This window comes from Amia ocellicauda, chromosome 14, assembly GCF_036373705.1.
Source record: "Amia ocellicauda isolate fAmiCal2 chromosome 14, fAmiCal2.hap1, whole genome shotgun sequence".
In the NCBI taxonomy this organism is placed as follows: domain Eukaryota; kingdom Metazoa; phylum Chordata; class Actinopteri; order Amiiformes; family Amiidae; genus Amia; species Amia ocellicauda.
Window position 1 is genome coordinate 10,188,761 of NC_089863.1, and position 72,089 is coordinate 10,260,849.

Here is a 72,089-nt window from a genome sequence, read left to right on the forward strand (position 1 = left end):
CACCTTGACGTTACCTCCGCGCTACACATGTCAAGCACCGAACATAGCCTAATAAGGAAACAACATATTATCAATTAACGTCTTTGATCTTTTCCTCCTTTTCTTTCTTTAGTTCTTCCCTTTTTCTTCGAAGCAGATTGCAGTCTCCAGAAACGGTCCTGTATTGTTTAAAGTATGGAAAACTGTGTGTGAGACTGGAAAGAGAGAGAGAGAGGGGGGGGGAGGCAGGGGAGGGAGAATAGGGGGTTCGTGTAATTAAGCCAGGACGCATCAGCCAAAAAATGCTGTGCTCTGGATGTAAGTAAATAATGAAGCGAGGCAGAGGGGCTATGTGCGTCAGGAGTGCCTGCACTGTAATCACTTTGGCTAGCTAGAATCTCACAGACAGCTAAACAGCTCTCTCTCTCTCTCCCTCTCCCTCTCTCTCTCTCTCTCTCTCTCTCTCTCTCTCTCTCATTCTCCCTTGTGCCTGATGTCCAGTCCCATGAACACACACATCGGCCCAGAGGCAGGTTGTTGGAGAATACGGGAATGCACACATGGTTATTACAAACTGTTGTCTTCCTCTTCGTCACTTCTTATCTATCTATCTATGCATCTCTCTCTCGGTCTGTCTTTTCATTGCGTGATGCGGTTATTCTGATGATTAGTAAGACTTTAGCATAATCGCTGTGCTATAGCAGACACCGACCGGTAGGTGGCGCGAAACCTCCACAGACAGCCCGCTGCTGTTTCCGAAATCAACGAAACGATGACCGACTGGCGTGTGGAAGTAGCACTGTACAGGGTTTCTCTACACAACATACAAGTCTGCTCCTTTTCTACTGTTTTGTATGTTTGTTGTTGCTGTTGTTGTTGTTGTTGTTGTTATTATCAGTAGCAATAGTAGTAACGGTAGTGGCAGTAGTAGCTGCAGGAGCAACAATTAGTTCGAAGTAGTATTGATAACAGAATTGGAAGAATTAGCTGGAGAATAATGGAGAAGTTAAATGGAATAAAAGAAAAGAGCTGAACAATTAGAGACGTTGGAAGGGAAAAAGGGGGGTTGAAGAGGGAGAGAGGAAGAGGGGGAAGAGGGAGAAAAATAGTGGGAGAGGGGGAAGAGGGAGAGAAAGAGAGGGAGCGAGGAGCGAGGAGGGGAAGAAGGAGAGAAGCAGAGGGAGAGAGAGAAAGGAGTGGGGGGAGGGCTATGTTTGTGCTTCAGATTTTTCCCGTCATCGACACAGTAAAGACTGCAGGAGCCTAATGAGAACCAGACTATTATACTGAGAGAGGGAGACAGGGAGGGAATGAGAGAGAGAGGGAGAGAGAGAGGGGAGTGGTGGAGGGGAGAAACTGAGAAGGAGAGGGGAGGGAAAAAAGTTGGGTGGGGTTAGCTGCATTACAATAGGGGGCTATAATGTAGTAAGCATACAGTGGAACAGTGCTGTTACAGTAGAGGGCTGCGCTGTAGTAACAGTGTGGTAGAACAGCGCTGTTACAGTAGAGGGCTGCGCTGTAGTAACAGTGTGGTAGAACAGCGCTGTTACAGTAGAGGGCTGCGCTGTAGTAACAGTGTGGTAGAACAGCGCTGTTACAGTAGAGGGCTGCGCTGTAGTAACAGTGTGGTAGAACAGCGCTGTTACAGTAGAGGGCTGCGCTGTAGTAACAGTGTGGTAGAACAGCGCTGTTACAGTAGAGGGCTGCGCTGTAGTAACAGTGTGGTAGAACAGCGCTGTTACAGTAGAGGGCTGCGCTGTAGTAACAGTGTGGTAGAACAGCGCTGTTACAGTAGAGGGCTGCGCTGTAGTAACAGTGTGGTAGAACAGCGCTGTTACAGTAGAGGGCTGCGCTGTAGTAACAGTGTGGTAGAACAGCGCTGTTACAGTAGAGGGCTGCGCTGTAGTAACAGTGTGGTAGAACAGCGCTGTTACAGTAGAGGGCTGCGCTGTAGTAACAGTGTAGTAGAACAGCGCTGTTACAGTAGAGGGCTGCGCTGTAGTAACAGTGTGGTAGAACAGCGCTGTTACAGTAGAGGGCTGCGCTGTAGTAACAGTGTAGTAGAACAGCGCTGTTACAGTAGAGGGCTGCGCTGTAGTAACAGTGTAGTAGAACAGCGCTGTTACAGTAGAGGGCTGCGCTGTAGTAACAGTGTAGTAGAACAGCGCTGTTACAGTAGAGGGCTGCGCTGTAGTAACAGTGTAGTAGAACAGCGCTGTTACAGTAGAGGGCTGCGCTGTAGTAACAGTGTAGTAGAACAGTGCTGTTACAGCAGGATCTGGCTCTGGCCTGTGGATGTTTGCAGTGTGGTTTGTCAGATGATCCTAAACAGCCTCCAGTTCATATGAACACTGACTGAATAGTCCTTTATGTCCCTGTGTTGCTATAACACCAAGAGTTACATCAACAACAAGGACATATTTATATTTTAAATCATTAAAAAGACGCATGACTGATTCAGATTGTATCAGGGTAGTACTTTTACCGTTTTCCTCTACTCTTCTAGTTCTTACTGCAGCACAGCCCTGTATTGTACCAAGGCTGTGGTACTGCAGTGCTAAAACTGAGCCCTATTGTAACAGGCCCATTTCAATGCTCTGTGCTTGTTGGGGAGACAGTCGCTCACAAAAGCCAGCAACGAAGCGAACATTAGACAGCAGAGTCGGGCAGCTGCAGTTCAGTACAGTTACAGTACAGACGCCGCCGTCCGCCAATCAGCATCAGCATCAGCATCCAATCCGATGTACAGAAAAAGGCCGGGACCTACCCCCGTGATTGGCAGCCTCGGAGCCAGGGCGTTGACCAATCAGAGCTGAGCAGCGGGAATGTCGGCTCCGGCCACTGAACAATTAGAGAAGAAGGAAAGAAAAAAAACTTGGGGAAAAAGTTTTTGAACAGAGAGAGAGAGAGAGAGAGAGAGAGAGAGAGATAGGCAGACGGAGTCAGGTACAGAGGGAGAAAGACAAAAAGAGAGAAAGAGAGAGGGAGAAGAAAGGAAGACAGGAGAGAAATAAGTTTGGAGAGGGGGGGGAGGAGATAGAGGGAACAGAACAGAAAAAAGAATAGCGCATTTATTTTGGGGCAGATGCTTTGACAGCGGATAGGGAGGTGCGTTTTAAGAAAGAAGACAGACTGGGCTAATTATTTAATTGGTCTGCAATTAAGTACGGTAATTGGATTTTATTACGGATACATAGGTATGTGTCTAGCTATCTATCTTTGGGGTATTTAAAGTCTCGGTGATATTAACAGTGGTTATTATAGGAGCAGTAGTAGCTGCCCGGGACGTATAATTTTAGCAGTAGCCGTAGAAGTAGCAGTAGCGATATCAGCGGTTGTAGTAGACGTAGAAGCACACGTTACAACGGAATAGCCACAGTCGCAGCAGTAGCACCGGTAGATTCCGTAGTGTCGCTATCACGCTAGGGAAATGTTAATAAACATTAATAAATAACTATATCGACAACAACGACCGGGGAAATAATAATAATAATAATAATAATAATAATAATAATAATAATAATAATAATAATAATACAATATAAGAGAGGACATGGGCGCCGCGCCGGGCTGGGAGGAGGGAGAGCTGGAGTTTAAACTGGTTTTCGAAGAGGAGCCGATGCTGCCCCGGGCCGTCTCCCCACCGCCCAGTCCCGGGGAGGGGGCGCAGAGAGCTGGGGAGGACAGGGGGAACGCCCGGCCGCACGACAGCCACAGCCCCGGTCAGTCCGCCCGCAAGGATGCACACTGCCGCTGCGCTATACATAGCTGGATCGATGAGGAGTGGATAGCTACATTGAAACATAATGCGCTGGCGACTGTATCTTTAGTTCGTGGTGTCTGCAGTGTACAGCGTCCTCAGTGTAGTGTACTGTGTACGCAGTGGTTGGGGTATGATGTGTGTGTGCAGTTTAGTGTGTCTGTAATGCATCATGTAGTCTACAGTGTACAGTGCATGGTGTGCATTACATTATAGAGTACAGCTTGTGTGTAATATGTGTCTGTTTGTGCGAGCAGTGTGAAGTGTACAGTATGTGTAGTGCATAGCATATACTGTACATTGTGTAGTGTGTAGTGTGCAGCATGTAGTGTATGCAGTGTGTAGAGTGTAGTACACAGTGCACAGTGTGTAGTCTAACAGAATGTAGTGTGTAGTGCACAGTGTGCAGTGTTTAGCAGAAATATAGTGTGTAGTAGACAGTATTCAGTGCGTAGTAGATAGTGTGCAGTGTGTAGTAGACTGTTTAATATACAGTGTTAAGTGTCTAGTAGACAGTGTTGAGTGTGGAGTATACAGTGTGTAAAATAGTGTGTAGTATGCAGTGTGTAGAATGTAGAACACAGTGCGCAGTGTGTAGTATTACAGAGTGCAGTCTAGTGTACAGTATGTAGTGTACAGTGTGTAGTATACAGTGTGCAGTGTGTAGTAGACTGTTTAATATACAGTGTTAAGTGTCTAGTAGACAGTGTTGAGTGTGGAGTATACAGTGTGTAAAATAGTGTGTAGTATGCAGTGTGTAGAATGTAGAACACAGTGCGCAGTGTGTAGTATTACAGAGTGCAGTCTAGTGTACAGTATGTAGTGTACAGTGTGTAGTATACAGTGTGCAGTGTGTAGTAGACTGTTTAATATACAGTGTTAAGTGTCTAGTAGACAGTGTTGAGTGTGGAGTATACAGTGTGTAAAATAGTGTGTAGTATGCAGTGTGTAGAATGTAGAACACAATGCGCAGTGTGTAGTATTACAGAGTGCAGTCTAGTGTACAGTATGTAGTGTACAGTGTGTAGTATACAGTGTGCAGTGTGTAGTAGGCAGTGTGTAGTGTGTAGCAGACAGCATGTAATATACTGTGTGCAGTGTGTAGGACACAGTGTGTAGGACACACTGTACAGTGTGTAGCTCCATGTGTGTTTAATCAGCAGTGCGTGTGAGGAGAGTGTTCAGTTGCCATCTGGCCCAAACACAGCACACTGTTTACTGTTCGACAGACACCTCCCTCCTCCCTCCATCCCTCCATCCCTTCCTCAGTCCCTCCCTCTTTCCCTTCCTCCCCCCTCTCTCTGTGTGTTTCTCTAGTTTTGTCTGCAGCCTGGGGAAGAAGATACATATCCCCCTCTCCCTCACACATTTTCTCATTCTTTCTTTTAATTATTGTTTGTTTTGTTTCCTTATCCTCCTCTCAGCCTCCCTACCCTCTCTCTCAGCACTTACAGTTAGGTCCATAAATATTTGGACAGTGACACAATTGTCATCATTTTGGCTCTGTACTCCGTTTTGCCTTCAGTTTTGCCTTCAGCAAGTGAAATGCTGCTCAATTGAATTCAGGTCAGCTGATTGACTTGGCAATTGGAGAACATTCCACTTCTTCGCCTTAAAAGAGTCTTATATTGCTTTCACAGTATGCTTCATGTCATTGTCCATCTGCACTGTGAAGCGTCGTCCAATGAGTTTTGAAGCATTTGGCTGAATCTGAGCAGATAATATAGTCCTTAACACTTTAGAATTAATCCTGCTGCGTTTGTCAGCAGTCACATCATCAATAAATACAAGGGAACCAGTTCCCTTGGCAGCCATACATGCCCATGCCATAACATGCTTCACAGATGAGCTGGTATGCTTCGTATCATGAGCAGTTCCTTCTCTTCTCCATAGTCTTCTCTTCCCATCATTCTGGTACAAGTTGATCTTTGTCTCATCTGTCCATAGGATGTTGTTCCAGAACTGTACAGGGTTCTTCAGCTGTTTTTTGGCACTCTAATCTGGTCTTCATGTTTCCTGTTTACATCTTGTGGTAAACCCTCTGCATTTACTCTGGTGAAGTCTTCTCTTGATTGTTGACTTTGACACAGATACACCTACCTCCTGGAGGGTGTTCTTGATCTGGCCAACTATTGTGAAGGGGTTTTTCTTCACCAGGGAAATAATTATTCTGTCATCCACCACAGTTGTTTTCTGTGGTCTTCTGGGCCTTTTGGTGTTCCTGAGCTCACCAGTGCATTATTTCTTTTTAGGAATGTACCAAATAGTTGATTTGGCCACACCTAATGTTTTTGCTATCTCTCTGATTGGTTTGTTTTGATTTCTAAGGCAAGAATGAAGGCAAAACGCCCCAAGAACAAGCAGGAACTAAAGTCAGCTGCAGTGCAGGCCTGGCAGAGCATCACCAGGGAAGAAACCCAGCATCTGGTGATGTCTGTGGGTTCCAGACTTCAGGCAGTCATTGACTGCAAAGGATTTGCAGCCAAGTATTGAAACTCAAAATTTAATGATTATTTTAATTTGTCCAAATACTTTTGAGCCCCTAAAATTGGGGGGGACCACATATAAAAATGGGTGTAATTCCTACACCGTTCACCCAATTTGGATGTAACTACCATCAATTCCATTGTGGTGGCGTACAGAGCCAAAATGATGACAATTGTGTCACTTTCCAAATATTTATGGACCTAACTGTATTTTGTCCAGTCCAATATAATTTAGTCCAGTACAGACCAGTCAAGTTTAGTCAAGTCCAGTACAGTCCAGTATAGTCCAGTACATACCAATTCAGTACAATACAATACTATCGAGTCCAGTTCAGTACTGAGAAGTCCATATCAGCCTCAGAGAGTCCAGTACAAAATAGTCCAGTCCAGTCAATATCTGTGTTGCTGTCCCTACACAATTAAACACAAACTCCTCTTTCTCTCAACCAACCATAGAAATCAGCCTGGATGCCACTCACCCCACCCGCCCCACCACTCATGCCAACCAACCAATTGGCATCCCGATGATCCAGCAGCCGTCCAATCACAGAGCAGGGATGCACTCCCCTCCCCCGAGGCGGGTCCTTGGGAAAGAATTCAGTGGCACCTTTGAAAGTCTGCCAGCTCGATCCGTACAGGTCAGCAGCCGATTGCTAATTGATGTTTAGATAATTCATTAAATAATAATATTTTCAGTTTGGTGTTGAGTTCGCTAAAATTGTTTTATTTTCTTACAATATTTATCTCTCCCTCATTTCTCACAGATGATCTGTAGTAGATACAGCTGTAGGCCTAACTCTGAGTCTGTCTGTCTGTCTGTCAGTCTATCTATCGATCTATTGATATATCTATCTGTCTGTCTTTCTTAACCCTCTCCCCTCTTCACCCCATTCCACTTTTTTCCCACCACCTGCACTTCTCTCTGTCTCTCTCTCTCTCTCTCTCAGGTGCCTGGCTCCCGAGTACTGGAGTGTCCGAGCATCCAGATCACAACCATCTCCCCCCAAGATGACTGTGAAGGGGTGGGCGGAGGACTGGGGGGGATTGGTGGAGGAGGCGGACTGGGCGGGGGCAGCTTCTGTTCTGAGTGGGGGGGAGGAGGAGGAGGAGGAGGCTGGGACAGGGAGCGTCTGTACCTCCCCCTGGACCCTTTCTCCTACCGGGATGGGGGAGGGTCGTCCCTGAGCCCTAGTCCCGCCAGCAGCCTGTCGTCCCGCAGCTGGGTGTCCGAGGAGGCGTCCAGCTGTGAGTCCCTGGCCGGGGAGGAGGAGGAACTGAACGAAGCAACCTCTCGCTTCTGCCTGTCCCCCCTGTCCCCCCTGTCCCCCCTCTCCCCCGTGTCCCCTCTGTCCCCGCTGTCTCCGCTGTCCCCTCTCTCCCCCAGCTCCCGCCCCACCTCCCCAGGGGGCAAACGCCGACGCTCGGCCTACCTGGACGGTAACTACTGCTCCCCGCTGCCCTCCCCCTGCCCCTCCAGAAGGGGGAGCTGTTCGGAGGACGCACCGCCCCGTGCCCCGACCCCCTCCCCGTCCCCTCTCCTCGACCCCCTTCCCCATGCTGTCTCCCCCCTGCCGCCGCCAGCCCTCGACGACCCCCCGCACCAGAGATTCTCCTCCTCTTCGTCCTCCTCGTCCTCCTCCTCTTCTGCCTCCCCCGGCCCCTTCTCCCTCTCCCTCACATCTCTCGGAGTCGGACCTGGCGAACGCCTCCCCCAGAAAGCCAGGAAGACATCCCTGGAGCAGACAGCTTCCCGCGGAGAAGGGGACCCCGAGCCCGACCCCCCCGTCGCCGAGCACCCCTTGTCCAGGCGAGAGGGCACCCCGCTGGGCATGGACTACCTGTGCGTGCCCCAGGCGGTGTGCTGGGGACGGGCCCGGCTCAGCGCACACAGTCCCATCTTCAGGTGGGTCCTCAGCCACATCCTCTTTATTATAATGCAAAATTGAACATATCCAATCTGCTTTTTAGGCCCGAACAGCAGCCTGAACCCCAACCCCAGCCAACACCACAAAGTCCAACCAGGCCCCTACAGGTCCACACCCCATTCAGTTAACCCTAACAAAACCTCAACACACTGTAATTCTAATTTCACCACTAGAGTGAAATGTTAAATTTCTGAAAATAATGCTCTTTATACAACCTAAATGTAACACTAAGACCATTCCTACTTTCATCTGCATCTCTACTCTAAACCTAAATTGGTCAGATTATCCTTTTTTCCGATTATTATTTTTATTGTAAAAGTTTTCTTTAACTTCCTCATATGCTGGTCATACACAAAGCTGGCAATGGTTGGTAAACACCCTACAGTACAGTGTGTTGTGTGTTAAATATAGTGTATAGCTATATGTATAGCATGTGTGTATAGTGTCTATAGTGTGTATGTTACAGTGGGTATATACAGTGGCGATTTGTGTGTGCTATATCGGTTTGTGTGCGTACTATATCGGTTTGTGTGTGTACTATCGGTTGTGTGTACTATCGGTTGTTCACGTGACTCTGCATACTGCCCATAATTAAATTAAAAATGTTGGATGTAACTAAGTTCAAAACCATCATAAAAAGCCCCTCAGTTTAAAATATACGATTACATTTATATTTTTCTTCTTCCAAAAGATAACTATCCCCATCTGCTAGCATGCCTGTGGACCACTCTGCATTATTGTTTATTTATCCGCCATCTTTACAGCAAAGTGTTGTGCAATATAATGGAAATGTAAAACTTTTTTTTTTCTAAAAACATCTGCTCTTTTGATTTTTTTGCTAAATGCACAGAAGACCCCCAGAAAGCTTAATGTAAGCTGTGCAACTGAAAATTGGTATATCACGGAGGAACAATCAATCTCTGGGATAGTTTAACCAAATAAGTTTAAATTATTATGCATTATTTATTAGGCTTAAAGGGTCGATTGAATAGGACTGAAAGCAGCGTACGGAGATGATCAACGAGCATGCAGTTTATGAAGAGTAAGGTATTCAGGAAGGAGTGCTTGTGAAAGTTAATAAAAAAATGACTACTGTTCGAGATAACTTATTTTGTACTACAATTGGATGTTTTATTTTGTTTATATGGATTCCCTGTATACATAAAACTAGGATTTTCATTCAAATCTGTACAGTAGGTAATGTGACGTAATCGATACAATATGCAAATTAGCACCAAGGAAGCTTAATATTCGTTCGGTAATGTGTTCTGAACCTTCAAAGGTAAAAATTGACCCTTTGGGTCAGCACTATTGCCTGCATAAAATTATGTATGACACAAAAACGGCGACCCATAAGTGTCATCTGTGGACACGGTCAATACTTAAAACCTAATCTGCAATGTCTTGCTCAGATGACATGGTTATATTATTAAGCAATGTGTTGCTTGAGGACAAAGCTCACACTGCTGCGTCCGCCTTGATTTCCCTTCGTCCCTAGTCCTGCCCCTCCCAGTTGAGTCAGGTGAACAACTGATATGGTACACACACAAACCTATAGTATTCAAGCAAACCGATATATTATTATTATTTATTATTTCTTGGCAGACTTAACATAAGCACAATACAAAGTTCAAAAATACAATTCAGTACAAGGCATCAAACATTACAGATTCAGATTTACACAATACAAAGCAATTCAAAGCATAACACATTTTTCAAATTCCAATTTACATGAGTGAATACAATAAATGAGGTCTTACATCCTGGATAGTAAAAGCTAAGTGCGGACAAGATGTTAGGTCACAGTCAAGGGCTACAGGAAAGGGAGCAAGGGGGAAATCAAAATAAAATGAGTACAAGTAACACAAGAAGGATGTCAAAACATAAAGTGCTATCCTACAGGAGAGAAAAGGACAAAAATTAGAAGTAGTCTGAAAAGATGTGTTTTGAGTAAGCGCCGGAAGGAGGTCAAGGACTCTGCTGTGCTGACTTCAGTGGGAAGGTGGCATATAGTGTGCATGCGAAGTTGTAAACCGAAATAATATGCAAGCAAACCAATGTATTATGGCCTGTTTGGCCCCCCATTCCCCCATAATAGTGTGCATATTGTGTACAGAGAAGTTTTTATACAGTGTAAAGTGTGTAGAGTTTAACTTATAGTGAACAGTACTATATTGTATTGCATGTTTAGAGCCCTGATTACTATATAATTCGATGCTTATATCAATACACCGTAAAGTTCGCAAGTTTCTATGTGTAGTGTGTATAGAGTTTATATACTATGTACGGAATATGGTGTGTATACAGTGTGTAAAGTGTGTGTAGTTTAGCTTATAGTGTATAGTGCATAGTGTGTACGTTACAGTGTGTAGTGTGGATAACGTGTGTACACAGTATGGTGTGTATACCGTGTGTAAAGTGTGTGGAGTTTAGCATATAGTGCAGTGTATAGTATGTATGTTCCAGTGTGTAGTGTGTATACAGTGTGCAAACTGTGTATAGAGTATGGTGTGTATACAGTGTGTAAAGTGTGTGGAGTTTAGCATATAGTGCAGTGTATAGTGTGTATGTTCCAGTGTGTAGTGTGTATACAGTGTGCAAACTGTGTATAGAGTATGGTGTGTATACAGTGTGTAAAGTGTGTGGAGTTTAGCATATAGTGCAGTGTATAGTGTGTATGTTCCAGTGTGTAGTGTGTATACAGTGTGCAAACTGTGTATAGAGTATGGTGTGTATACAGTGTGTAAAGTGTGTGGAGTTTAGCATATAGTGCAGTGTATAGTGTGTATGTTCCAGTGTGTAGTGTGTATACAGTGTGCAAACTGTGTATAGAGTATGGTGTGTATACAGTGTGTAAAGTGTGTGGAGTTTAGCATATAGTGCAGTGTATAGTGTGTATGTTCCAGTGTGTAGTGTGTATACAGTGTGCAAACTGTGTATAGAGTATGGTGTGTATACAGTGTGTAAAGTGTGTGGAGTTTAGCATATAGTGCAGTGTATAGTGTGTATGTTCCAGTGTGTAGTGTGTATACAGTGTGCAAACTGTGTATAGAGTATGGTGTGTATACAGTGTGTAAAGTGTGTGGAGTTTAGCATATAGTGCAGTGTATAGTGTGTATGTTCCAGTGTGTAGTGTGTATACAGTGTGCAAACTGTGTATAGAGTATGGTGTGTATACAGTGTGTAAAGTGTGTGGAGTTTAGCATATAGTGCAGTGTATAGTGTGTATGTTCCAGTGTGTAGTGTGTATACAGTGTGCAAACTGTGTATAGAGTATGGTGTGTATACAGTGTGTAAAGTGTGTGGAGTTTAGCATATAGTGCAGTGTATAGTGTGTATGTTCCAGTGTGTAGTGTGTATACAGTGTGCAAACTGTGTATAGAGTATGGTGTGTATACAGTGTGTAAAGTGTGTGGAGTTTAGCATATAGTGCAGTGTATAGTGTGTATGTTCCAGTGTGTAGTGTGTATACAGTGTGCAAACTGTGTATAGAGTATGGTGTGTATACAGTGTGTAAAGTGTGTGGAGTTTAGCATATAGTGCAGTGTATAGTGTGTATGTTCCAGTGTGTAGTGTGTATACAGTGTGCAAACTGTGTATAGAGTATGGTGTGTATACAGTGTGTAAAGTGTGTGGAGTTTAGCATTTAGTACAGTGTATAGTGTCTTTTTGTGTAGGGGTTGAGAGGATAGGAGAGGAATGGAGAATCTCAATTTGTTTGTTTTATATTATTATTATTATTATTATTATTATTATTATTATGAGGACAGAATGAGAAACTTTACCAGATATACGATATTTATAGGTGAAATTAATTCCATGGTTTTATCAGTACATATTAGCTATCATTATCAGTGCCCCCCGCGCACACACACAGAAAAAAGCAGCCAATCCGATCCTTTCGATTAGCATATCTCGAATGTCATCGCTGCTTCGAAATCATTCATGTTGTATTGCATGTTTAGAGCCCCGATTACTATATAACTCGATGCTTAACTCAATACACCGTAAAGTGCGCAAGTCTGAGCAATAGCGTCTCTTTCGATTGCTAACCGTGACCGGGACCGTTGCGCCCTTCGCCGGCGTATATAAAAGCAAACGGGCAGGCAGTGGTTTCCAGTGGGAAGAAGCTCACTGTAGAGGTCACATGCTGAGTGCCAGTCGGTCTGAGACAAGAGCCAATCGCTGCTCTAGCAGGGCATCACCTGACGCGGGTGAGCGAGCGCACAGCAAAGCGGGCCACTGGCGAGGCCCCGGAGCAGGAGAAGCCGCGGAGCAGCGTGTCGCTCCCCCGGTGGATGCAGCCTCGCCGGGCTTGGAAACACTCGCGGCTGGCAGCTGAGTGCGATGTGTGAGCTGAGAGACGCCTCTCACAACCCAATTCAGACTACTCTCCTCCCACTCTTACCTTTTTATTGGGGAATTATTCTAAATAGTAGAGATTTTAATTATTTGTGTTGTGATCATAAATAATTTAGCCTAATAAGTTAATATCTAAGTGATCCAAGGATCCTATCCAGTCTGATTTTAAATGTTCACAAAGTTTCAGCTTCAGCCACATCGCTGGGGAGTTTGTTCAGATTGTGACGCCTCTCTGTGTGAAGAAGTGTCTCCTGTTTTCTGTCTTGAATGCCTTGAAGCCCAATTTCCATTTGTGTCCCCGGGTGCGTGTGTCCCTGCTGATCTGGAAAAGCTCCTCTGGTTTGATGTGGTCGATGCCTTTCATGATTTTGAAGACTTGGATCAAGTCCCCACGTAGTCTCCTCTGTTCCAGGGTGAAAAGGTTCAGTTCCTCAGTCTCTCAGTAGGACATTCCCTTCAGACCTGGAATAAGTCTGGTTGCTCTCCTCTGAACTGCCTCTGGAGCAGCGATATCTTTCTTGAAGTGTGGAGCCCAGAACTGTCCACAGTATCCAGATGAGCTCTAACTAGTGCATTGTACAGTCTGAACATCACTGCCCTTGTTCTCAATTCTGCACTTTTGACAATATACCCTAACATTTTGATGGAATACATAAGCTTTAATATAGTTTATTAAATGATAGGATTTAGCTCAGCCCATTCCTAATACACCACACAGTGAGTAGCGTCAGAGTAAGAGCAGATCCAGTCTGCAGCTTCACTGTGTAACTGGGCCCAGATTTTCAGTGACACCTTCCTGGATTTAACCCCTTCATGCTGCCTTCTGTTCCCTTTCTCAGTCCTCTCATTGGTTGCCCTCCTCAGGTCAACTGCCCTGCCGCCGCTGGATTGGCCGCTGCCCTCGCAGTTCGACCAATACGAGCTGTGCATCGAGGTGCAGCCCCGCCCCCACCACCGCGCCCACTACGAGACTGAGGGCAGCCGGGGCGCGGTCAAGGCAACGCCAGGGGGGCATCCTGTCGTCAAGGTAATCCCCCAGTGCTGGGACAATAGTGCAAACTTTGGACAGCACAGTGACTGCAGCTGTACATTGCAGTACAGTGCAGTGACTTTGCAGTATAATATAGTTACTCTGTAGTAGCAGTCTGGTCCAGACAAGTCAGTGACACTACAGCACCAGTACAGTCCAGTCCAGCCCAGTCAGTGACTCTACAACACCAGCACAGTCCAGCCCAGTCCAGTCAGTGACTCTACAGCACCAGTACAGTCCAGTCCAGCCCAGTCAGTGACTCTGCAACACCAGCACAGTCCAGTGCAGTCGTCAGTGACTCTGCAGCACCAGCACAGTCCAGTCCAGCCCAGTCAGTGACTACAGCACCAGCACAGTCCAGCCCAGTCAGTGACTCTATAACACCAGCACAGTCCAGCCCAGTCCAGTCAGTGACTCTACAGCACCAGTACAGTCCAGTCCAGCCCAGTCAGTGACTCTACAACACCAGCACAGTCCAGCCCAGTCCAGTCAGTGACTCTACAGCACCAGTGCAGTCCAGTCCAGCCCAGTCAGTGACTACAGCACCAGCACAGTCCAGCCCAGTCAGTGACTCTATAACACCAGCACAGTCCAGCCCAGTCCAGTCAGTGACTCTACAGCACCAGTACAGTCCAGTCCAGCCCAGTCAGTGACTCTGCAACACCAGCACAGTCCAGTGCAGTCGTCAGTGACTCTGCAGCAGCAGTGCAGTCCAGTCCAGGAAATAAACAAGATTCCTGAAGTGCACTGAAGTGTGAAGATACAGCGACACACTCACGCACACTGAGTGCTCATGTGCACTCACTCACTCACTCACTCACACTGACCACACGGACACACTCACACACACTCATTCTCTCACTCACGCACACAGACGGACACACACGCGCTCACACACACACTGATGCTCACTCGCACACACACACTGAAACACACACAAGCTGTCTGTGAGACTCTGTTCCCAGTTCAAACTGGCTCTCTGCCCATTGCTCTTAACTCAGCCAGTGAGTCATAGAGGACCATGCGTGAGAGAAAAAGAGAGGGGAAGAGAGAGGGGGAGGAGAGGGAAGGAGGAAGAGAAGGAAAGGGGCAGAGGGAAGGAGAGTGCGAAAGAGTTTAATATACAACAGACTTGCATGCTGACTTACTGACTGACTGGCTGGCTGGAGTGTACAAAACAATACAGCACCACAGATCAACAGAAGAAAGAGGGAGGGAGGGAGGGAGAGGGGGACTTAATATACAACAGATACACTGAGTGACAACGCTACGCTGCAGCACAGAGAGAGGAGGAAGAGAGAAATGGATAGAGAGAGAGGGGTGAAAGCAGATGCAGGGCCTCACTGACTGGACACCAGTGTGCGCTCTCACTGCACAGAGAACGAGAAGGAGAGAGAGAGAGAGAGAGAGAGAGACAGAGGAAGAGGGAGGATGGGCTATAGTAGTAGTTCCCACGCTAGCCTGAGTCATTGAGTCATCCCTCCCTTTCTCTCTCTGTCTCTTCCTCTCACCCTCTGTCTCCATCTCATTCTGTCTGTCTATATGCTTGACAATTCACTGGGTCTAATGTATTACCCCCCCACACACACACCTTTTAAAGCAGTGTTAATGTGCTGTAGTGTTCAGTGTGTCTGTATTAACCCTCTCTCTCTCAGGTCAGTGTTAATGTGCTGTAGTGTTCAGTCAGTCAGTGTGTCTGTATTAACCCTCTCTCTCTCAGTGCAGTGTTAATGTGCTGTAGTGTTCAGTGTGTCTGTATTAACCCTCTCTCTCTCAGTGCAGTGTTAATGTGCTGTAGTGTTCAGTGTGTCTGTATTAACCCTCTCTCTCTCAGTGCAGTGTTAATGTGCTGTAGTGTTCAGTGTGTCTGTATTAACCCTCTCTCTCTCAGTGCAGTGTTAATGTGCTGTAGTGTTCAGTCAGTCAGTGTGTCTGTATTAACCCTCTCTCTCTCAGTGCAGTGTTAATGTGCTGTAGTGTTCAGTCAGTCAGTGTGTCTGTATTAACTCTCTCTCTCTCAGTGCAGTGTTAATGTGCTGTAGTGTTCAGTCAGTGTGTCTGTATTAACCCTCTCTCTCTCAGTGCAGTGTTAATGTGCTGTAGTGTTCAGTCAGTGTGTCTGTATTAACCCTCTCTCTCAGTGCAGTGTTAATGTGCTGTAGTGTTCAGTCAGTGTGTCTGTATTAACCCTCTCTCTCAGTGCAGTGTTAATGTGCTGTAGTGTTCAGTCAGTGTGTCTGTATTAACCCTCTCTCTCTCAGTGCAGTGTTAATGTGCTGTAGTGTTCAGTCAGTGTGTCTGTATTAACCCTCTCTCTCTCAGTGCAGTGTTAATGTGCTGTAGTGTTCAGTGTGTCTGTATTAACCCTCTCTCTCTCAGTGCAGTGTTAATGTGCTGTAGTGTTCAGTGTGTCTGTATTAACCCTCTCTCTCTCAGTGCAGTGTTAATGTGCTGTAGTGTTCAGTCAGTGTGTCTGTATTAACCCTCTCTCTCTCAGTGCAGTGTTAATGTGCTGTAGTGTTCAGTCAGTGTGTCTGTATTAACCCTCTCTCTCTCAGTGCAGTGTTAATGTGCTGTAGTGTTCAGTCAGTCAGTGTGTCTGTATTAACCCTCTCTCTCTCAGTGCAGTGTTAATGTGCTGTAGTGTCCAGTGTGTCTGTATTAACCCTCTCTCTCTCTCTCTCTCTCTCTTTGTATCCATCCTTCCCTCTCTCCCACCCCCCACTCGGTCACTGTAGCTGCTGGGGTACAGTGAGCAGCCCCTGTCGCTGCAGATGTTCGTGGGCACGGCGGACGAGCGGACCCTCCGGCCGCACCCCTTCTACCAGGTCCACCGCATCACGGGCAAGATGGTGGGCACTGCCAGCCAGGAGAGCCTGCAGGCTGGCACCAAGATACTGGATATCCCTCTGAGCCCGGAGAGCGGCATGAGTGCCCTGTGAGAGAGAGGGAGAGGGGGAGAGAGAAGGGAAATGAAGGGAGGGAGATGGGGTGGGACAGAGTGGGATAGACAGGGAGGGAGAGAGGGAGGGAAGGAGAGAGTGGGAGAGTGGGAGAGACGAGGGGGAGAGAGAAAGTGAGAAGAGATGGGGATGGAAAGAGTGAGAGAGACACGAGGGAGAGAGGGAGAGAGATGGGGAGGGAGAGAGGGAGAGAGATGGGGGAGATGAACAGAAGAGATGAGGAGGGAAAGAGTGAGAGAGACACAAGGGAGAGGGAGAGAGATGAGGGAGAGACGGGGAGGGAGAGAGTGAGAGACATGGGAAGGGAGGGAGGGATAGAGGGAGAGAGATGGGGAGGGAGTAGATTCAAGTGCAGTGATTTAATGTCTGCCAGTGTGTATATCTACTGCTTTAACCCCTCTCTCTCTCTCTCTCTCTCTCTCTCTCTCTCAGGGTGGACTGTGCTGGGATTCTGAAGTTGCGGAATTCAGACATCGAGCTGCGGAAGGGCGAGACGGACGTGGGCCGCAAGAACACGCGTGTGCGCCTGGTGTTCCGCACACACGTGCCGCTGGGCCCGGGCAGGGTGCTGTCACTGCAGACGTCCTCCCTGCCCATCGAGTGCTGTGAGTTACCCTGTGTGCGTCGGCACTGACCCAGGGATGTGAGTTGACCGCTGTCAGTGTATTGATCGCTATCTGTCAGAGTATTGATCACTGTCAGTGTATTGATTTCTGTCTGTCAGTGTATTGACTGCTGTCAGAGTATTGCTGTCTGTCAGTGTCTTGATCTCTGTCTGTCTGTTTATTGGTTGCTGTGTGTCAGTGCATTGTTTGTTGTCTGTCAGTGTATTATTGATCGGCAATGGTCAGTGTTGTTGATCATTATTTGACAGTGTGTTGATCGCATTGTGGATCAGTACTGATCAGGTTACCAACCAGGTTATAGATCAGTATCAATCACGGTTAACAGGTTATGAATAAAGGTATGAGTCAAGCTAACCGATCGGGTTTATCGAGGGCCTTGCTGACGAGGGTGTCGGTCTCTGTCTCAGCCCAGCGCTCGGCCCAGGAGCTGCCCGTGGTGGAGGCTGCCAGTGTGTCCTCCTGTGGTGTGGAGGGAGGGGAGGAGCTGCTGCTGACTGGCGCCAACTTCCTGCCCGAGTCAAAGGTCATCTTCATCGAGAAAGGGCCAGGTGGGTGACTGTGTGTGTGTCTGAGTCTCTTTGTGTGTGTATGTGTGTCCACATTTTTGTGTATACCTCTGCATGATTAGTGCCAGTGCTTGTATGTCCAAATATAGCTCTAATTTACATTGGAATGAAGTCATCCGATAAGATTAATTTCTTGTATTTGATTGGCAGATGGCAAGCTCCAATGGGAGGAGGAAGCCCTGATTGACCGGGACAAAAGCAATGAGGTACATCAGCTCAAACATAAGGCAGTGAATTCTGGCATGGGGCTTTATCTCCATCTAGTGTTCATGATGGGGAACTGCAGCTGTTACCAAATCCATGAAAACTGGTTTAAAAATACTCCAGGCAGTCAGTCAGCGTATCAGTCTGTTAGTCAGTGTAATGTTTTCAGTATAATCCTGTATCAGACGAGTAATGTGTCTGTGTCTGTGTGCATCTCTCTCACTCTCACTGTGTGTCTCTCTGTGTTTGTCTGTGTGTGCATGTGTCTCTACATGTGTGTCTCCATGTATATCTATGTGTTTCTGTGTGTCTCTGTCCTTGTGTTCCTGTGACTCTGTGCGTCTCTGTGGCTGTCCGTGTGTGTGTGTCAGTGCTGCCTGTGTGTGCGTGTCCCCGTGTACAGTGACTGCAGGGTGAGTCGGCCCGTCTCCGTCTGCTACTACGTCTCCAACGGCAAGAGGAAACGCAGCGGCACTCAGAGCTTCAGATACCTGCCAGGTACCACTGCCCGTCTCCATACCGTCTCTCTGAGTTGTCCTTGGATATGTATGGGTATCATCTGTCCTGTCCGACTGTCTGTCCATCCTGTCCGGATGTCTTTTGTTCCAGGTCTGATTGTCTGTTTGTGTCCGTCTCTCAGTCCTGCCCTGGGTGTAATGTCCTTGTATCTGTCTGTCTTTCTGTCCATAATTTGTCTGTTTGTACTCTTTGAATTTGTCTCACTCTCTCTGTCTGCTCTGTCCCAGGGCAGTTCATGTACTAATGTGCCCTTTTGATCAGTGTATTTGTGTACTGCATTAACTTACCCCTCCCTCTCTCTCTCTCGCCCTGTCTTCAGTGATGTTCAAAGAAGAGGACACCCCCTCCGGGCCCTGCCCCTCCGCTATGGTGTTGGATGGAGGAGGTGTCGAGGGGGGGCAGGGGGAGGTGACGCTGCACCGCCTAGGAATGGCTGGCGAGGGGAGGGACATGAGCGGGGGTGGCGGAAGTGACAGTGGAGGAGGAGGAGGAGAAGGGGTGGCGGGGGAGAGAGGGGGACACCAGCTCCACCTGCCCCCTTACCCCGGAGAATACCACCACAGTTACCCTTCCATGGGGTATCAGGACAGCTACTTCCCCAGGGTGGGAGAGCCGGGGCCGGGGAGCTCCGGGGGCACGTTCTTGGATGGGCAACCCAGCTTTGAGTGCTTGGAGCTGGGCATAAACGATCTGATGCTCCCCCACTTGCAGAGGCCCAATCCCCCGTCTCCCTCCCCCTGGCTGGACTCGCCCTACCTCTCCTCCTCCCCTTCCCCCTCTCAGAGCGCCTCCCTAAGCCCCTACACAGCAAGCAGCCCCCTCTCCTCCTCCCCCCAGGTCCCCAGCCTCCTGTCCCTGCACCCCAGCCACTCCGACTCCGGCCCCCACTCCTCCAACCTCCAGTCTCCCAACTATGGCCGACTGTCTCCCAGCTTCCCCCAGCCTGTCCAGTTCGACCCCCCCCTCCCCTGCTCCTACACCACCCCCTCCATGAACCTGACCCCTCTTCCTCCTCCTCCTCCTACCTTGTCCTCCTCTTCTTCCACCTCTCTCTCCTTCCCCCACTCTCACCCCTCACAAGACCACTCCCACCCCAACCCCCACCACCTGCATTCTCCCACTCCACTACCCCCTCCTGCTCTTTCGTACCCGGGCCAGTTTGGAGGGGGGAGCGGGGGCTCCGAGTGGGGGGGGCAGTTCCAGGGCAGAGATGCGCTTGACCCCCCCAGGCTTGGACCGGGGGCCCCGCCGGGGGGGAAGCCTGAGGAGATGGTCCTGGAGTTCGCGGGCCACGGCTCCATCGGCCACATCACCCTTGAGGAAGGTGGGTCTGTGATACCAGAAGGACAGACACACAGACAGATAGACAAGCAGATAATCAGAACCCATAAGGCAGACAGCCAAACAGGTAGTCCAACAGACAGACAGCACCAGTACAGACAGGATAATAAAATCTGTTACTCAACTTATGTAGTTTAGTTGCTATTTGTTGTATTTCTGTGTAGTTTACCATTCTCTGTCTGTCTGTCTCTCCAGTGAATGAGTTCATAGGAGACAATCTGACTGCCTTCCCCCACACAGACCTGGATGGAAGACCAGGCTAGACTGAAGAGAGACAGAGAGACATGGAGACCCTCAGAGGGACACAGGCCCTCACAGTCACACCCAGACACAAACTCATCTCACACCGACAAACACACACACTGACACTGGACTGCACTTCTAAACAGAACACTCACAGAGGAATTCAAACACTACACCATTACAACACCACAGGGAAACCTACAGCCAAAACACCACGGCCTCCCATTCAGTCGAGAGCGGCACATGGAGGCACTCAGTGATATACGGGAGGAATTACCACCCCTGTGCTGTACTGTTACTGGCATGGTACTTAAGGGTCTGGCAGTAAATCCTACAATACCATTAAAAAACAAATATACTGCAGTACTAGTGTAGTATTCCCCCTCCTGGTCCGTTTGCTCTCTCCCAGTGTATTTAAATTATCACCAGCAATATTTTTCATATTGATATAGATTGATATTCTTCATATTATTATCTTACACATGTATATTTGTCCTGTTAACAGCATTTTACTCTTTCTACAATGACAGTTTGTTTGACAGTCTGCACTGTTCAGAGACCACTAGTACAAGTCACTTTGGTGAATCTTAATGTCTTTGCGTATATATAAATGTTTTTAAGCTTTGTTTACTCTCAAGGAAAGTGGAATTCTCCATTATTTGTTTTGTAATCTTTTTTATAATAAAATAAATTCAAACAGACATTGTTGCAGTTTTGACAATGACAGTGGTAGTGTGGTCTGTCCGTCCGTCTGCCCGAGTGTAGGTATCGGGTAGCTGTCTTTCTATACGGCTGCATGGTCCAGGTGTCTGTCTGTGCATCCGTGTCTGTCTGTCTGCATGTGTTGACGCGGTCTATATCCAGTCCAGTGTAACTCCATGTATAGAAATGACCAATTTGATTAGCAATCAGTTGCATAGTCAACAGTGAGGGTGTAACGAGATAAAGAACTGCAGATTCCGAAAGCAAACTTTGAATTATTTTATTGATTTACTTGACACTTTGAAAGTACAATTTAAGGACACTAAATTGGACATGCACAGAAAATGCACACATGTATAACTGAATCTAAAGCTACGTAAAACAAACTGTATATGAGAAGAAAAGAAAGATGGACAGAGATCGAAAGATAGATAGGTAGATAGAAATAAGTGTAATCCCCTTGTATAATTACATAGTATAGTTTCAAGCAATAGACTGTTCTACAATACAATTACAAATGATCTGCGTATTATAAGCTAGTACTTCCAGGAACAAGACTATTGGCTGGTCTCACAGACATTGATTTGCACTAGTCCAGGACTATTCTCCCTAAAACAACTGTGTAGTCTGTGACTAGTGCTAATGTTTGTCTGGCAGACCAGGCCTAAGAGTGTAGAAGTGTTTACTTTCTGTGTTCACACAGAAAGAAAAAAAAAAAAAAAAGGGATATGCATAACTGAATCTACAGCTACCTTTTGATCTATAGTGATAGCGAGGTAAAATAAATGGATTTGAGTGAAGAACAAATATGGATAAACAAAGAGACAGACAGGGATGAAAGATACAAATCCCCTTGAACAATTACTTCCTATAGCTTCAGAAGTGCTTTGATTATTCTCTTCACATCTAATGTGTTCTACAATAATAGCAACTTACAAATGAACCCCTTACAATAAGCTAGAACAAAGAGTATGGATGTGTTTACTAACTGTCCTAGATAGAGAGGTGGACAGATAGAAAATCAGATTTACAGAGGGCTGGAAACATCCCTTCAGAAAGGACACTCACTTTAATATAAACACACAGTTAGATTTACAGGCCTGGGATTCAAAGAAAGCGAACACCTTCCCAGTGAAGGGCGCCTTGATGGTGACCATTTCCTGCTTGGCGTCGCCGCTCACCCTGTAGAATCCCAGCGTGCCCCCCTCATAGTCCAGCCGCACCTCCAGCTCTCCCAGCTGGGCTTGGTCGGGCAGTGCCTGGCTTGTGCTGCGGCTGTGGTATGTGAATGTGTTGTTTGACCACCGCAGATACACCTGGTTAAACTCTGTATATGTTGTGAATTGTTTTGTGGTATTGCACACCCCCACAGACCAGTAGGTGCCGGTCACTTGTACCAGCCATCTGTGCACCCCACGGGAGAAACTCTGGGAGCTCAGAACAGATGCAGATTCGTAGTAATGCATGCTAAGACACTTACAGCCAAACCCAGCTTCATTTTTAGATGTTATATTGACTTTGCCCTTCACTGCATTGCTGTCAAAGGTGAGCCTCACCCTCAGAAAATCCATCGCTGGATCAATCAGAGTCTTCAGGGATTTCAGGAATGCAAGCCACTCGTCTGGAAAGTGTCTTTTATGGTCCAGCTGGGCCAGGACACCTTCTTTGTTGAAGTTCTTGCTCATCACTTGATTCAGCGTCACCCTGCTGGCCTGGGCTGCCCTCCCCTCCACAGTAGGGTAATTCTGAAGGAAGTGGAAGGGGTCACTCAGCCCCACTGCATCCTGTATCTGCTGCTCCACCTCCTTCAGTAGAGTTCCCTGCTGGGACAGGGTGGCCAGACTCTGTTCAATCCCTCCCTCGATTTTCCTCAACTCTGCCTCGATCGCCCTCATCAGCTGGGCACTGTGCTGCTCGGCCCTCCTGAGGAAGTTGGCCAGGATGGCTTTGGCTTTCTCCCTCAACTCATCATCTGTGGCTTGTGTTTCGGTCTGTACCTCCCTCCCCTGCTGCTGGAGTTTCTCACACCGCTTCTGATTCCCACGTATAGTTTTGAGATCCCCTTCCAGCTTCTGTACCAGATCCCTCTGCGCTGTGGGGAAGCTTTTCAACTCGTGATTCCTGTGCTGCCCTTCTATGGTGCAGGACACACACACACAGGTCTTGTCCTGTAAGCAGTAGTACTCCAGGAGCTTGCCATGCAGCTGGCAGCGGCGCAGGTTCAGGTCTTCAGAGGGGTCCTGTAAGGCATGGCTCCTGTAGGCCTCCTTCACCAGGTGTGGCTGCAGGTGGGGGGCGCACATGGACACCTCACACTTCAGGCAGGTCTTTATGGCAGCTCTGGGGCTGTCCAGACACACGTCGCACAGAGCCGTCGCAGGGCCGGACCCAGGGCTGTTGGCTCTGAAGTTCTCCACGATGCTGCCCAGCTTGAAGTTCCTCTGCAAGACCTCAAGTCCAGAGAACTGGGCCCGGCACTCCGGGCAGCTGAGGCTCACTGCCCCCTGCTTCTCCACATTGTCTATGAGCGCCGTGATGCAGGTAGTGCAGAAGCTGTGTCCGCAGGGCAGGGCGGAGGGCTCCACATAGAGCTGCAGGCACACAGCGCAGGTCAGCTCGGCCTCTAAGGGCTGCTCTGGTTTTGAAACAGACTTCTTCCTTCGTGTCTTCTTCCTGAGTACCATCCTCTACTTTGAGTCGTCTCTGCTGCCTTTAGACAAATCCGCTCTGCTCAGAGATCCAGTTGGCTGCTGATCCAGCCGAAAGGATTTGCCCAGGAGGGAAGAGGAAAATAGTCTGGACAAACAAGAATGAGAAATGTACATGTTAAATATAGTTCAAGGCTTGTTAAAGATTTTTCACTATTGTAATGTTTTTTGTTTTTAAAAACATACACCATATTCCCACAAAGTTGGACTGGTAACTCAAGTCCCCACAAAATAAAGTATATAAACTGCAAAAAAACAGATCCTAAGAAGAAGTCTAAGCAGCCCCGGCTTTTCAAAACTGGGGCACGGGGCACCAAATCTAAAACAGCGCACATTTTTTTCAGAGTGTCTGTTTTCACAGATTTAACTTAAATGTTGTGTTTTTTTCCACAGATTTAGTAAATACTTAAGCCATTTTCCCCCATTTATAAATATTTCATTTTTTTTAAATAAATACTTAAATAAATATTTATAATTTCATTAAATATTGAGCTAATTCCTAAACATTTAACTTTGAAATAAATATTAAACATAATCTTAAATCTGACTCACAAAATAAATATATAGCTTTTAAATAAATGTTTAGTCTAAATCTAAAGGTGAAATGTAAATGTTAAATCTAAATCTTAAGTTTGCAAAATAAATGTATAGCTAACATGCATATACAATGCCCCTTATCTTGTACAGTATTTCAGTAAACCGTGTTATGTGAGCTGCGTCTGGGTACATGGCATCAAATGGTCTGATTGTGTTTTCGTGATGCGGTTGAAAAGCAAAAGCACCCCAGTAAACACTGAAGAAGGAAAAAAAAAATCACCGAACTATGGCAAGCCAAATTATCATTTAGAGATATCTCTAAATCATTGAAAGATATCTAATTTAAAAGTACATTTAGGGATATCTCTAAATTATTTGAAGATATCTCTAAATGATTTTGAGATATATGCAAATCATTTAGAGATATCTTTAAAAAGCACCTTATTTAGATATCTCTAAATCATTTAAAGATATCTTTAAACGATTTAGAGATATCTTGAAATATTTGAAGATATCTTGAAATGCATTTAGAGATATCTCTAAATGATAATTTGGCTTGCCATACTGAACTGGATATATACAGTAAGAGGTCAGCGGACAAATAGCCCAGGCTGTGAAGTATTAAGTCACAGATAATCATTTCCCCCTTTAACACCCCGTCCTGGTCATCAGTGGTCACTCATATTGGATTTATACTAAATAACACAGTACTGGTCATCAGTGGTCACTCATATTGGATTTATACTAAATAACACAGTCCTGCTCATCAGTGGTCACTCATATTGGATTTATACTAAATAACACAGTCCTGCTCATCAGTGGTCACTCATATTGGATTTATACTAAATAACACAGTCCTGCTCATCAGTGGTCACTCATATTGGATTTATACTAAATAACACAGTCCTGGTCATCAGTGGTCACTCATATTGGATTTATACTAAATAACACAGTCCTGCTCATCAGTGGTCACTCATATTGGATTTATACTAAATAACACAGTCCTGCTCATCAGTGGTCACTCATATTGGATTTATACTAAATAACACAGTCCTGCTCATCAGTGGTCACTCATATTGGATTTATACTAAATAACACAGTCCTGCTCATCAGTGGTCACTCATATTGGATTTATACTAAATAACACAGTCCTGCTCATCAGTGGTCACTCATATTGGATTTATACTAAATAACACAGTCCTGCTCATCAGTGGTCACTCATATTGGATTTATACTAAATAACACAGTCCTGCTCATCAGTGGTCACTCATATTGGATTTATACTAAATAACACAGTCCTGCTCATCAGTGGTCACTCATATTGGATTTATACTAAATAACACAGTCCTGCTCATCAGTGGTCACTCATATTGGATTTATACTAAATAACACAGTCCTGCTCATCAGTGGTCACTCATATTGGATTTATACTAAATAACACAGTCCTGCTCATCAGTGGTCACTCATATTGGATTTATACTAAATAACACAGTCCTGCTCATCAGTGGTCACTCATATTGGATTTATACTAAATAACACAGTCCTGCTCATCAGTGGTCACTCATATTGGATTTATACTAAATAACACAGTCCTGCTCATCAGTGGTCACTCATATTGGATTTATACTAAATAACACAGTCCTGCTCATCAGTGGTCACTCATATTGGATTTATACTAAATAACACAGTCCTGCTCATCAGTGGTCACTCATATTGGATTTATACTAAATAACACAGTCCTGCTCATCAGTGGTCACTCATATTGGATTTATACTAAATAACACAGTCCTGCTCATCAGTGGTCACTCATATTGGATTTATACTAAATAACACAGTCCTGCTCATCAGTGGTCACTCATATTGGATTTATACTAAATAACACAGTCCTGCTCATCAGTGGTCACTCATATTGGATTTATACTAAATAACACAGTCCTGCTCATCAGTGGTCACTCATATTGGATTTATACTAAATAACACAGTCCTGCTCATCAGTGGTCACTCATATTGGATTTATACTAAATAACACAGTCCTGCTCATCAGTGGTCACTCATATTGGATTTATACTAAATAACACAGTCCTGCTCATCAGTGGTCACTCATATTGGATTTATACTAAATAACACAGTCCTGCTCATCAGTGGTCACTCATATTGGATTTATACTAAATAACACAGTCCTGCTCATCAGTGGTCACTCATATTGGATTTATACTAAATAACACAGTCCTGCTCATCAGTGGTCACTCATATTGGATTTATACTAAATAACACAGTCCTGCTCATCAGTGGTCACTCATATTGGATTTATACTAAATAACACAGTCCTGCTCATCAGTGGTCACTCATATTGGATTTATACTAAATAACACAGTCCTGCTCATCAGTGGTCACTCATATTGGATTTATACTAAATAACACAGTCCTGGTCATCAGTGGTCACTCATATTGGATTTATACTAAATAACACAGTCCTGCTCATCAGTGGTCACTCATATTGGATTTATACTAAATAACACAGTCCTGCTCATCAGTGGTCACTCATATTGGATTTATACTAAATAACACAGTCCTGCTCATCAGTGGTCACTCATATTGGATTTATACTAAATAACACAGTCCTGCTCATCAGTGGTCACTCATATTGGATTTATACTAAATAACACAGTCCTGCTCATCAGTGGTCACTCATATTGGATTTATACTAAATAACACAGTCCTGCTCATCAGTGGTCACTCATATTGGATTTATACTAAATAACACAGTCCTGCTCATCAGTGGTCACTCATATTGGATTTATACTAAATAACACAGTCCTGCTCATCAGTGGTCACTCATATTGGATTTATACTAAATAACACAGTCCTGCTCATCAGTGGTCACTCATATTGGATTTATACTAAATAACACAGTCCTGCTCATCAGTGGTCACTCATATTGGATTTATACAAAATAACACAGTCCTGCTCATCAGTGGTCACTCATATTGGATTTATACTAAATAACACAGTCCTGCTCATCAGTGGTCACTCATATTGGATTTATACTAAATAACACAGTCCTGCTCATCAGTGGTCACTCATATTGGATTTATACTAAATAACACAGTCCTGCTCATCAGTGGTCACTCATATTGGATTTATACTAAATAACACAGTCCTGCTCATCAGTGGTCACTCATATTGGATTTATACTAAATAACACAGTCCTGCTCATCAGTGGTCACTCATATTGGATTTATACTAAATAACACAGTCCTGCTCATCAGTGGTCACTCATATTGGATTTATACTAAATAACACAGTCCTGCTCATCAGTGGTCACTCATATTGGATTTATACTAAATAACACAGTCCTGCTCATCAGTGGTCACTCATATTGGATTTATACTAAATAACACAGTCCTGCTCATCAGTGGTCACTCATATTGGATTTATACTAAATAACACAGTCCTGCTCATCAGTGGTCACTCATATTGGATTTATACTAAATAACACAGTCCTGCTCATCAGTGGTCACTCATATTGGATTTATACTAAATAACACAGTCCTGCTCATCAGTGGTCACTCATATTGGATTTATACTAAATAACACAGTCCTGCTCATCAGTGGTCACTCATATTGGATTTATACTAAATAACACAGTCCTGCTCATCAGTGGTCACTCATATTGGATTTATACTAAATAACACAGTCCTGCTCATCAGTGGTCACTCATATTGGATTTATACTAAATAACACAGTCCTGCTCATCAGTGGTCACTCATATTGGATTTATACTAAATAACACAGTCCTGCTCATCAGTGGTCACTCATATTGGATTTATACTAAATAACACAGTCCTGCTCATCAGTGGTCACTCATATTGGATTTATACTAAATAACACAGTCCTGCTCATCAGTGGTCACTCATATTGGATTTATACTAAATAACACAGTCCTGCTCATCAGTGGTCACTCATATTGGATTTATACTAAATAACACAGTCCTGCTCATCAGTGGTCACTCATATTGGATTTATACTAAATAACACAGTCCTGCTCATCAGTGGTCACTCATATTGGATTTATACTAAATAACACAGTCCTGCTCATCAGTGGTCCCTCACTGAAGCAGCGCACTGTGATAGTGGCCGGTCATGCCTGTAACCAGATGCATTGTGGGAAACTCGTGTATAAAACACTCAATATACGAGAGATCGTGAGAATCAGACAGTTTAAGTGCCTCGTAAAATATGAATGTATTAATTTTCAACAAGTTTCACTCAGAAGAAAAAAAAAAGTGTGCACTGTTTTACGTTTGGCGCCCCACACTGTCAATACAAATTACCATTGTCAAAAGATCAGCTGCTTTCAGACAGACTTACACTTATTGTGCACTGAATATCTTAAAACACACGGACAAAAACGATAGGCGCCCTGAGAAAAACAGGATTTTAACTAACACCCAGGAGTGCATCATATCGTTTTAAAACTTAAACTTTCGATTTACGTGTGCCCGTTAAAAGAAAGATACAAATATACCCTGGACAGTCCGATTCGGCACAGATTTATTATGGCGATGCAATAATATATAATTAGCTGGAGCCGGACGGTGCAGTTGCATGAACTCAATCTGTGAGGAGCAGCAGGAGAAACACAAGAAACAAACCTGTTGCGAGGCCGGCAGAAGATAAAAGAAAACCCAACAGGCCTTTCAATGGGCATCTGATGGTGTGTAATGATACTACTTCTAATAATAATAATAATAATAATAATAATAATAATAATAATAATAACGGTCTCTTGCTCCTCGATGCAGCTGGCGGATCCAGGTCAGTTTGCAATGGAGCAGCTCCCGCCCTCCTGTCTCTGACGTCACTGACATTTGAACGTCGCACGAGCGGGAAACTGCAGCAGCAGCAGCATCCGCATGCAAACGAAACCAGCAAAAAAATATATATATATATAATAATCGGAAAATATAGACACCCGGGGGAGGGACTGGATATCATATAACGAAATAATAATGATAAGTATTCAGAAAACATAGACACACGAGGGAGTGACATCTAATATAATCCTCTTTGTACAGTATTTTAAATGTTGGCCCCACAGTCAGTTCAAAAGCCACGTCTGCTAATGTCGTTAGACAACTTAGCTATTTACTTGGTAAAATAAGCAAATGTATCTCGTCTGGCTAGTATCAATGTAAAGATGTATTCTTGTTTTACTGTAATTATTATCATTCAAACCTGAGCAGATCAGTTGTGACATCTGATCTGGTGTCAGTTTGTAATTAACTGAGGTCAAAGCAGTCTCTATATCTGGCCTGGTGTCCGTTCATGATCAGAGCCTGGTCCTGACTTTCTTAGTTGATTAATAACTCACATGTGTTCCCAGTATTATGAAATTGGTGATTTAGGGTGACCTATAAGAGTAAGTGGTTTGGGCCTCTTCAGGACCAGGATTGAGCACCCCTGCTACTGAAGCATTGCGATCGGTGAGGCTGTTTTATTACAATCCAATGATTTATTTGCACACACACACACACACACACACACACACACACACTAACAGGCTGAGAGGTGTCTTTTGGTTAGTTTATTTCTCTCTGTGCTGTAGACCTGTATTATTATTATTATTATTATTATTATTATTATTATTATTATTATTATTATTATTATTATTATTATTTCCACCTTTACTGCTATGTATTGAAGGTTTATTATTATTATTATTATTATTATTATTATTATTATTAGTAGTAGTAGTAGTAGTAGTAGTAGTAGTAGTAGTAGTAGTAGTAGTAGTAGTATATGGCTTGACCTCAGTATTTGCCTAGATCAGTGGTTCTCAATCCTGGTCCTGGCAGAACACTGACCCTGCTGGTTTTTGTTCCAACTGAGCTCTCAATTACTTAATTGAACCCTTAATGGAAGTAATAATAGTTTTAAATTAAGTATAAAATTGTATAAGTAAATTATTATATGATAAAGGAACCAACTTTTTATCAGTTACACAATTTAAAGATACAAATGTAATCAAATCAGTTTTTTTGCAGAGATCTAAAGCAATGGGTGTTCTGCCAGAAGATGGTACTATTGGTCAGCCAATATACGTAATAAGTATACCCTGCTGGTTTTTGTCCCAACCGAGATCTCAATTCCTTAATTGAACCTTAATTGAAGTAGACAGCAGAGCTTTTAAACCCCTGTCTCTCTCAGCCACTGGTGACAGTAGAGGACACAGTGTCTGTATCCTCTGTCTCCTGCTAAGCTCTGGGTGTCCAGCAGTTGGTCAGTGTGAACAGCCTCTGACAGCAGGGGAGAGAGCCCAGTGTGTTCCTGACATCAGGCCTGAGGAGGATGTACAGCACTGGAAAGGTATTAAGAGTAAATATTTCAGATATGATTATAAAGACATATGTCACTACATAATTATGAGTGTATAATATGAAATAAACATAATTATCCCAAATGGGAGGAAGAGCACAGTGTAGGTGCCCAGGATGAGGGCCAGCATGCGTACAATTCTCCTCTTCTCTGCATCTCGTACAGAGGTGGCACCAACATTCGCCCTCCTGGTGACGACAAAGAAGAAAATGAGCAGCGGAAACGGCTGGAGGAAGAGGATTGTAATTTGAGTCAGAAATGCAGTTTCAGAGAGAACAGATGTAAATATGAGTGTTGAGGACAGCAATCGGAATTGAAAACACCAAACCAACACCCAGCCGGCAGCCCAATGCACACAATGAAAGTGTTAAATATGATTACAAAGGTTGTAATATGATGATTAAGTTTAGCCTCTGTGTTTGAATTACCAGGGATGTCTGTATCATTCATGGTGTTATTCTGAGTGGTGCCAGAAAAGTACATGTAGTTCCCATCAGTGCTGCTGGAGTAGTCCATGGTGTCCTGGTCTGGTCAGTGGAGGCCGAGATCAGAGAGTGTGTGGAGTGTCTGCCCCCCTACTAACCCAGCCTCTTTCTCACACTCTGGGCCGGCCCGTCTCCCTGATCGGCTCCACAGGCCTCTCTCTGCAGGCTGGAACAGGGTGGCTCATAGGTCTGGCCTGTTCCCTCCTAGTCAATTGAAATGCATCACTTATCGATTTAAATATTTGATGTATGAATGAGGGGAAAGGAGGGGGGGGGCGGGTGATTTCTTAACAGGAAGTGCTAGTTTATGTTTTTTTATCAGTCATCGATTAATCTCTACGAAATCTGTACCAAGGACGACAGGAGTTTAAGAAACATCATGTGTTTAGTAAGAGTTCAGACATAACCATAACTTTATGAACCGTACATGTTCCTCTTTAATGTGATTATCACACAGCTCCCTCATCTCTAGATCTCATTTTAAGAATCTGACCTTGATTCTAGTTTTGTTATGTTTCAAAATGCACACATTTTTTTGCAATTTCATATTTTATTCAAAGCTTAAATGCTTGATGACATTTTTGCCCATTTTGAAGTTGCATGGGGATTGCTTATGGACAGCAGTTTTCAAGTTTTTCCACAGATTCTAAATGGGGTTCAAGTCAGTACTTTCACTTTGCCAATCAAGGCCATTTCCTCAAGTATTTGCCTGTACTTTCCTCCATCCATTTTTCCTTCAATCCAGTTTTGTCTTCCAGATATTGTTAACTGATGAAAATGTGCTCCCTTCTTAGTCATTGAACATTGAAAAGCTGTCATTGGCCCCATAGTTTCGTATCTCACCAGGTCCATCTTGCCTGGCTGCTTGGTTTGGAGGGATGGCCCAATCGAGGCAGTGTCTAAGTGATACAATGCATATTCCTTTTCTTGATGTTTGAGTACACTCTGCTTACAGGGATATTCACAGACTTTGATATGTTTTGATATGGCTTGAAATTCACTACCTGACCAAGGAACCTCACAGACAGGCCACTCAATGAATTGTGTCTTGTTAAGGTAATTTGTATGCCTGAATTTTGGTATGCCACACCAAAAGGTTGGATACGTATGCATTCATGACTTTTCCAGTTTTCATTTCATAATCATTCTATATTTACTTTGTTTTTGCTTTGAATGTGTGGAGTATTTTGTGTGTATAACATACATTAATTCCTACTTCAAAAGGGTTATGACTGCCAGTATGTCCTCCTGTGGCGTGGAGGGAGGGGAGGAGCTGCTGCTGACTGGCGCCAACTTCCTGCCTGAGTCAAAGGTCATCTTCATTGAGAAAGGGCCAGGTGGGTGACTGTGTGTGTGTGTGAGGGAGAGAGGGAGTCTCTCAGTGTGCGAGTGTGAGAGTGTGTGTATGTGTCTGTGCATGTGTCTGAATCTGTGTGTGTGTGTGTGTGTATGTGTTTGTGCATGTGTGTCTGCATGTGTGTGTCTGAGTCTCTTTGTGTGTGTATGTGGGTCCACATTGTTGTGTATACCTCTGCATGATTAATACCTGTCCTTGTGTGTTCAAATATAGCTGTAATTTACATTGGAATGAAGTCATCCAATAAGATACATTTCTTGTATTTGATTGGTCGATAGAAAGCTCCAATTGGAGGATGAAGCCCTGATTTACAAAAGTAATGAGGTACATAATTTCAAACATTAGGGAAGCAAATTCTGTCATGGGCTCTGTCTCCATCTTTTGTCCATGAATGGGAACTGCAGCTAGAAACGAATTACAAAAAAAAAGGTGGACTGGTTTAGGGATAATCCAGGCAGTCAGCCAGTGTATTCATCTGTTAGTCAGTTAGCGTAATGTTGTCTGTATAATCCTGTATCACATGAGAATTGCGTGTGGTTGTCTGCGTGCATTTTTGTCACACTTTCCATATATCTCTCTGTGTGTGTCTATGTCCCTGTGTGTCTATATGTGTCTCTGTCCCTGTGTCTCTCTGCATCTCTGTGTCTCTGTGCATGTCTCAGTGGTGCCTGTGTGTGTGTGTCCCAGTGTGCAGTGACTGCAGGGTCTCCAACGGCAAGAGGAAACACAGCGGCACTGAGCGCTGCCCGTCTCCATACCGTCTCTCTGAGCTGTCCTTGGATCTGTCTGGCCATCATCTGTCTGTTTGTCTTTTGTTCTTGTCTGTCTGTTCGTCCACCCTGTCTAATGTTTTGGTTCCCCGTCTGTCTGTCCGTCTATCACTATACCATTGTAACACCACATACAGAAGAATAAGAATAAGAAGAGCATACAGAATAATAAGAAGATCATACAGAAGAAGAGAGTATTTCCACAGCTCCATAAGCTCTTTTCGTGGTTGGTGAAAACATCAGATTTGAAGTAAGTTTTGAAGATGCTGTTTTAAAGGCAAAAGTTGGTCACAACAAATATGGATTTGATGTAGATTTTTCTTCTGTTCACTCACTTTGCATTTATTTAATTGATAAATATAATCTATTAAAATGTCTATTTTTGAAAGCATTCTTACGTTAAAGCATTTATTTACACCTGCATAAAACCTTTGCACAGAATTGTATATAAAATCATACATACAAACCGTTCCATAAATATTTGGACAGTGACACAATTGTTATCATTTTGGCTCTGTAATCAACCATAATGGATTTGAAAGGAAACAATGTATATGTGTTCCAGACTTCAGGCAGTCATTGACTGCAATGATTTGCACTAGGCATGGCTCGATACCACTTTTTCTTTTCCGATCCGATACCGATACCTCAACCTTTAATATCTGCCGATACCGATACCAATCCGATATTTTTGTTTACTACGAAGATGTTAATATGCCATATGTATGGATGATGTGAAACAAATTCTCTAATTCCTTAAATGAAAAAATACAAAGCCCACAACAACATGACTATATATATATAAAAGCATTTCCAGTAAAGAATTATAATTGTCCATTTAGAATGTAACTCAACTCAACTAAACATTAACGTAAATAGCATCTCCAGTGTTAGTCCTAAGTCATACATTTAAGTTTTTACTTAAAGATCTTCAATTTGTTTTATTTATTTTTCATTCAATAGCCAAATAGTTTAGCAATGTGTGCTGCACCGAAAATGCCTTGACATTAGCGTCCTTGTGGCAATGTTTTCTGGTCATAACAACGAAATAAAAAATGTATTAGACTATGTATGTAACTAATTCATACAATCTACTTCACTAAACGATGTACTTTTCCACGTTTCCAAACCTCACTGAACACTCAGAAACACACTGTGCGCTCGAGTAGCTGCTGTGTGTGGAGCTTCATAATATCAATGTGTTTGTTGCTCCTGTATCTTTTCTGTCATTGCTAGTTTCGCACAAGGGTGTTTGTCTTTTAGGTGGGTTAACATACCAGCTGTAGATGTGTGGTAGTTTAATTGCACTGCACATATTACACACTTAAAATGTTTTCCGCTCTGTGAGGAAGCCATTCTTGTAGCGCAGATTTCTGCAGATATGCGCAGATCTGCACAATTCCACCGATTGTGCTTGTATGGAATTTGTCGATGCAACTATTATAATCCTAGAACACTTTGATCCAGGTCAATAAATAGTCAGTGATTAAGACTATGCAAAGTCACTAAAAGTAATTATTTTTCCACATCGTTAACCCGCAGGGCCCTTGCTCTAAGTGACTGAGGTTTAATTGGCAATTATTGAACAGGATGATTTTATTGCAGCGCAGAGCAGCTCTGTGGAGAACACGCGTGCGCAGTGCGCTCTGCGGTGCTGCAATAAAATAATCCTGTTCAATAATAACGACAGTTCTGGGTGCTGAAATACACTTGGTATGACTACAAACAAATGGTTCTTTCGGAAAAATAGAATGATGGGTCCAATCGAACATGCATAAAATGTTATTTTTTAATGATTTTCGTGACTTTTCTGATTTCCCCCATTGACTCTCAGGAAAGCAGCTCCATAGTAAGACCCCGGTGACGTCACGGTGTAGTTTCTGGTCCATAGAATGAGCTGGACATAAAAAACTCACTGCACAGAATATGTTTCCACTTATAGGATAACCTGAGAAAATATGCATTTTCGGTGGTATCGGATTACAACATCTATTATTTCCGATATCCGATCCAGAGTTTTTGGCCTGTATCGGCGCATCTCTAATTTGCACCCAAGTATTGAAACTGACCATTATTATGTTAGTTTGCCCATATACGTTTGAGCCCCTAAAATTGGTGAGAACACATATAAAAATGTGTGTAATTCCTACACCATTCACCCAATTTAAGAACTTAAGAACATAAAGTTTACAGATGAGAGGAGGCCATTCAAGCCATCGTACTCGTTTGGTGTTCATTAATAACTAAGTGATCCAAGTATTCTATCCAGTCTATTTTCAAATGTTCACAAATTTTCAGCTTCAGCCACATCGCCGGGGAGTTTGTTCAGATTGTGACGACTCTCTGTGTGAAGAAGTGTCTCCTGTTTTCTGTCTTGAATGCCTTGAAGCCCAATTTCTATTTGTGTCCCGGGTGCGTGTGTCCCTGCTGATCTGGAAAAGCTCCTCTGGTCTGATGTGGTCGATGCCTTTCATGATTTTGAAGACTTGAATCAAGTCCCCCTGTTTTTAATTCTACACTTTTGACAATATACCCTAACATCCTGTTTGCCTTTTTTATGCTTCCCCACATTGTTTGGATGGAGAAAGTGAGGAGTCCACAAAGACTCCTAGGTCTTTCTCATGCGTTACTTCATCTAGTTCTATTCCTCTCATAGTGTAATTATAGTGGACATGTTTGTTACCTGCATGTAATACCTTGCACTTGTCCAAACTGAATTTCATCTGCCAGGTGTCAGCCCACAATTGAATATTATCTAAGTCCCTTTGAATAGCCTGTGCTCCAAGAATATGGTTTTCATTGAGATGCTCCTATATTTTCTGTCTAATCATAGATAAGACTGTAACCTATTGTCTATCTGAAGATAAAAATGGCTTCTCACAATCCCATCCTTAGATATTTTCACTTCCTGTGAGAGGAGAGCTCTGACTTAACCGGTATTTGTTCTCTTGTAATAAACGTGTTACTGCTCCATCGGTGTGTCCTGAGAATTCATGAAACCACTTCACAATTGTAGGGGGAAATGGACCTTTATTAATTTTAAATATTTTCAGGGAGTTGTCTGGATTTGATTGTGGGATACTCTATATGTTTGTGCCTAAAAAGTCTGTTTTTACTTTAGTGGATAAAAGATTAAGCAAAATCCTATGGGGTCGCACAGTACAGTATATCTCTTTACTGTTGGCTGCACTAAACAACTAGTAATATATGATCAAATCAAAATACAAGTGTTTCAAATGTGAAAACATATATAGGACACAGGAAAGAGCAGCACATGCAAAGAATACCCTGTCTGTGGGCCAAAACTGTCACAGAGAGGCACACGTAGGAAAATATCTCTGTCCCGGTGGGGAGAGAAGGACAGTGGCAAAGTGAAAATGGCAGTGGAGGGCAGCAGGCTTTTCCACTACAGTGACAATGACGGATCAGTCTGTTACAAACCTTCCCTTACGAACTACGACACTAAATAATTTGTGGGTGGAGAATCAAAAAGAGCTCATGCAAATCAATGGTCACAAAATAAGGAGACATACATATTGTGTGTATGTTTTATGTCTCCTTATTCTATTACCACTGATTTGATTGCATAAGCTCTTTATGATTCTCCACCCACAAATTATTTAGTGTCGTAGTTGGTAATGGAAGGTTTGTAACAGACTGATCTGTCTTTGTCACTGTAGTGAAAAATCCTGCTGCCCTCCACTGCCATTTTCACTTTGCCACTGTCCTTCTCTCCCCACCGGGACGGAGACATTCTCTTACATGTGCCTCTCTGTGACAGTTTTGGCCCACAGACAGGGTATTCTTTGTGTGTACTGCTCCTTCCTGTGTCCTACATTTCTGTTTTTTGTGTCGGGACACTGCTATGTTTAGTGCAGCCAACTTAACACAATACACACTGCTGAGGGTAATATATGCACAGAGACCCACCGAGGGGTCGGGGGTGCAGTGGGGCTTCTATGAGAGTATCAAAGCAGGGAAAAGGGATCAAAATATTACATAAAAAAGGTCCATAATAAAAACAACAAGGAGTGAGAGAGAGGGTCTTCATAAAGGGGATCTTCACTTCAGGGATATCATTGCATCTGTCTCTCTCTCTCCATCACACTCTTCACTTGAAAGCCACATCTGGGATCTTCCTTTGAGCCTGAAGAGAAAGAGAGTGAGTGAGCAAGAGAGAGTATGAGAGGAAGTGGGTGAGTGAAAGTGAGAGCGAGTGTAAAAGAGAGACGGACCTTGAGCTGGGTGAAGATCTGTGAGGCTCTGTTGAAATCCCACGCATTGTCCTGTAGACACCTGCAACACAATCTCTACTGTTAACAAGACTTGGCACACACAACACACACACTATTGTATATAATCGACACAGTGCTGTTAACACACACTATTGCAAATGTCAATGTGGCGCAGCGGTCAGTGCAGTCAGCAGTGTCCAGCAGTACGTACTTCTGTGACCACTCCAGGTTCATGCAGGACCGCGTGGAGAAGATGGACAGCATCTTTTGCTGCTTAGCGGTCAGTCTGGGCACGGAGCTGCTGGGTGGCGGGGGGGCCAACGTGGCGAACGCCCGTCTGATCATCTCCGGCTTCGCATTCTGCACAAACAGCTCATCGTTCACAATACAGAGCCTGAGAGACGAAGAGAGAGAGACCCAGAGCTCATCATTCACTATTCACAGCCTGGAGTGAAGGATGGGGGGATGAGAGGCAGAGGTGAAGAGATGAGTGGAGCTCTTACCCAGAGTTTGCTGCAGGGACTGTGATGAACGTGCGCGAGAACATGCGCACTGAGTCTCCAGACTTCTCGTTCACTGAGAGAGGGAGAGGAGAGAGAGAGAGAGAGTCAGTGCCAGATACTGTGGGATAGTAGAATCCTCCCATCTTCCTTCAAACGGTCTAGTCCACTATAGTCTAGTGCAATTTTCTGTAGTCTAGCTCAGCAGAATACTGTCCAGCCCCACCCCACTCACCTTCTTTAAACACTCCAGTGACGGTGAAGGACACTATCTTTTTCTGGAAGAGAGAGAGACAGTCAATCCATCAATCACTGAAACACTCCCTCTCTCTCACACATACTGTGACACCCAGAGAGAGCGAGAGAGACAGGCAGACAGAGACACACGCAGACACATGGGTCAGTGGACACTCACAGTGCTGGTGTGGACGTCCACCACGAAGGAGCTGGGGTCGTGCTGCGTCTTGGGCAGCTCGCTCAGCAGGGCCACCACGCCCTGGCGTGTTTGCTTCTGCAGGTGGAACCACGAGGCTGTAGCAGGAGGGGCAGGAGGGACATGTTAGAGGGGCGCACAGGAGTCCACCTCACCCTGCACACCATTTGTACTATATCCACCATTTGCACTTGGCTTGCACTGCAGCAGATCAGCTTGTATTGTACATAACTTGCAAGCTGCCATTATGCTGTGTATATTATGTGGAATGCTGACATGAACTGTCTATTCTACTGAATACATTAGTCCTGTGAATTCGGACTGTGTCCATTTTACTGTATATACACACACACACTATATACAGCTTGCACTTACTGTAAATACTGTACATCTATTGGTGAAGGGCAACTGCAGAGTGGCACAACGTAAAACAACTTTTGGTCAATCATCTCTCTCTATAAAGGCACACATCTGTGGAATACCTTACCAACTGAAATGAAAATACAAACAGAATGCAAGGATTTTACCACAAATGTTAAATGATTGATTACACAGAATCAGAAGTGAATCATTGATCCACATGGATATATGTACATATCAAATATGCATATGTATGTACATATGTGCGTGAGATATGCATCAGTAAATATTGCTCATGTGACCACATGAACAGTTGTTTCGTAAGCCAGTGCGCTGGTGTTTCAAAATACTTTTACTGTCTTCCTTGCTAATTATTGGGCAAATTAGTATTCAATTCTCAGCTGACTCACATTCGGCTCGGCAGTGCCTCTGGCGGTCTGCGTCACTCATTGCAGTCAAGCGCGACATGTTTGCAGCTCGTCGGTCGTCTGTTCTCTGCGCAGAATCAGATCCGCAGCCTCGGCGGCCCGGGTTGCCAGGTTACCGCACAAGCGTCTTCCTTCATTATGACGTCATTCAGCTAAACAACTTCACACTCTGCTGTATTTCTAAACACAGGGTGACCTGATTTACAAAAGTACAAGCCAGCACATTCTGAAAAAATATGCATAAAACATATTACAGCACGTAGACATGGTATTTATTAAAAAATACATAAAATACAAGTATTACTTTCCAGATGTCTGCTGCTGTTTCATCTAGTTGTCTTCCTTTATTGAGCATTGTGTTTGCAACAATAACAAGGGTTTTTCACAATCAATGCAATTGGTTTGGTGGGCACAATATCCCAAACCATTAGCTTAGGTCCCAAAAGAAAGACTATTTCAACAAAAGTATAAGCATTTTTCACACCGGTTTTCACACACATTTCAGATTCATTAAACAGTTTTTTCTAACCCCAGCATACAATTCTCTACATAAAGCACAACCTTCATCAGTGACACCTAAGAACAGAAGAATATAAGAAAGTTTACAAACGAGAGGAGGCCATTCCACCCATCGTGCTCATTTGGAGTCCATTAATAACTAAGTGATCCAAGGACCTCATGTGTTCATGTAGAAAGCACTGCCATTCAATATACCAAACTCCAATCACTAAAACTTGACACTATTAACACACTGTCCTCCAGATACAAACACTATTAAACTTAAATGTCCAATCAGCAACCAGAACTTCAGCATGAATGAAAGGGCCACAGACTCCACAATAAAATAATGTCAAACAAGTATTCACAGCTGTTTACATGCTTTTTCACAGTAATAATACAGTAATTAACAGGTCGACTTCCTATTCATGAATGTGTTTCGGTGAGCTCACCTGTGTTTCAGCATCGCTCTCTGTGCAGCTGTCAGCCACCATGTGTCCTCCAGCAGCATGCCATCCTTGGCCCATATCACACCTTGCTGGTCCACTGCATGCTCTGTTCCCACAGGAGCGAAGGGAGCAGGGCTGTTCCTCTGCTTTTCAACATGTCCTGTGTTTGTTGCTCTTAAGGAGTTGGTTGCTGGGTGTCCTGCTCTCTGACACTGGTGTTATTTTCGGGGTAAAGCACTGTAAGAAGAAGCCAAGCTGGCCATCCAGTCACCATACCAGCCATGACAGCAGCAGGCAGCGATGCTTCAGTGTGTGAAACTGAAACACATATGTGCTGCACTATGACAGGAGACGCACTGTATGGGCTGCTGTTCCTACATAAGGACTCACACTAATGTATGGAGATGTCACTGATCAAGAGACTTGTATTCACAGAAACTCACTCATCAGCGGAGGAAACAGCTCATTTCAATGAAGACGCGCATTTCTAGGAGGGGCGCAAATCCTCCACCAGAAAGCGCATCTTTTGCCAGCATAGTGTCGGCGGAGTGATTTGTGTCCGGATGATTTATCACCATATGATGTTTTGGAGTCAAAATCTGAAGATTTCCGATGCGTATATTCCTGGCTGCGTCACTGCCTGTACAGTATATGATCGTCGATCTCACAGCAAAATAGCCAATAGTTTTCCAAAGGCGTAAGGATGGATACATACAGCAGTAAATACACATATACATCAGCACTAATACAGGTATTTTAGCACAAAGCGCGGGTGTTGTTTTCCAACATGTTACCATTTTACCTAACATTTATATATATATAATTGTACTTACTTACATTAAAACTAAAGTAGCTCATATTCCTTGTGTCTTATCTTCATCCAAAGTGAGAGATTTTAAAGCTGCACAAGGACTTTATGTATTGATACACATACAGGATCCTACTGCCGTATTAACTCGCTGTTTAGCCTGCAATGAACCCTAGACATGTCAGATCAAGTAAAAACTTGAAACAATATAAAGCATGAACAGTATAATACAGGAGAGCCGCTGGGCTGCAGATACACAGTATTACTGCAGGACTTACATTAACGTGTTGCTGAGAAAAATATTGAATCCGATATTGTAGCAGCAAAGACAGTGCAGCTCGGGCTGGTGTCCATAACAGCCATATATCCATATCCATATCCACACACACATATATATATATATATCGCTGATTTCCAGAAGCCATTTTGCCGTCACGCTTTACGCACAACTCACGTAATACGTCCGAGCCGGGTGAGCGAGTAAACGCGCAGTGCGCATGTGTGACGGGCCGATATGCACAGAGAGAGTGAGTGTGTTTCAGTGGACGAGCCTGTGAGCAGCACAGTATTGCAGTGTGTAGTGGGCCTGTTATCGGTTCAGTGTATGGGTTTGTAATTTCAGTACAGCATATCTGTTTCAGTAAAGTATAGTGTACTCTCACAATAGAGATAGTGTGTTTTATAGTGTATTAGAAATGTAAGTTCAGTGTTGAGTGTATCTTAGTTTCTATCACTGCTCAAAGCATGTTACTAATTGAGATAGTTGCACACTTTAAAGCTCCATTGTTGTACAAAAGTCATGATGATGATGATGTTGATCCTTTTCTCTCTTCACTTTTGTGAAATACATTCATGACCCATGTATTTGAATAACCAGCCTACAATGACCTTTATGCACTTCCAGCATGAGCATAAAGCAGATTTGATGATGGTAACAGAGATCAATCACATCCACACAAGCAAACCTCTCAACCATAAGAAATGTAATGAAGCAGAGGTGGCTGTCCTGGTTGTCCCTCTCTGACTGTGCCACTGGAATGGGCTGTAGCTATCAGCAGTGGGACCAAGCTTGTGGAACTGATGTCAAAACTGCTGTTGATGTGTACCTCCTAACCTGCAGCGTTGAATAAATGTCACTAATTGTGGTGGCGTGTTTGCAATATGGGTGTTTGACACTTAAATATTAATGTGATTTGGACCAAATGAATCCCCTTAAATGTCTTGATGCAGGTTAGTTTTGGCCAGATGTATTTATATGGAGTTAATGATGCCGCAAGATAACTAGCTGGGTAGATTTGCAGATGGTGTTTAATAAGTCTGGCTTGTGTACAGAGAATACAGACACTGTACTCTACTGTCACCAGTGTCCGAGAGAGACAGGGGTTTAAAAGCTCTGCTGTCTACTTCAATTAAGGTTCAATGAAGGAATTGAGATCTTGGTTGGAGCAAAAACCAGCAGGGTAGGGGGTTCTCCAGGACAGGTTTGGGAACCACTGCTCTAGGGGGCACTCAAGGTAGAGAGTTAATTTTTAATTCTTCAGCAAAAGAAAGGAAGCGCTGCCATGTGGTATACAAAATTGAGAAAATACAGAGTTTGAAAGAAAATTGAAGGACCACTTAAATTGTATCCAAATCTTTCTTGTACTTGCTTTAATTCAATATAAAGGCAAAGAAGAGCATTACAGAGAGGAAAGAGATGGCAATTCACAAGAGTCGCTCTTTATAGTAACCCGTAACACAGCATCACGGTGTGAATAAGGTGGCATCCAGAACAGATCATGTATATTGGCTGACCAATAGTACCATCTTCTGGCAGAACACCCTAGATCTCTGCAAAAAAACTGATTTTATTACATTTGTATCTTTAAATTGTGTAACTGATAAAAAGTTGGTTCCTTTATCATATAATAATTTCCTTATACAATTGTATACTTAATTTTAAACCCCTACTGTTAAAAATAATTAAAAGGCTCTGATTTAGGGAATTCTTACTTCAATTAAGTAATTGAGAGCTCACCAAGAGACACCTCTCAGCCTGTTATTGTGTGTGTGTGTGTGTGTGTGTGTGTGTGTGTGTTCTTAACTGCATAGATACATGGGATTGTTCTGAATAAGCAAAAGGGGGAGGGGTACAATCCCCTTCACCTGCCCACTTTAGTTTCCCGACACATAAGGGCAATCTCTTCGTAAATGGCGATTACAGACGCATTCCCAACAAACTTTACTTTGAGCTCTGCCCTGAGATGTAAAACTCAGGTTAGAACCAAAGCTTTGTCAATGGTGGTCTCCTAAACTGCAAGGCCCGAATATCCTCATTACTGTCTGAAAAGCTTTTCAACTGCCGAACCTCCTCTCGGAGGGCGTCTACTGCATGGATGACTCCTGATGGTCCAGGCTCTGCTGCTCTAGGCACGATAGTATCAGACAAATCAACAGCTCTAACTCGCGCATCAACATTGGGTTTCTCTCCTTCTAGTCTCTGGATCATTTCCACTTCTGCAGTTAAAGCAATTAAATGCATGTAATTTTCTGTTCTGATCTCAACACGTCTGGGCAAGTAGGCACCAATCAGAGGCAGCATTTTTATGATGTCATCATGTAGACTTCTCACAAAGTATTTTACAGTATTTTTAAACTACAAAATACAAAACACTAAAGTATTTTGATACACAATATGAAGCCATTTCCATCAACCCTATCAAATATAAATTACAAAATCCTATTTTGTAATTGAAATACTTATTTTAAATACATGTATCATAAATACTGCCCATCCCTGGATGTAACACAAATACACTGATCGACTGGACACATTAGTACATGAACTGCCCTGGGACAGAGCAGACAGAGAGAGAGAGAGAGAAAAATTCAAAGTGTACAGACAGACACATTATGGACAGAAAGACTGACAGATACAAGGACATTTCACCCAGGGCAGGACTGAGAGATGGACAGACAAACAGACAATCAGACCTGGAACTATTGTGTTGCTGTTGAGTGTGAAATTGTATTTTCTGCTTTGGATCCTGGCTTTCTTCTGGAAGATCATGATTTTAGTTTTGTCCATGTTGACCTCCAGGGCCCACGCTCTGCAGTAGTGCTGCAGTGTGTGCAGCTGCTGCTGGAGCCCTTGCTCAGTGGGTGACAGTAGCACCAGGTTGTCTGCATACAGGAGGCACTTGATCTGGGTGTCGTCCAGCGTCAAGCCGGGGCCGGGGCCTTGCTGCAGCTCTGTGGACAGCTTGTTGCTCTCGCTCTCTCTCTCGCTCTCTCTCGCTCTCTCTCTCTCTCTCTCTCTCTCTCTCTCTCTCTCTCTCTCTCTCAGGCTGCTTGTCTGGCAGGAGAGCAGGGGGAGTTGAGTCCACAGACACTGTCACTGCCTCTCCCCCCCGCTCCCCCCTCCTATTCGGGGGGTTTCATATTTCTTCTGTCTGCTTGATACTTTCTGAACCTGATTACTGCCAGACAGTTTTGTAACTTTAATCTTACTATGACTGTCTTGTTGAATTATTTATGAAACATTGCATTAATTTACACAAAGTAAATTCCTTATTTTCCCTCGTATTCTCTTTCAATTACCTTCAGAGCCTCGTGTGCTGAAAACGGCAGCGCTCCAGTCAGATTGCGGTGCTTACTTATTCTCAATAGAGTATCAACATACTTTCCCGGGTTGGTGAAAGGGGACGGTAAAGTTTTAATTTTTAATGATAGGTCCTGCAAAGTCGGGGGTATTATTTTTACTTCTTGAAATGTAACCTTAAAAATACCCTGGAAAGCACTGGAATCATTCTCCTTATCACTGTCACTATTGGAAGCTTAGGTTTACGTTTTGTGTTTACTTTAGCTAACTTCGATGTTAGTTTTTATTTTCCAATGTTTTAGCCAAAATGGTCTCAATCTTTCCCATTCTACACTACATTTCCTCATGTATTCGTGATCTCACTCCAGGTCTCCCCATCCCTCAAACACCATTGCATGCATTTCTTTGACATAATCATCTTCAAAACTACCCTCCAGAGGATATTGTCATGTCCTCACCTCACCACCAGAGGTCATCGTCGCCAGAATACTAGTCCTGTCTCTGGCATCACATTCCATAGCCACATGTGCATTCTGTTTAATCAACATTCTTCCCTCCCATTGGTTCAACACTCCACTGCTCTCTCAGTCCTCTCTATATATATCCCTCTGTTCCCTCAGTTTTTGTGAAGTTTTGAGTTCTTTAGTGAATCAATTCCAAGTCCTTAGGCAGTGTTCTGTGAATCTCTGTGTATGTGACCTTGCTTCTGCCTTTGTTTACGATTCCTGGATTTTCCCTAAAACTCTGTTTGCTGATCGACTGACCTTTTGCCTGCCTTTTTGATGACGTCTCTTGGATTTCCCTTTTGGATTTCTTCCTGAGCAACATACGCCGGATCTGTCCCTTCCTCACAGACTACTCAACTCAGCTACTCGTCCAGTCACTGGTCCTCTCCCGCCTGGACTACTGCAACTCCCTCCTGGCCGGCCTGCCTGCATCTACTACCCGCTGCTCCAGCTCATCCACAACTCTGCGGCTCGTCTGGTGTCTCTCTGCCCCGATTCCCACACGCTACTCCACTGCTCTGCTCCCTCCACTGGCTCCCGATAGCGGCACGCATTCAGTTCACTGACCCTCACCTACTGCTGTCTCACCACACTGCACCAAGATACCTTCAGACACTCGTCTCTCCATACATTCCCTCCAGACCACTGCGCTCCTCCAGTGCCAGAAGACTAACTCTGCCTCCTCTCCACTCTCCTTCCTCCAGAGCTGCTCCTTCTCATCCCTGAACCCTAAGTGGTGGAACGACCTGCCCACCGAAGTCAAAACTGCAGAGTCCTTGACCTCATTCCGGCGCTTAAATCGAGACGCATCTCTTCCGACAGCACTTGTAATATTAGTCCTCTATCCCTGCTAGATAACACTTCAGTTTTATTATGCTCCTCATGTTCTTGATTGTTTTCCTCCTTGCTCCCTTTCTCGTAGCCCTCGTCTGTAACCCTACATCTTGACAGCACTTGGCTTTCACTGTCCAGGATGTAGGAAGTCACTTACTGTATTTGTGTAAATTGTAATTGGAATTTGTAAAATTTATTTTGAATTGCTATGTTTTAGCTAAGTTGAATTTGTAATGACTGATGCCTTGTACGTCTCTGTATTTTTGCACTTATGTTGTAAGTCGCCCTGGATAAAGGCGTCTGCCAAGAAATAAAAATAATAATAATAAAAGCTGATAGCCTATTTCTCTATCCTTTCCCCACCCCTGACCAGCTATAGCCCCACAGCTGGTACTCTTATCACGACATCCTCTGACATGACAATATGGCATAACCTGTGGGGACATTCCTTTAGACCAACTAGCCAATTGATCAATAAATTGATTTACATAATACCCAGCTGAAACCCTTGAGACCCAAGACGTGTGTCTCTCCAGGTTTAGGAGGGTCAGGCTGCTTACTGCCAGATCCACCCATCTCTCGGTATGGATACCAACACACCCTCAACATGGATAATTCACAAAGTCACAAACCCACCACCTTTATACAATTTGGTTTCTACTGCTTCAAGTCCCAAATGTTACGCGCAATGTTACAGTAGTGCATCGAGTACAATGTGCTGTGGTTCACAACTTGCAAGCATACAGTCAGCGAGTAGTTCTTAGTAAACCGCACAAAGGCAAGAAGAGACCACTCACCGCTTGTATCCCAGATGAGCCCCCAATTGTTAAGGTAAAAAACTTGGTAGAAGCAACCCTTCAGATTCCAGTGAACCAGATAGCCCTTCAGCGGTGTCAGCAAAACTGGAGACTCTCGGCAGAGGATGAGCTCAGGAAGAAAGTCACAGACACAAAGCCAGTTCATTTCACTTCAATTTATTCATGCTTAAGCAAGCCCTTTTATACACATCAGAAAGTGTCTTGCAAGAGTGTCGGTTAACATATTTTGAGATAGAACATCTGTCTATACAGGCGGTGTATGGTTTTGGGGCTGGGGGGAAGAGGAATGTGCACACAGGCAAGCTAACTCAAGCTTATCAGTCAATGTGTCGTTCAGCTGATTTATGAGTTTGGTTCCTACCTAGCCCGGTGCCTGTCACGGTAACAATTCAACAGTTCACAGATACATTTGTCAAACATAACATTTCTATCATGCAGGCACAGTGATATGACATTTATCCTAACAGAGATCTAGGAAGTTACAACTTCAGTGTCCAGAAAATCCTACATTCTAAAACTATACATAAACATGTACCTTTGTATTGATTTCTTATTTAAGAATTTAAATAAATGCATGGAAGTCATCAATCATGTAAAAGAACATTTTTTGATTCTGTCAATAGAAAAAAAAAGCTTGACATAAATTCTGAAAAAATAAAAATATTTATATCTCAGTACTTTTATACACATTTGCTTGCTAAGTTACCAATTTAAAATTGTATTTATAAAATAATCTTTCATTTATGGGTGGCATAGTGGCATGGTGGTTAGCACTGCTACCTCACAGCTCAAGGGGTCCTGGGTTTGTGTGGAGTCTGCATGTTCTCCCTGTGTCTGCATGGATTTTCTCCAAGCACTCCAGTTTCCTCCCACTGTCCAAAGACATGCAGGTTAGGTTGATTGGTCACTCTAAATTGCCCTTAGTGTGTTTGTGTGTGTTGCCCAGCAATGGATGGGCATCCTGTCCTGGGTGTATTCCTGCCTTGTGCCCTATGCCTGCCGGGATCAACTCCACGTGACCCTCACCAGGATAAGTGGTTTTGAAGATGGATGGATCTTCCATTTATTTTACCCCAAAAGCTTTTAGATGTAAAAGGAGTGATGCCACAGTAATGGCAATCTGCTGCATAAGAGGCTGTGAAGGAAATGTACTCCACTGAACAGGGGAGCTACAATGGGGTTTGTGTAGCAGGTTACTCTGGGAGAGTGATGTGTGAGAGTTGGCCTCAGCTGTGGGGATTAATATGTACAGGATGCGATGCATTGTTGGTCTGTCTGTCTGAGTGTCTTTGATTCCAGGGATCTGAGATTATTACAAAACTGCTGTGTCTCTCTCAGACACTGGTTTCAGTAGGACACACAGTGGCTGTATTCTCAGTCTCCTCCTGCTCAGCTCTCGATGACCAGCAGTTGGTCAGTGTGAACGGCCTCTGACAGCAGGGGAGAGAGCGCAGTGTGTTCCTGACATCAGACCTGAGGAGGACATAGAGCACTGGGTCCACAAGGACACTGAGTTCAACAATTCTAACTGTAATTATAAGGGTAGACCAACTAACCAAAGTATAGTATGGGAATATATAAATTAAGTACACTATGCAGAATGGGAGGAAGAGCACAGTGTAGGTGCCCAGTACGAGGGCTAGCATGCGCACAATCCTCCTCTTCTCCTCGTCTCGTACAGAGGTGGCACCAGCAATGGCTCTCCATGTGCCGATAAAGAAGAAAATGAAGAGGGGAAATGGCAGAAGCAAGATGATAGAAAGTACAATATAACATAAAATATATACCTCAGTTAAAGAAAATATATAGTGAATTGCAGGCACTGCCAAAGGCAGCAGCCAAACAGCTACAGAGATCAGTGTGGCGTGCCTGATGCTGCGGCGGTATCGGTACCACAGAGGATGGGCGACCACTAGGTATCTGTCCAAGGCGATGCACAGCATGAACCCAATGCTGGCAACCAGGCCAACAAACAGCATAATCACAAAAGTAACATCAGCTATCATATTATAATTCTGAGTCATACGGCTAACTAAATTGAATGGTCTCGCGAGGATCTGCAGGAGGTCGGAGATGAGCAGGTTGATCATGTAGATGGGCACCACCATGTCAGCCCTGACCAGCCGGTACAGACTGTAGATGGCCAGGCAGATGGTGGGAAGCCCGATGACCAAGATACAAATGTCAATTACAATTGCAGAAATCTCTAATATTTGGAATATATAATAGTAATGGTAATGGTCCGTGTTATTTTCAGTGCTGTAATGTTCAGTGGTGTTTGAGCTGTTCATGAAGTCTGTATACATGTATGAGTTGTCCATGCTGTTCTGGTCAGTGGGGGCTGCCTGGTGTTCCTCTGCTCTGATCTCTCTGCTTCTCCTTGCTGCTCCTGGGGGCTTCAGACGGGTCCACCAGGCTGCTCTCTCCCTGCCCCTCTCAGAGCCTCAGGGGGATGGAGGGGCTGTGCTGCAGTGGGGGGGTGATGTGCTCCAGCTGGGACAGTCGCTCAGGGAGGCTGTGAGTATCCAGAGACCTGTGAAGGACTGGATAATTTGGAGCTGATATTAAATGTGTGTGAATGAGTGATGTAATGAGTTGTCAAGCAACTGGGTTTGTCTTAAAAGCAGTGTAGCAGCACATGAAGTTGAATATGTATGATTGATATGAACCCAAACATCTTAATGATAATAATAATAATAATAATAATAATAATAATAATAATAATAATAATAATAATAATAATAATAATAATACGGAGCCCTGGACGGGACATATATATATATATATATATATATATATATATATATATATATATATTGTGGGACCGATTTATTATATTGTGGGAATGATTGAATTATATAATGGGAACGATGTGTGGAACGATAGGTTGTGAATGCCTGATCAAAACCTCACACTATCAAAGCTGCCATTGGCACTTATGCCTCACTCAAACAGCTTTGAATTCCATGCAGTGGAACTCACCTCTCCCTCTCACCTCTTCATTGTAGTTCTCTATAGTACTCTCGATCCACTCACCTCCTTCTTGGATGAACTCAACTTTCTTCTCTCCTCCATCCCCTCGATGTCCTCACCTGCCATCCTCCTGGGAGACTTTAACATCCGCCTCTCCAACCCCTCCCACTCTGCTGGATTTCTTCCTCTCCTGCCGCCAGCTAGACCTCATCTTCTCTAAAGGCTGCTCCCCCTCGACACTCTCCGTGACACCCATGGACATCTCAGACCACCACTTAATCTCCTTCTCCCTTTCTCTCCCCTCCCTCCCCACCCCACCCACTCCCTCTGTCACCTTCCACCATAATCTCTGCTCCACCCTTGCTTCCACTGCTCTCACCCTCTTACCTTCCATTGACTGTTTTTCCCATCTATCTGTCAACTGTGCTACCTCCTCTTTGTTCTCCTCCCTCACCTCCTCCCTTGACTATCTCTGTCCTCTCATGACTCGGCCTGTCCGTTCCTCCCCTCTTCAGCCTTGGATCTCTTCCGTTCTGCGCTCAACCCAAACTAGTCTGCATGCCGCTGAACAGAAGTGGAAAAGGACCAAACTCCCAGCTGTCCTCGAACTCTACCGCTCTCTGCTGTCCACATTCTCATCCTCTCTCACCTCAGTCAAGAAGTCTTACTTCCAGTCACTCTTTGAATCCACTGTCAACAACCCTCGGAAAACTCTACTCTACCTTGTCTCTCACTGCTGATGATTTTGCCTCCTTCTTTTCCTCCAAGATTGAAGACATCTGCAAGCTCTTCAACAGGCCCCCCTCCTCTCGCATCACACCCAAGCCTCCCACCAACCAAGCTTCCTTTTTCATTTTCACCTCTGTCGGACACTGAACTATCCTCTCTCCTCCTATGTCACAAACCTACAACGTGAGCCCTGGACCCTTTCCCTTCTCGCCCTCCTCCAAGCAACCTCCTGATCTACTCCCCTTCATCTCTTCCCTCCTCAACTCCTCACTCCTCTCTGGCTGTTTCTCCTCTGCATTTAAACAAGCTGCTGTCATCCCACTCCTCAAGAAACCAACCTTTGACCCCACCTCTCCTCAAACTTCCGCCCTGTCTCCCTACTATCCTTCCTCTCAAAGTCTCTTGAGCGGGCAGTCCACTGTCAGCTCTCTGACTTTCTGTCCCAACACTCAATCCTTGATCCTCTGCAATCCAGCTTCTGCACAGCTCACTCCACTGAGACGGCTCTCCTGGAAGTCACTGACTCCCTCAGCTGTGCTCGGGTGGCTTCCCTCTCCTCAGTCCTCATCCTCCTTGATCTCTCTGCAGCATTTGACACTGTCGATCACTCCATTCTCCTCTCCTGCCTCGCTGACCCGGCGCTTACTCAAGACACATCTCTTCCGACAGCACTTGTAATATTAGTCCTCTATCCCTGCTAGATAGCACTTCAGCTTATTATGCTCCTCACATTCTTGATTGTTTTCCTCCTTGCTTCCTTTCCCATAGCCCTCGTCTGTAACCCTACATCTTGACAGCACTTAACTTTCACCGTCCAGGATGTAGGAAGTCACTTACTGTACTTGTTTAAATAGTAAATTGGAATTTGTAAAATGTATTATTTTGAATTGCTATGTTTTAGCTAAGTTGAATTTGTAATGATTGATACCTTGTACTTATCTGTATTTTTGCACTTTGTTTGCACTTATGTTGTAAGTCGCCCTGGATAAGGGCATCTGCCAATAAATAAAAATAATAATAATAATAATGAATGTTTAAAGCTGATGTTTGTTATTATTTTGCTAAAGGAAAAAAATCTTAAACTAAAACTATACAATCACTCTGTTAACATGTATGAGAATGCTTTTATGTGATAATATGAATTGCTTGTATATTGTGTTAATGTGCGAGGAGAAGCATTGTTGTTGTTGTTGTTGCTGGAGGAGAAAACATGCCCAAGCTGGAAGTTATTAATTATTATTATTATTACTAATTATGATTTTTTTGGTATATTTTTACCAGATGCTTCAAAACACGCAAAGAAAAGAAATAATAAAAAGCAGCTCTTCTGGTGTGCAGTGTCGTCCTTTGGTACTGACTGGGCCTACAGAACCTACACAGGGCTTAAGGTCATAGTCGTAATCATATTGTTTATGTTAGTAAAAACATATCCATCCTTTATTCATAGTAGCACGTGCCTAACTTTAAACGTACACACTTTGCAAAGTAATGGTTATGTTTAAAGCACATTAAGCCACGTTAAGGTTTTTAGAATCTCCCTCTGCTGCGGTGTGGTCAGCCATGTTGGATGAGAATGGAGATCGATAGTGCGATGATCATCTACCATGCCTGATCTACGCGTTGTTTTTTGAAAGTAGTGTGAAAACACTGTCAAAAAGTATTGTGAGTGTGTAGAGAGAACTGCGTGTGCGCAGCGAGAACTGCATATGTGTAATCGAGATTGAACGCGCGCAGACAGAACTGCAAATGTGTAAACAAAACTGCAAATATGTAAACGATATTGAACGAGCGCAGATATGAATTGTACGTGTAAAATAAAAAATGCAAGTGTAGTTTTGCACCTACAAGTTGTATTTCTGTGCTCGCTAATTTTGACTGTGAACTCTCTCCATAGAAGTGAAGCCAGCCAACTGAATATGCAGTTATTTCAATTGCAAACAACACAGAACACAGAGGGTCAATTGCAACAGACTGAAAGCTGCGTACTAACTAGAGGTGATCCCGTGGTTAGTGCGCAGTTCCATACTAAACTAGTCCGCAGGTTAAATACCCATTGCAATGAACTCGGTGGCTGAAGTTAGTCTCCAGCAGCAGACTAAAGAAGGTCTCCATTGCAACAGACACCAAATTCATTGCTGCTGCCCTCTAGAGGAGACTAAGTACGGGACTAACTTAGTCCTACTCCTGCTATGGACTAACTATGGATAGTACCGTACTAAAATTATTCAGACCAAAGTATTAAATGTTTAGTCTAGATAATGTTTTTGGGTCTCGTTAGGTGGAATAAAGTGCAATGGGAAATGCAATTTAGCTTTAGCTATATATTTTTGTGACATAAATACATCTTAAAATTATGAATATATGAATATATATAGCCATAGCATTATGATCACTAAAGTGAATAACACTGATAATCTCGTTATCATGGCACCTGTCAGTGGGTGGGATATATTAGGCAGCAAGTGAACATTTTGTCCTCAAAGTTGATGTGTTAGAAGCAGGAAAAATGGGCAGCGTAAGGATCTGAGCGACTTTGACAAGGGCCACATTGTGATGGCTAGACGACTGGGTCAGAGGACTTAAAGGATCTGCTGCTAACATCTTGGTGCCAGATACCACAGCGTCCATGCCATGGAGTCCATGCCTCGACGGGTCAGGGCTGTTTTGGGACCTACACAATATTAGGCAGGTGGTCATAATGTTATGGCTGATCGGTGTATATATATATATATATATATATATAACATCACAAAATTGTATTATCGAATATGCTACTAAATTAAATGTATCATTATATAGTGTATATGGCATTCACATTTGAACTCGATTAGCATTGCCAAAGCACAGCAACATTAGCCGGTCAGCACCGGCGCTGCTAGTAGCTAGTAGAGTCGAGGCCCGGCCTCTTCACTAACTTCACTTCCTGCTTAGTAGCATAACAACAAACCTAATCCTTAGTATGGTACTAAAGCTGGGGATCAGCTAGTCTCCAACTTTGCTCCGCCTCTTTTTTCATTGCAATGGGTAGTAATTTAGTGCGCAGTTGGGGATGATCCCGAGATAGTACCGTACTAGCTAATACACAACTTAGTACAGAGCTCCGTACTAACTGTGTGACTTCGTTGCAGTTGAACCAGAGAGTCTCAAGTTCAGGCGAAGAGGCAAGAGAGGAAGATCCTGTGCAGACGTCACTTTTTATACAAACAGGAAGTAGGAAGGGACCTGTTTGAGTGACAGGCACAGGGGCCAATGACAGCTCTGATAGAGTAACGTTTCGATCTGGTTCCTACAGAAAGAAACCCCTTGCCTTTGGGCAGTGCTTCCCACTTGAAAGATAACTACATAATTTCTAGTTTTCCCTGTTTACATCACCTCTGCACGTATGCACCAAGCTGTCTTCATGTGACAGGATTGCATTCAGAAAGAAGCAATGTATGGAGTGAATTCATTGTCAAAATTAGAGAGTCATATTTAAACATAACAAATTAGTTTTCAAAGTCTGTATGTTTACAGTTAGACATGTCCTACTACTATGAATAAAGGATGGCTATGTCTGTTCTAACATAAACAATATGATTATGATGTTAAACCGTAATTCACACTTGGATACAATAGGGTTTAGAAAAGACAAGACACTTATACTTTAAAAATCACTTTAAACATCTAATCTTTTGTGTAACAACTTGGATAGTGTCAGTCTTGTAATTTAGAGTTTGTATGTAAAAGGCTATGTTTTAAGAACAGTAAGCCGTGTTGAGTGTTTTCTACATTAAGCAATATTCACATTAGTGGATTATATACAGGGCTTAATGTCGTATTCATATTGTTTATGTTAGTAAAAACATTTTTAATATATAATTAAATCGTTCCCACGATATAATACCACACACAATTTCAAAGATAGGGAGTCTGTAGCAGCACAAGCATTGGACAAGACTATTATGTTAAAATCAAAACAAAGTTTAATCTTATTTTATTCCAGACTAATGACAAATTTTGACACTCCCTTGTCTTCATCAGGTAGCCTTTGCAAAACAGCCCCTTCATATCTAGATCTGATTTTAATAATTCGACAAAAGGATTCATCCCATATGTTATTTTTTAAGATGTTTCATGATTATTAATCTTATTTTACTTGGCCACAAGGTGGAGTTTTACAGCTGTGCACCCAACAGGAGTATAATTTATCTGTGTTTTATATGAGCACCCTGATGCCAAAACTGCATGTCATACTTGTTCTGGAATCTTCTCAGCTCTATTTGTGTGTCCTGATTATTTAGCCACATAGATCACTAGAGACTCTGTCTGTGGAGTTTATCTTGTCTGTGTTTCATAAAGCTGCTCCTCAGGTATGGGAGATACTGGATTTTCACTCATTCACTTTGGCTGCATCATATTAAAATCCTTCAATGGTTTACTCTGATCAGAGAACATCTGTAAAACAATGATTAAAATCTCTCTCCTTCTCTCTGTCCTGTCTATACTGTATTACAGATTATTGATTAATTCACATCTCATAGGCTGCTGAAACACACATTACAATTGAGCCGTCAATTAGTAAGTCTTTAATTGGTTCTCAGTTATATAAAGCGCAGCAGCCTTACCTGGGTCAGACTGGAGGAGCTGTGGACACAGTGCTGTAGGTGCGGCTGTGGTCCCTGAAGGTGGACTTGGATCCAATGTGTCAGAGATGATCTGAGTCTCTGTGAGGGTGTTTGTGTATCTGTGTATATCTACATCTGAGAGTGTTTGTGTGTTTGCTGAAGTGTTTGTGTGTGTGAGTGTTGTACCATCGCTGATAGCTGATAGAGGAAGTTTTGCTTTCTTTATCTAATGATCAGGTTAAGCAATGGCTTTCAATTCAAAGTAGTTTGTGACCACAAGATACAATTTGTAAATTAACTTTCTCATTGTGGTTAACAAAATTGACTCAGCTGGTTACTCTGAATCATTTGTAGCGATAAGGCCCATTAAGAAGATATGGGGAAGAAATCTTCCCACAGGATAAGTTATAATCCAAAAATGTATCTAATTCAGATATATGAGGGTGGTATTAATATTTGTTTTGATCTGGGAAGCTGGTCTGATTCCACGGGCATCCAGGATGTGTGTCTCAGTCAGAGGACAGATGAGTAGGAGAGACAAACTGATCAAAGCTTTAACATTTTATTATCAGCATTATACAAATGCATCATAATTCAGCACAAAGAAAAGTTTAGTTAATATTGTAAAGTGAAATAGAGGTCAGTGCAGCTTAATACAGTCCATGCTTCTCCAGACAATGGTGTTCATTCTCACACAGTATATTGGAGTTTCATTATCAGTCATTCAAACCTCTTACTGAAAGGAGACGTACAGGATTGACACAGGAGTAGAATTAACCCAGGACCAGATTAAAGCAATACGTCAAACCACTCCACCTCCATGTGTCACTCACACACTCCCACCCCAGTACTCCATGTCTGCCCCCCCTAACCCAGCCTCTCTCACTCACTCTTGAGCTGTCCTGACTGTATGGAGCATCGTTTGTGCCAAAAGTGTCCGTCCGTCAATTTGGTAGTTCATTCAGAAATTCATCAATTTGGCCATTTAGCTGGCACTTTGGGCATAGAGTAATAAATTAATCCAGGAATCTAGTAATTTATGAATTTGTCTGATTCGTGTGTCAACTAATCCATAATTACATTTACCAACTATGTAATTAATGTGGCTATTCATTAATATAAACACACAAACTTCCAGACACATAGACCAACTTCCATGCAAACTTACAAACCACTAAACTACCAGGTGGACCGATGAACTTTCAGACAAACAGACAGGAATCAAATCCCCAAGTAGTCTTCTCTGTTCCAGGGTGAAAAGGTTCAGTTCCCTCAGTCACTCCGAGTAGGACATTCCCTTCCTCAGTTTGATAACAAACAATAAAAGGTGACTTCAAACTAATTTAATGATACTTAAGTAATTCTACCTCAGAACCAAAACATGCTCAGGACATGTTTAGTCTTAAAAGAACAAGCATTAGTTAAAACAACAATTACAACATTTTGACCATTTATATTTCACAAACAATGCAAAATTAAAATTTGGTAAGAGAATAATTCACACATCCTAATTTATCCTCCACCGACATGGGCATCAGACAACCCCTCCCCCCGGAATTGTAAGAAATCTCAAATTTAACATTACTGTAAAATAACACCTAGCTTGTTTGGTATAAACTGTAAGGTCATGCTTTGAGGGACTTGAACATTTTATTGATAGAGCAAAAACGTATAGAAAATATAGAGAGTTAGAAAGTCTGCCAGCCCTCCCCGCTATCAAACGTCTGCATAACTGAATCTCAGTAAACTACACAGGTAGTATATTTGGTGTACTACTCAGGGATTAGGCAAAAAAAGTATTTGGTGGCCAAACGTCAGCCTCGAAACCTTAATGACTTGGAGAGGATCTGCAAAGAGGAGTGGGACAAAATCCCTCCTGAGATGTGTGCAAACCTGGTGGCCAACTACAAGAAACGTCTGACCTCTGTGATTGCCAACAAGGGTTTTGCCACCAAGTACTAAGTCGAAGGGGTCAAATACTTATTTCCCTCATTAACATGCAAATCAATTTATAACTTTTTTGAAATGCGTTTTTCTGGATTTTTTTGTTGTTATTCTGTCTCTCACTGTTAAAATACACCTACCATTAAAATTATAGACTGATAATTTCTTTGTCAGTGGGCAAACGTACAAAATCAGCAGGGGATCAAATACTTTTTTCCCTCACTGTATTTCTTGTATAAAACGAAACAGCCTCAAAGTGAATTCATGCAGATCAACCTCACCGCTAATCTGAATTTGTATTAGTAAAGTATTGTGGTAACTTGCGTATCAACCCGGTCTTGTTTTCAGAGAACTTGATCGCTGTGGGTTATATGTGTGGGGGTCACTAGATAACACGACTTTATTCAGCAATTATTATTTCCTCTGGAAACAAGCCACACTCCAGTCCTAGGCCAATTGAAAGTACTTACTTATGAAAACAATAACTGCAAAACGATACATTAAAAACAATTTGTCCATTGCAACTTTTTCGCAGATCACCGATCAGCCTCTCCCGTCACTCATCCTTTTAAACACATTATGTACACCCCTGTGTCTCTCTCTTAAGATACTTGTGTACAAGGCAGATATCAATGAGATTTCTGCACCATTCAAAACTACGTTGTATTCGACCGAATTCCAGAGACAGCAGAGCTTTTAAGCCCCTGTGTCTCTCAGACACTGATTTCAGTAGGACACAGAGTGTCTGTATTCCCTGTCTCCTCCTGTTCAGCTCTGGGTGTCCGACAGTGATACAAGAAAACCGGTAGGCCTACTAGCCCCTGCGCATCCATCTTACACTCTTGGCCGACCTGACTCCCTGCTTCTCAGAGCCTGAGTCTCCCTGATTGGCTCCACAGGCCTCTGTCTCTCAAGTCAGCACAGTGAAGCACTAGTGAGCTGTGCTGTGTCCAGTGCCTGGAGAAATATCTTTTGATGAAATATTTCATACAGCTTAATTAAAAAATGAAGTTTCTAATCAATTAATCTCTTCTGCAGTTAAGCAACAATTCAAGTTAACAAGTTATGGCTGATTTTTGCTCAGTCACCTTCCGGTTCTCAAACTCTTTGACAGATCTGTACCAAGAAACACATTGATAAGAGATGGCGATGAGATTAAGTTTGGACCAGTTAAGTTTTTTTTTTATTTAACCTTTTATCAAATAACAGAAATTATAAAAGAAATGGAGAATTTAATATTTTAACTCTTTCGTGAACCTTTGAAGACAACTCTTCTTGACAAACACTGAGCTGTCAATCAATCATAAGTGTGTGCATGTGTGTGTGTGTGTGTGTGTGTGTGTGTGTGTGCGTGTGGCAAATATTAGAAACTTGAGACTAAACTTTTACTTTATTGCAATTATTTGTGACTTGATGATTCGAGATGAGTTGTTCATTCACAGACACAGTTTCTGCCTAGTTGCCATGTGGACTCCTCACTTTCTCCATCCAAGCAATGTGGGGAAGCAATAAAAAAGGCAGACAGAATGGTGGGGTATATTGTCAAAAGTGTACAATTGAGAACAAGGGCAGTAATGTTCAGACTGTACAATGCACTAGTTAGAGCTCATCTGGATACTGTGTACAGTTCTGGGCTCCACACTTCAAGAAAGATATCGCTGCTCTAGAGGCAGTTCAGAGGAGAGCAACCAGACTTATTCCAGGTCTGAAGGGAATGTCCTACTGAGAGACTGAGGAACTGAACCTTTTCACCCTGGAACAGAGGAGACTACGTGGGGACTTGATTCAAGTCTTCAAAATCATGAAGGGCATCGACCACATCAAACCAGAGGAGCTTTTCCAGATCAGCAGGGACACACGGACCCGGGGACACTAATGGAAATTGGGCTTCATGGCATTCAAAACGGAAAACAGGAGACACTTCTTCACACAGAGAGTCGTCACAATCTGAAATAAACTCCCCAGCGATGTGGTAGAAGTTGAAAATTTGGGAACATTTAAAAATAGACTGGATAGGATCCTTGGATCACTCAGTTATTAATGGACACCAAACGAGCACGATGGGTCGAATGGCCTCCTCTCATTTGTAATCTTTCTTATGTTCTTTCTTATGTTCTGCTGGCAACATACTGTGATTTGCTCGGCAAGCATCAATCATATGGGGAAAAAAATCACACCATTCTCTGATGACTCATGTGCCATCTACTGTGTGTGCTAAGTTAGCTACACGCAACAACCCAACTAACAAGTTCATCATGTCTGGACCAGTTTCAAGAGTAATTGCCTTTAATTTTAAATATTTGATTTTAACATCGAAAAAGAGTTGTCAGGATAATAATTATTATTCATGAGTAATAATGGTAATAATATTGATGAGATGGGAAGGCTTAGTTTAGAATGCCAATTAAATCACTGCTAAAGTTATTAGAAATGACCAATCAGATACTATTTGTTAAATGTCAAGCCCCTTGAGGTTATGTAATAATAATAATAATATGGAATCCAGGAGGGGACATGAAATCAAAAATATATATATCGTGAGACCGATTTATTATGTCATGGGAACGATTTGTGGAACAATAGGTTTTGAATTCAACTCTGGTTATCAGAAAAAGGAAGCACTGCCCAAGGTTGAGGGGTTTCTGCGCACTTCCCTAGGAACCCAGTCAAAACGTCACTCTATCAAAGCTGCCACTGGCCCACTCAAACAGGTCCCTTCCCACATCATGCTTGTATAAACGGTGATGTCTGCACAGGCATGGAAGCATATAGAGGATTTAATTCAAATATGAATGGTAAATGGAACATCATTATGCAATCCCACAGTTGCATAATCATGTTCCATTTATACATGCATTATTTGAGACAACATTAAAATGAAAATGAAAATGGAATTATTGCATTTTCATTTACACATCTAGTATGCACATTCACAGACAATATTAAAATGTAAATGCAAAAGCCAATTGCAATTGCATTTTCAAAAACCCACGCCTTATGTCTGTCCTGTAGGACTGGCAGAAAATGATAGTCAGGAGCACTGCTTGTAACTCCAGGACTTTGATGTGGAGGGCCAAACCTTGTTTGGCGCCTTCTGTCATCATGGGGCACACCAAGGGTTAAATTGTGAAGGCTCCGTCACCAACAGAGCACCTTCCAGCACTCTGGAGTGACGCGGCAAGGTGAGGATGTATCCGTAGAGACCATGGAACCATTCGACCCATCATGGTTGTTTGGTGTCCATTAATAACTAAGTGATCCAAGGATCAGGCCAGTCTATTTTTGAATGTTCCCATGTTTTCAGCATCAACTACATCGCTGGGGAGTTTGTTCCAGATTGTAACAACTCTCTGTGTTTAGAATAGTCTTAACATTACTGCCCTTGTTTTAAATTCTACACTTTTGACAATATACCCTAACATTCTCTTTGCCTTTTTTATTTCTTCCCCACATTGCTTGGATGGAGAAAGTGAGGAGTCCACATAGACTCCTAATTCTTTCTCACGCGTTACTTTATCTAGTTCTATTCCTCCCATAGTGTAATTATAGTGGACATTTTTATGATCTGCATGTATTACCTTGCACTTGTCCACATTACATTTAATTTGCCAGGTGTCGGCCCACAACTGAATAATATTCAATCCCTTTGAATACCCTGTGCTGCTGAGATTGTTTCTGCTGAGCCACATATTTTAGTTTCATCTACAAATTTGACAAGTTTGCTAACTATCCCAGAGTCCAGATCATTAATATAGATTAGAAAAAGCAAAGACCCTAATACTGACCCCTGTGGAACTCCACTAACAACCTCACTCCAGTTAGAAGCAACTCCTCTAATCAACACCCTCTGTTTCCTAGACATCAACCAGTTCATAATCCATCTACTTACATTACCCTGAATGCCTACAGCTTCCAATTTGAGGATCAGTCTTTGGTGTGGAACCTTATCAAAAGCTTTTTGAAAGTATATCATATCATATGCTTTCACATGATCCACAGCTGCAGTTGCATGTTAAAAAAACTCTAATAGATTAGTAAGACAAAATCTGCCTAATCTAAACCCATGTTGACTATATCCAAGAATATGTTTTTCATTAAGATCCTGTTTGATTTTCTGTCTAATCATTTTCTCCAACATTTTGCAGGTAATGCATGTGAGACTGATTCGTCTGTAATTTCCAGTGTGCTCCAGTCTAACTCTTCTAAGTGCCGCCTAATACCTTCAAGGTTTGCTTTTGTAAAATTTTAGACCATTGTTTTAGACTTGGTCCTTGTTTTTTGAAAGAATGCATCAAAGCTAACCATGAACCATCACAGTTCGCCATTGGTTTCCTAACTAGTGTCCCTCTGACTCTATCTTGGTCATTTGAAAAGATCAAGTCAATGCATGCTCTTTCCCTGGTTGGTTCCCTGACAGATTGAGTTAGAAAGCAGTCATTTACCATCTCAACCATTTCTATTTCTGCTTCTGTAGTCCCAACTGGGCTTTCCCAGTCTATGTTTGGGAAATTGAAATCCCCCATTATAACAGCCACATCCTTGCTACATGCAGTCCTGATTACACTGTACAGTGCAACATCTTGTTGAATATCTGAGTTGGGTGGCCTGTAACACACTCCTACCACTAATCCTCCAGATCTGTTATTCCAAATGTTTTATTTATAGTTTGCATGTAAAGGGCTATGTTTTAAGTATAGTAAGCCATGTTGAGCATTTTCTACATTAAGCAATATTAACATTAAGTGGATTATATGCAGGGCTTAATGTCGTAATCATATTGTTTATGTTAGCGATGCACCAATACCACTTTTTCAGACCGAGTACAAGTACGAGTACTTACATACTTGCCGATACCGAGTACAGATACAGTACTTAATAAGGCAGTATTTTTCCCAATAAAAATGACAATTACCATCAAAGTGCAATGCATTTGAAGAAAGTTTTTATTTGTCAGATGCACTCTGGTTGATGCAAAATATAATATAAATAAAATGTATAACAGGAGGCTCTTTCTGACATCCAAAAATGAACATAAAACTTTCTGAGTAAACAAACAGCCTCCACACTGGCACTGTCTGTACATTTCAATTAAATGTCTACCTCACTGAATAGCAGTACTACACCACAAAGCCTACTGTAACAGAGCGACTGAAATAGTCATCATCTGCCTAAATGAACCTAATTTTATAGCCATCTGTTATCTGAATTGTCCTGACTAGTTTGTCCAAAAGTTCACATGCAGAGTCATGCCTCCTGCACCTTGATTGCCGGGGGGGGGGGGGGTTGCGAAATGTCAACCTAGAGGGGGTGCTGGCATTTAGATGACGATGGGGGGAGGTTGAGGACAAATTGTACACTGATAACATTTTTAACGACATATCCAATAGATTACAGTACTTAAAATAACCAGACATCTAAAAATACTGGATAGAGGGTCAAAGTACATACATTACATGGCCAAAAATATGTGGACACTTGCTCTTCGAACATCTCATTCCAAAATCATGGGCATTAATATGGAGTTGGTCCCCCCCTTTGATGCAATAACAGCCTCCACTCTTCTGGGAAAGCTTTCCACTAGATGTTGGAACATTGTTGAGGGGATTTCAGCTACAATAGCATTAGTGAGCTCGGGCTCTGATGTTGGGCGATCAGGCCTGGCTCACAGTCGGCTTTTCCATTCATCCCAAAGATGGGAAGGGGTTGAGGTCAGGGCTCTGTGCAGGCCAGTAAAGTTCTTCCAGACCAATCTCGACAACCTATTTCTGTATGGACCGTGCTTTGTGCATGGGTTGTCATGCTGAAACAGGAAGTGCAAAATCACCTAGAATGTCATTGTAGGCTGTAACATTAAGATCTCTTTTCAGTGGGACTAAGGGGCCGAACCCTGAGACCATTATTCCTCCTCCAAACTTTACAGTTGGCACTATGCATTCGGGCAGGTAGTGTTCTCCTGGCATCCGCCAAACCCAGATTCCTCCCTATCGGACTACCAGTTGGTGAAATGTGATCCATCACTCCAGAGATCGCATTTCCACTGCTCCCAGGTCAAATGGTTACACCACTCCAGCCGATGTTTGGCACTGTACATGGAGATCTTAGGCTTGAGCGGCTGCTCGGCCATGGAAACTCACTTCATGAAGCTCACGAAGAACACTTCTTCTGCTGATGTTGCTTCCAGAGGCAGTTTTGGCACTCGGAAGTGATTGTTGCAACCAACAAAAGAGCTTGTGTGGCCGACCACTTCACAGCTGAGCTGTTGTTGCTCCTAGATGTTTCCTCTTAACAATAACAGCACTTACAGCTCACCAGGACAGCTCGAGCAGGGCAGCAATTTGACAAACTGACTTGTTGGAAAGGTAGCATCCTAGGATGGTGCCATGTTGAAAGTCCATTCTACTGCCAATGCTTGTCTAAGGAGATTGCTGTGTGGCTTGATTTTACAGTGGCTCTCAAAAGTGTTTACCCTTCTTGGACTTTTCCACATGTTATTGTGTTACAACATTAAATCAGAATGGATTAAATCGGGAGTTTTTGCCACTGATCAACACAGAAAATTTCCATAATGTCAAAGTGAAAAATATAATCTGCAAATTGTCTAAATTAATTACAGACACAAAACAGAAAATAAATGAACGCATAAGTAATCACCCCCTTCAGTCAATATTTGGTAGAGGCACCTTTGGCAGTAATTACAGCCATGAGTCTATGTGTATAAGTCTCTACCAGCTGTGCACATCTGGACACAGCATTTTTTGCCCATTCTTCTTTGCACAATTGCTCAAGCTCCATCAAATTGGATGGGACCTTTGATGAACAGAAATGTTCAACTCTCTCCACATATTCTCAATTGGATTGAGGTCCAGGCGTTGACTAGGCCACTCCAGGACATTGACCTTTTTGTTTTTAAGCTACTCCAGTGTGGTTTTGGCTGTATGTTTGGGGTCATTGCCCTGCTGGAAGATTAATCTTCTCACAAGTCCCAGGTCTCTTGCAGACTTCAGCAGGTTTTCTTCTAGGGTTTCTCTGTACTTTGCATGATGCTGCCAACACCATGTTTCACGGTAGGGATGGTGTTCTCTGGATGATGTGCGGTATTAGGCTTGCACCAAATGTAGCGCTTAGTGTTGAGGCCAAAAAGCTCTATTTGGGTCTCATCAGTCCATAGAATCTTCCTCTACTTGGTCTCAGAGTCTCTCACATGCCTTCTGGCAAACTCTAGCCCAGATTTGATGTGAGTTTTTATAAACAATGGCTTTTATTTTGCAACTCTCCCAAAAAGGCCACTTTTGTGAAGCACCAGGCTATTGTTGCAGTATGCAGATTCACAGTTGTGCCATATTCTCTCAATTTCTTAATAATGTACTTTTCTGTGCTCCGGAGGATATTCAATGCCTTGGAAATGTTCTTACCCCTGATTGGTGCTTTTGAAGATCTTTATTTCAGATTTGATTTTAATTTTCCTTCATCTTCATTATGTAGTTTTTGTTAGGAATTGTATTAACCAACTGTGGGACCTCCCAGTGACGGGTGTGTTTAACATGAAATCATGTGACACACCTTCATTGGTGGATTATGTGACTGTGGAGACAATTGGTTTCACCACAGCTCAATCAGGTGTGTCATAGCAAAGGGGGTGATTACTTATGCATTCAAGTATTTTCTTTTTTGTATTGGTAATTCATTTAGAACAATTTGCAGATTATATTTTTCACTTTGACATTATGGACATTTTCCGTGTTGATCAGTGGCAAAAACTCCTGATTAAATCCATTCTGATTTCATGTTGTAAAACAATGGCATGTGGAAAAGTCCAAGGGGGGGTGAATACTTTTGAGAGGCTCTGTATACACCTGTCAGCAGTGGGTGTGGCTGAAATAGCCAAATCCACTAATTAGAAGGGGTGTCGGCATACATTTGGCCATATACAGTGAGGGAAAAAAGCTGATTTTGTACGTTTGCCCACTGACAAAGAAATGATCAGTCTATAATTATAATGGTAGGTGTATTTTAACAGTGAGAGACAGAATAACAACAAAAAAATCTAGAAAAACGCATTTCAAAAAATTTATAAATGGATTTGCATGATAATGAGGGAAATAAGTATTTGATCCCCTATCAATCAGCAAGATTTCTGGCTCCCAGGTGTCTTTTATACAGGTAATGAGCTGAGATTAGGAGCACTCTCTTAAAGGGAGTGCTCCTAATCTCAGCTCGTTACCTGTATAAAAGACACCTGTCCACAGAAGCAATCAATCAATCAGATCAAACTCTCCACCATGGCCAAGACCAAAGAGCTGTCCAAGGATGTCAGGGACAAGATTGTAGACCTACACAAGGCTGGAATGGGCTACAAGACCATCGCCAAGCAGCTTGGTGAGAAGGTGACAACAGTTGGTGTGATTATTCACAAATGGAAGAAACACAAAATAACTGTCAGTCTCCCTCGGTCTGGGGCTCCATGCAAGATCTCACCTCGTGGAATTTCAATGATCATGAGAACGGTGAGGAATCAGCCCAGAACTACACGGGAGGATCTTGTTAATGATCTCAAGGCAGCTGGGACCATAGTCACCAAGAAAACAATTGGTAACACACTACGCCGTGAAGGACTGAAATCCTGCAGTGCCCGCAAGGCCCCCCTGCTCAAGAAAGCACATGTACAGGCCCATCTGAAGTTTGCCAATGAACATCTGAATGATTCAGAGGAGAACTGGGTGAAAGTGTTGTGGTCAGATGAGACCAAAATCAAGCTCTTTGGCATCAACTCAACTCGCCGTGTTTGGAGGAGGAGGAGGAATGACCCCAAGAACACCATCCCCACCGTCAAACATGGAGGTGGAAACATTATGCTTTGGGGGTGTTTTTCTGCTAAGGGGACAGGACAACTGCACCGCATCAAAGGGACGATGGACGGGGCCATGTACCGTAAAATCTTGGGTGAGAACCTCCTTCCCTCAGCCAGGGCATTTAAAATGGGTCATGGATGGGTATTCCAGCATGACAATGACCCAAAACACACAGCCAAGGCAACAAAGGAGTCGAAGGGGTCAAATACTTATTTCCCTCATTAACATGCAAATCAATTTATAACTTTTTTGAAATGCGTTTTTCTGGATTTTTTTGTTGTTATTCTGTCTCTCACTGTTAAAATACACCTACAATTAAAATTATAGACTGATCATTTCTTTGTCAGTGGGCAAACGTACAAAATCAGCAGGGGATCAAATACTTTTTTCCCTCACTGTAGTGTACAAATACCGGACAGTCTGCTAAAATACTGTCTGGATGGCAACCCTAATTGCCACAGACATCTTTAAAATGTTCTACTTTTTCATGTTTGAATGGTTAAACAGATGTTTGTTATTAATATTTTGTAAAACAGTTATTTACATAAAAGTAAAAAATAAATAAAAATGGTAAATAATGATACCATCCTAGTTTGTTTGTGGCTCCGGAGCTGGAGCTGGTTAAAAACTGCCGGAGCTGGAGCAGCAGTGTGGAGCTGCACAGGAGCCGGCCCGGAGCTGGAGCTGAACCTCTGGAGCCTCTCCGGAGCCGGAGCCAGCAAACCCGGAGCACTGCCAACCCTATTCATTAGTACCCCGCAGGGGCTTTACTCCGTGTGCCCAGGGCAGCTGGCTGAAGCGAGGGGATCCTCAGTCCTGTATCGATGCTGAAGACACAACAGTCTAAACGCCACACCAGCCAGCCTGTCTGCCCTGCACCGACACACATCTGTCCCATCACAGGACAGCAGACGAGCTACATCACCTGCGATTCTTCAATTTATCTATTTATTTAGGCTACATAAACAAGAAAAAATAAAATTAACTTTTAGCAATAAACTGTGTAAACTGGTGTATAAAGCGGTATGCACATATCTTAGCAGACTTGTACAATATAACCATAATACAAACTTAAATAACCAGTTGGAACAATTGCATAAAACGAAAGCACTTTGAAATGGCTCCGTCTTACAGCTGCGTATCAATGCAGAAAACATGCATTTCAAATCTACAGTGCCTACACTAATACAAAAATTGGCATCATGATCAAACAGCTGACTGATCAAGGCATTGATCCAGAGACCAGGGTTTGCAACGAGATCATTTAGACACTACAGAATATTCCTTAATCTAAATCAAAAGAGACAGACCGTGTGTAATTTGTAACTGAATATGTATATTGCTGATGAAGTATGTGATGAAAAAACGCGCTCCGCCATGAAGTGGTATCAGGGAGTGCTATCGGAACATTTCTGAGCACAGTATCGGCCCGATACTCGATACTGGTATCGGTATCGGTGCATCCCTAGTTTATGTTAATAATAAAAAATTTACTATATAATTAATTTTTTCCCAACATATACTATATCATTCCCACGATATAATACCACACACAATTTACTCTGATCAGAGAACATCTGTAAAACAATGATTATTATTTTATTATTATTTATTTCTTAGCAGACGCTCTTGTCCAGGTGGACTTACAAAATATAAGAGCAATACAAAGTGAAATAATATAGTCTATACCGTATTAGAGACGATTGATTAATTCACATCTCATAGGCTGCTGAAACACACATTACCTTTGAGCCTTCAATTAGTAAGTCTTTAATTGGGTCTCATTTATATAAAGCACAGCAGCTGCCTTACCTGTGTCAGACTGGAGGAGCTGTGGAGACAGTGCTGTAGGTGCGTCTGTTGGTCCCTGAATGTGGACTTGGATCCAGTTTGTCTCTTTGAGGGTGTTTATGTGTGTCTGAGTATATATACATCTGAGAGAGAGTGTGTGTGCATGCAGGTGTGAGTGTTGTATCATCGCTGATAGAGGAAGTGTTGCTTTCTTTATTTAATGATCAGGTTAAGGTTAAGGTTAAGGTGTCCAGGGAGGTTAGCTGCAGTTCCATGGACCTTGAACTTCTTAATAATATTTGCAACAGTTGTTACAGTAACATCAAACTGCTTAGAGATGGTCTTGTTGCCTTTACCTTTACCATGCTGGTCTATTATTTTCTTTCTGATCTCCTCAGACAACTCCCTCCTTTGGAGATGTGATGCTAATTAAAGACATTAATTAGTTTGGAATATCACTATAATCCAATTATTTATGATCTTTTCTAAGGGGTACCAACAAATGTGTCCAGGTCATTTTAGAATATCTTTGTAGAATGAACAATAATGAATCTCTTTTCACAGCTTCTTTGCTTTATTCTATGACATACCAAAGACATGCAAGTATACATAATGCAATAGCTTTTAATTTCATCACTTTTCAGGAGGAATGAAACATTATTTAAATTAGCTGTAAGGGTACCTACAAATTTGAGCACATGAGTAAATACAAATGTGTAACTTTTCATATAATTGCTGGGCAAATATTTAAATGAAATACAGTAACATCAAAACACTAGAAGATTTGTGAAAAAGAGCAACCCCATGCATATAATAATCCATTAACACTGAAACAATTGCTGGCTTTTTGGTGGCATTTTGTTGTCGATGAGGTCTGTGTGAATGGGTTATTGTTGGCATTTCGATACCAGCAATTTTCCGGCAACGGTCCTAGTCTCATTAATGGCAATTTTCTGGCGACGGGTCTGTGTCAATGGAGCAGGAAAGTGAATGCCAGCAAATGATGCGTCACGCCCTTAGACATAGCTTCAGCTTACTGACGTAACCAAACAGAATAGGGGTGCATTTTCACACTGATTGTAGTTTGTTTTATTTATTTTGATTTTTAGGCAGTAATTTCAAACTTAAAAAAAATGAAAAATAAAAAAGTTGTTATGAATCAATTGCAGATCTGCACACCTAGACTTTTGGTGGGTATAGATGTACACACAATGTAATATCATGCTTTTTTCTAAATTTATTTCAGTTGATTTAACTTTGCTGCAGTATTTGTCAAGACCACACACAATGCCTCCGTTACGTGGCCATGAACCGAGAGCTGAGTCTCATACTGGGTTCACTGGTTGAAATGATCTTTGATGAACTGCATTTCTCTCCCTGTGTGTCTGTATAAACAAGGTCACTGTCTCATGGCCTTGCTGTGCTGCGGTACTGTGCCATAGTGCAACGCTGATACCCAGAGTAACAGAGTCTGATAAGAACCAGTTTTCTCCAGCAATTTGGACTTGATAAATCGTACAAAACCCCTTATATTAGGGCTGGGCGTTATACCGTAAAAAACAACAACTCAACGATATACCGGTATTCATTTACGGACCGGTTTGGAATTTTACTATACCTTCATACCGGTATTTTAAAGTTTTGAATAATTTACTATATTACTGTGTCATTGAGTCATAGCATTCAGCTAGCAGTAAACTGGATCGTGTTCGCGTATCCCACAACTTGTTGCGCCGGCGGCTTGAGACTGAGCTGTCTGACATGAGACGCATCTGATAAAAAAACGCTGATAGCGTTCGTGTAACGCAAATTTCGACAGATCTGCGCAGCTCTACAAATGGGATAGGTTGGATCCTGCACATCTGCGCAGAACTGCGCAAATCTGCGCTACAAGAACGCGACCAGCTTTCTTCACAAACCCTGCAGAAATCAATGTAATTGGATGATTTATTATTTTTATATTTTAGTTAAAAATAATTGATGTAATTATTTAATAAAGCATTGACAAGTGTCGATCTAGACTTCCATATCTATGTTTTTCACAGTGATGTTCACAGCTTCATTGTGTAATGAAAGTTGACATTCGCCTCCGCTAGCAAATGGACTGTAGTAGTTTTCATTCAGCTCAACACTTCGCTCTTGATTTCTGCATAATATTTTGTCTGACAGCCACAGCTCGCCTCCCGCAGCAGCTTCTCAGAGCTGCGCTGCGCTGCGCGATTCTGCGCAGATTTCTGTGGCTGGGTCTTAGTGGCGTCACGCAGAAACACTGCAGTAACGCGCATCTGTGAGTCTCTGCGCAGAGCTGCGCTTCTCGAACGCGAGCCTTGTTTTGGAATGAATGCGCCTCAGCCAAATATCGAAAATAAATTCCATGTGTATTGCGTGTTGACAGAAACAAACAAACGTGATCAATGCACAATGAATGAAGACGAGATGGAGGAGAGCAGTGTGGCTGAAACTTCACAGCAAAGTGACCCAAGTGAATCTGTCCCAAATAAAGGTACGTCGATAGTGTGTACATTGACAACTGACACAGAACAGGAAATTCAATGTCATTTGTGTCCTATTGATTTATGAACAGTATAAAATGGCCATTAAAAAATACCGTCATTCCGTCAAGAGTGTGAAAAATACCGCGATATTGTATTTTGGCCATATCGCCCAGCCCTTCCTTATATTAAACATTACATATGATTCTATTTTCCCCGGTTTAACCATATATGGGGTTTCCTAACGAGTTGTCAGACAGAAACCAAACTTGCACTCATCACGGGACAAACATGTGGGTCCTGTTATCTTTCTCTCCTGTCTAGTCTGTATAAAAGTGCCTGTAGTTTGTAACTTCTCTAAGACTGTTATTGAGATCGCCTCTTGAACCTCTTCCTTGCAGCTGCATGTATTAAAAACCTTTGATTGGAGACCTCTCTCTCTCCAGATTTCTTAGACTCTTCAATCATTGGGTTCAGTGGGTTCAGTGACCACACTACAAAAACACACAACCATACAACCTGATGAACTGGTCATAGCATGAATATGCACCTAGATTGATGTATCATTTGCTTTTCCCTCTTGACTATTTGTTCTTGGTAGTGAGTCCAAACCAGTTAGAACTAATATCCCACTAAACACAATGGAAGGAAACTGGCAAACCGGGGATATTTTTCAACAAGCACGATGGGTTGTTTACAATCGAGAGGAGGCCATTCGCCCCATCATGCTCATTTGGTGTCCATTAATTACTAAGTGATCCAAGGATCCTATCCAGTCTATTTTTAAATGTTCCCAAATTTTCAGCTTCAACCACATCGCTGGGGAGTTTGTTCCAGATTGTATCAACTCTCTCCTGTTTTCCGTCTTGAATGCCCTGAAGCCCAATTTACAACTCTTCTTGACAAACGCTGAGCTGTCAACCAATCATTAGTGTGTGTGTGTGAGAGAGAGCGAGTGAGAGTGAGCACTGGTAGAGGAAATGCTGGTTTCTATATCTAATGATGGCTTTCAAGAAGAAGGTGTTGCCAACCACAAAATTCAAATTTAAAAAAAAACTCTCTGATTGTGGTTATGTTTCCTGAAACAGACAGCTGATGAAATTGATGCAGCAGGTTACTCTGAATCATTAGGAGCAGTTAGGTCCATTAGGAAAATTAAGGGCAAGAAATCTGCACACAAGTTGTGTAGTTCTGGTTATAATAAGATTTTAATCCAGATAGATAAGGAGGGTGCTTAATATCTGTTTACCTCTGGGTAGCTGGTCTGAATCCACTGGGTCCATGACAATTCTTCCATGCGTAAATTCCCTATAACAATTCACCCCCATGTCAATTTGTCCCCATCATACATCTACCAGGATTCAACATGTAACAAGGCACAGGGAGACTGCTAGGAGATGTAGTAATAACTGACAAAACGTTGCAGTGAGGGGTTTATATGTGGAGCAGAGGGAAGGAGAGAACCAAGTTGGGAGGTGCATTGTGAATGGGAGAAGAGGGTGATTGAGCAAGTGCACAAGGTGTTCAGGAATGTTGATTGTCTGATTGCAGGAAGGGAGCTGAGAGAAATGACTGGTAAGGAAGGGCGATGGCGACATCTAGTGGGGAACTGGGACAGTTCTGTGATGTGCACAATTTACATTTTTGTCTTTTAGTTTTATGTAAACATTTTGCTCTCTGCCATTAAGATGGACACCATTTAAATGGTTTTCAGCGAGATGGGGGGGCCCACAATCAAATCTCGCCCATGGCCCCCCAAAGGTTAGGCCGGCCCTGGGGGCCACAGATCAACCACATCACCCTGGAGGTGCGTCTGTGATAATGGAGGACAGACAGAAAGACAGACAGGCAGACAATCAAACAGGTAGTCCGTCATGCAGGCAGACACACAAACAGGCAGACAGACAGCAGCAGTACAGACAGGACAATAAAATCCATTGCTCAAGATTAAGATTTGGATTGTGATGGCAGTATTGATTTGCTGCACAATCAAAAACATATGTAGTTTAGTTGCTATTTACTATATTTCTGTGTAGTTTACAATTCTCTCTCTCTCTCTGTCTGTCTGTTCATAGGAGACAATCTGACTGCCTTCCCCCACACAGACCTGGATGGAATATCAATTATGAGTGTCATGGCAAAGGCTGTGAATACTTATGTATATGTGCTTTTTTGTTTTTTATTTTTAATAAATTTGCAAATTTTTCAAACAAACTTCTTTCACGTTGTCATTATGGGGTATTGTTTGTAGAATTTTGAGGAAAATAATGAATTGAATCCATTTTGGAATAAGGCTGTAACATAACAAAATGTGGAA

General features: G+C 43.0%; 3 protein-coding genes across 3 annotated transcripts; 1 reads left to right on the plus strand and 2 right to left on the minus strand.

Annotated features, from left to right (window-relative positions):
- Positions 1-2,853: 2,853 nt before the first annotated feature.
- Positions 2,854-20,699, plus strand: nfatc4 (nuclear factor of activated T cells 4). Its single transcript, XM_066722179.1, has 12 exons — positions 2,854-3,701; positions 6,682-6,863; positions 7,173-7,239; positions 7,282-8,128; positions 13,377-13,539; positions 16,281-16,480; positions 16,938-17,110; positions 17,539-17,679; positions 17,848-17,903; positions 18,273-18,399; positions 18,740-19,744; positions 19,957-20,699. The coding sequence occupies exons 1-12, from the start codon at positions 3,533-3,535 to the stop codon at positions 20,022-20,024; spliced, it is 3,198 nt and encodes a 1,065-aa protein (XP_066578276.1). The 5' UTR covers positions 2,854-3,532; the 3' UTR covers positions 20,025-20,699.
- Positions 20,700-20,970: 271 nt separating this feature from the next.
- On the minus strand, positions 20,971-28,764 carry LOC136768649 (E3 ubiquitin/ISG15 ligase TRIM25-like). Its single transcript, XM_066722948.1, has 2 exons — positions 28,607-28,764; positions 20,971-23,502 (listed from the first exon to the last, which is right to left on the minus strand). Exon 2 carries the CDS (start codon positions 23,388-23,390, stop codon positions 21,771-21,773), a length of 1,620 nt encoding a protein of 539 aa, XP_066579045.1. The 5' UTR covers positions 23,391-23,502; positions 28,607-28,764; the 3' UTR covers positions 20,971-21,770.
- Positions 28,765-36,659: 7,895 nt separating this feature from the next.
- Positions 36,660-49,625, minus strand: LOC136768126 (nuclear RNA export factor 1-like). Its single transcript, XM_066722180.1, has 8 exons — positions 49,483-49,625; positions 48,417-48,523; positions 38,092-38,228; positions 37,912-37,954; positions 37,680-37,752; positions 37,388-37,570; positions 37,177-37,237; positions 36,660-37,088 (listed from the first exon to the last, which is right to left on the minus strand). The coding sequence occupies exons 1-8, from the start codon at positions 49,623-49,625 to the stop codon at positions 37,053-37,055; spliced, it is 783 nt and encodes a 260-aa protein (XP_066578277.1). The 3' UTR covers positions 36,660-37,052.
- Between the last annotated feature and the right edge of the window lie 22,464 nt (positions 49,626-72,089).

Coding starts and splice junctions, on each gene's coding strand:
- nfatc4 (XM_066722179.1), top strand. CDS start 3,533: ATGGGCGCCGCGCCGGGCTGGGAGGAGGGAGAGCTGGAGTTTAAACTG. Junction 7,240..7,281: donor CATCTCCCCCCAAGATGACT/GTGAAGGGGTGG, acceptor TTGGTGGAGGAG/GCGGACTGGGCGGGGGCAGC. Junction 13,540..16,280: donor GGGGGCATCCTGTCGTCAAG/GTAATCCCCCAG, acceptor CGGTCACTGTAG/CTGCTGGGGTACAGTGAGCA.
- LOC136768649 (XM_066722948.1), bottom strand. CDS start 23,390: ATGGTACTCAGGAAGAAGACACGAAGGAAGAAGTCTGTTTCAAAACCA.
- LOC136768126 (XM_066722180.1), bottom strand. CDS start 49,625: ATGTCCATGGGTGTCACGGAGAGTGTCGAGGGGGAGCAGCCTTTAGAG. Junction 48,524..49,482: donor GTCTCCCAGGAGGATGGCAG/GTGAGGACATCG, acceptor GGCCATCTACAG/TCTGTACCGGCTGGTCAGGG. Junction 37,089..37,176: donor AGATCTTCACCCAGCTCAAG/GTCCGTCTCTCT, acceptor CTTTCTCTTCAG/GCTCAAAGGAAGATCCCAGA.